Source organism: Loxodonta africana, chromosome 3 (assembly GCF_030014295.1).
Source record: "Loxodonta africana isolate mLoxAfr1 chromosome 3, mLoxAfr1.hap2, whole genome shotgun sequence".
NCBI classification, from domain to species: Eukaryota; Metazoa; Chordata; class Mammalia; order Proboscidea; family Elephantidae; genus Loxodonta; species Loxodonta africana.
The window spans coordinates 84,080,005-84,140,231 of record NC_087344.1 but is presented as its reverse complement, the minus strand read 5'-3'; the positions used below and the strand labels follow the sequence as shown (position 1 = coordinate 84,140,231).

Genomic DNA, 60,227 nt, shown 5'->3' with positions numbered 1-60,227 from the left:
GTGCTCCACTTCTAGCTCTTCTTCTTGGTGGAGCTCTTCTTCCCTTTGCTCTGGGATTGGCTCTCTCTGACACATAGCAGGATGGCAAACCTGACCAATCCCCTCAACAGAGTTCCATACAACTTATTTGCATAGTCCAACCCCGGCACGGGTTCCATGCACCTTATCTGCATTATTAGAAAACCGTCCAATCCCCTTAGTGGATCACAAGCACGTTATTTGCATAGTCCCACCCAATGATTTTGTAGAAGTCACAAGACCATGGTAAAAAAAGCTGTATAAAGGTGACTCATCCCATCTTTTCTAGCCATGGTTCTTTCATATTTGAAGGATAACTTCCCCCTCTCAATCATTTTACCAGTCTAAAACAATCATTAACAATTAGTCCTTCCATTGGACAAGGAGTCCTCAGGGTGAGGTTACTCAGGTACCAGCCATTCAGGTTTGCTACAGGTGTCAATCTGATCTGATCAGTTTTCTCTAAAAGTTTGTCTCCTCTTCACCCTTTCTGGCCTCTGATAAAATTTAACTGAGAGATTATTCACTTGCTCTGAGCCTCTCTCAAGGTATCAGCATAGCAAGACCTTTAAGAGATTTTGGTTCAACCACTCTATTCCAGTCCAACAGTGCCTCACCTTTAGTCCAGTCTTTCATAGTTACAGCTTCTACAATTACAGATTTTACAATCACAATTAAACCTGTTAACAATTAACAGCTGACTCATATAATCCTATCGGCATCTTTCCCCATCCTGCCTTTCCAGAAAGATAAGAGAGGAATCTCTTCAGCGAAGATGGTTTTCAAAAATGGTTGCAGCAGTACATTGAGAGGGATCTGCCAGAAACTCAAGCCAGATTCAGAAGAGGATGTAGAATGAGAGATATCATTGTTGGTGTCCAGTGATTCTTGGCTGAAAGCAGAGAACTCCAGAAAGATGTTTACCTGTGTTTTATTGATTATGCAAAGGCATTTGTGTGGATCATAACAAATTATGGATAACATTGCAAAGAATGGGAACTCCAGTACACTTAATTGTGCTCATATGGAACGTGTTCATAGACCAAGAGGCAGTCATTCAAACAGAACAAGTGGATACTGTTGATGTTGTTAGGTGCTGTTGAGTCAGTTCCGACTCACTGTCTGGTTTTGTGGCATCCTCACAATTATTGCTATGTTTGAGTCCGTTGTTGCATCCACTGTGTCAGTCCATCTCTTTGAGAGTCTTCCTTTTTTCTGCTGACCCTCTACTTTACCAAGCATGATGTCCTTCTCCAGGGACTGGTCCTTCCTGATAACATGTCCAAAGTACGTGAGATAAAGTCTCGCCATTTTTGGTTGTAAGGAGAATTCTGGCTATACTTCTTCCAAGACAGACTTGTTCTTTCTTCTGGCAGTCCATGGTATATTCAATGTTCTTCACCGCTGCCATAATTCACAGGCATCAATTCTTCTTTGATCTTCCTCATTCATTGTCCAGCTTTTGCATGCATATGAGGCAATTGAAAATACCGTGGCTTGGGTGAGGCACACCTTAGTCCTCAAAGTGACATCTTTGTTGTTTAACACTTTAAAGAGGTCTTTTGTGGCAGATTTGCCTGATGCAATGCATAGTTTGATTTCTTGACTGCTGCTTCCGTGGGCATTGATTGTGCATCCAAATAAAATGAAATCCTTGACTTCAAACTTTTCTCTGTTTATCATATTGTTTATTGGTCCAGTTGTGAGGATTTTTGTTTTCTTTACATTAAGGTGCAATCCATACTGAAGGCTGTAGTCTTTGATCTTCATCAGTAAATGCTTCAAGTCCTCTTCACTTTCAGCAGGCTAGGTTGTGTCACCTTCATATTGCAGGTTATTAATGAGTTTTCCTCCAATCTTGATGCCTTGTTTCTCTTCATATAGTCCAGCTTCTCAGATTATTTGCTCAGCATACAGATTGAATAGGTATGGTGAAAGGATACAATCCTGATGCACACCTTTCCTAATTTTAAACCACACCGTATCCTCTTGTTCTATTCAAATGACTGCCTGTTGGTCTAAACCCTAGGTTTATGGCCTGAGAATTGGATTACTCTGCATACAAAAACAATAAGAATTACTGTAACTAAAGAGAGAGAAGAGAGTAGAAAGTAGGGGGAGAAAGAGAGGCCCAAGAAGATGTCAGAAAGCTGCAGCCCCACTGTGGAGAGGAGTGCAAGAAATTCCCGGTGTTGCGGGGTACCTGTGGATTTTCACTAAAGCGTGTCTAATACTCAAATTTACGTTCTCATTTGTTCTGGTCTGTGCTGCAATCCCCCTTTGTGGCCTGAACCTTCAATACCACCTGCCACATACAAAAGCCTTGTGTTAATGATGTTTTGCAAGAATAAAGGAGGAGAGGAAATGGTGTATGTGGAAAGAAGCAGCAAAGAAAGATGGTGGCACTCCTAGACATACAGTGTCTAGTGGAGAAGAATAATTCAGTTGAAGGAAGAAATCAGACTATTACAGCTATCTACAGCTGCTTTACAAACTACTCTAAACTTAGTGACATAAAACAATAAAATTTATTCTCATCGTCATCATCATTATCTCTCTCAGTTCAGGAGACTGAGTGGAGTAAGTAAGGCTGTTCTGACTCAGGATCTGTCACGTGATTGCAGTCAGATGGTGGCTGGGCCAGAATATTCTCAAAGGTTTCCTTTGAGCTCACATGTAGACTCACATGTCCACTCGCACGTCGTCTGGGACTTCATTTGAAGCAGTTAGCAGGGACACCTACGTAGAGGCTCTCCACGTACCTGGGCTTCCTCACAACACAGCAGCCAGGTTCCAAAAGCAAGCATCCAAAGAGAGAGTGGGCCTGGCAGAAGCTAGCCTCAGATATCATGCAACATCACTTCTGCCTCATTCTGTTTATTAGAAGCAAGTCGCTAAAGCCAGCCCATATTTCAGGGAGAGGAATTAGACTCCACCTCTTGATAAGAATAGCAGCAAAGAATTTGTGGGTATGTTTAAAACCACCACAAAGATCAAGACAGCACCAGGGGAACCTCTGAAAATATGAATGTGAGGGTGGCGCTAATTTTCCCATCACGTGGAATTTCCTACCCAGGTGATTCTTAGAGCCACCCCAGAGGCTGGAGGACTCTGGGGACTCAAGACAGCCACCCCAGTTTGCATGTCTGACACCCCCAATTAGAACTCATTACCTTCTGCTCCACATAGTTGACTGCATTGGCGAATGCATAACCCAGGCTAACTGAAACTGTTCAGGGTTTCAATTTCTACATGGTACACACACTTTGGTTAAAATCTAATATATGTATTAAGATACAAAACACAAGAAAGCATAACCGTAAGAGAGGGTACTGTAACTGGCAGGTGTAGGAGTGAGCGCCTGGAATTGACCTTGAAACTGAACCAGAATTCTGCTTGGACACACCGAGGTGGGTGATGATTCCTTCAAGGGATCAAAACTCCAGAGCTAAAGACAATTAAAATCAGCATAAGAATATTGATAAGTGAATCTCCCCACAACATGGATAGTGACTAATAATAAAATGATGAGACTATACATATTGCAAACATGTCTGTGAGTGAGAGAGGACAAGGCAAGGGCAGAAAATGTGAATCAGTTCTGCCAAAAGATGAGATGAAATTAAAAAGCCTCTTCAGGAGAAGGTGCCCTGCCTCTTATGACATGCCTGGGGCTGGCAGGCTCCAGGTGCCTCTGAGGACCCTCGCAGGGGTGATGCTGAGGTTCCTGGCAGTAAATCATTGGTCCCCTTCCCTGCAGCAAGCACTAAAGAGGAAGAATTACTTCTGCTTAATCAGTGCTTGCCACTTTGCTGAGAAGGTGGAAGCCCTAGAACACAAAGGCATTATTTACCCTCACAACCTTCACTCTGTCCTGTCTCCAACCTCACCTTTTCCCGCTCCATCTCTCCTGATAAATGACAGCCACGGGGATGAGTAATGCAGGAAGCCAGGATCTGCCCAGAGATTTTCTAAAGACTTACAGGTGGACTTTTGAAGAGGGAAGTGGTTGAAGGAGAAAAGTGGGGGAGCGTGCCTCAAAGCGTGTGTCGAGGCAGAACTCAAATCCAGGATCTTCCTCTGGCCATGGTGGGGAATGTGGGAGGATGTGTGGAGGAAGGAGGAGCCTGACCATCAGGGACACTGAGGCCAGATCTTTCTCCAGGACTCTATGCAGTTTTTCCCATTACCTAGGAGAAGACTGAAGCAGCCGGACACTGAAGCCACAAACCTGAGGGGTGAAACCATCTGAGGTCAAGTTCATACATTCAACAGGCATCCACTAAGCTGCTACTGGGTGCTGGACCCAGTGCTGAGGTCTGGGAACACGGAGGTATTTCATACATTGTCCCTGCCTTCAAGGAGCTCAGATAAGGAGGAGAGAAAGACATACAACAAATCAGGGCTGTCGAGTGTTTCAAGTGCTGGAACCATGGGGTGGGGTGGGGGTGGGGGAGCAGATAGGGGAAGAATAGAGGAGGAGTTTGTTCCAGGTAGATACAAAGTATAGAGGCTACTGGAGCTGAGTCTGGAAAGCTAAAGGAGTATTCACAAAGTATTGTGAGTGGGCAAGGCCCCAGAGACTGGAGAAAGCTTGCCAGCTGTTAGATAAAGCTGGGGCAAAGTGAAAGACGAGGCTGCAGAGGTGGACCAGGCCCAGATTGTGCCCAGCCTTGCAGTCCAGGCTGAGCAGTTGGAGTTTACCCTAGAGGCCATGGGGAGCACTGGGAGATTTTAAGGGAATTGCAGCATTGTAAGCAAGGCTCACTCTATTATGTGGGATTAATGTAGTGTGGTGGAAAGGACAGAGGAGAGGGTGAGAGGTCAGTGAGGAGGGCTGGCAAGAAATGATGGAGCCCTGTATTAAGCCAGCGGCCATAGAGGAGCATCAGGCTGCAGAGCTAGCAGCAGCAGGACCAGGACAACCAGCAAGGGCTGAGGCCAGACGTCAGGACTCAGACCAGTCCAGGGTCCCAGATTTTAGCTCCAAACACCCGGCTCCTGTCTCAGCTTTGGGTGGAAAAGAAGGGTTGGAGACAACACTGGGGAAAAAAAGGAGGAAGGCATCATGGGAGATGAGGAACAGGGACAGAATCTGGAGGTAGGAGGCAGGCAGAGCATGATTTCCTCCTCAGGCTCCCACACTCAGCCCTGTGGTGCTGGCTTGGAGAAGTAGGAAGGCTGAAAGCGAGGAGAACCTTCTCCCGCCTTCAGTCCACAAGTTTATTTAACAAACACTTGTCCTGGGCCTGCTAAGTGAGACACACCTATCCTTTAGAACCGTAAGACCTGGTTCAAATTCCAGGCATGCCATTTACCAACTCCAAGACCTCAGGCAAGTGACTTAATCTCTGAGTCAGTTTCCCCGCCTGGAAAATGGAGACATTTCTCCCATGCAGAGTCGTTCTAACGATTATAAATAATACATATAACAATGATTTAATAATGACTCTGGCACATAGTAGGTGTTCAGTAAATTATTGTCGTTATTATTTTTTGCCTAGAAGTGTGTGAGGCTCTAATCACATAAAATGACAACTAGCCCACACCAAACCTGGGCTTTAGAAGGTTCACCCTGGTGGCGCAGTGGTTAAGTGCTACGGCTGCTAACCAAAGGGTCAGCAGTTTGAATCCACCAGGCGCTTCTTGGAAACTCTATGGGGCAGTTCTACTCTGTCCTATAGGGTGGCTATGAGTCGGAATCCACTCGAGGGCACTGGGTTTAGTTTGCTTTTGTTTTGGTGTTTCAGTGCTTCCCTCTGCTGGCCAAAGGGTACATAGGCCACTGGAGAGAGAATCACAGGATGCTGAGACCACAGACAGCTCCTCGTCTCCCTACCGGGGCTAGGAATCCCCCCACATCGAGCCTTCTCTGGTGAGGGGCACCATCCTCAGCCTAGATGCCTCTAGAGGCAGCAGACATGGTATAGCACACAAACTGCCAGACACTTACTAGCAATGCAAAGTTGGATACATCACTTTACCTATGTGAACTGAGGAGCTTCAGTCTGGTGGGATAGACAGTCATGCTTTAGGGCAGGTGGTGATAGGGGTTGGATGGAGACCAAGTACACTCAGAGGAGTCAAAGGCCTGATCTCCTATCAGCCTGTTCCAAGGCCCCCAGTTTTCCAGCCCTGAAAGGAAAGAGGCTGAAGCCAAGTCCACAACAACCACAGGTCTCCAAACATCACATAACTTGGCATAATGCTTCTTTCTGCTCCTCAAGTCCATTTGCCTTGAAGCAGTGAGCAGGGAAATGTGGAAGGGGGTCACCAGGGTCAACTGGCTAAAATCAGAGCTGTTTCCAAGTATAAGCCCACCTCATATTCAAATAAGGCTCTCATGACCCATTACACTTTAGTAATACCCTCTCACTGGAATTTCTGAGCCAACTCCTGAAGGGCTTCACAACTATCCTCACCTCCCAAGGTCTGTTTTAACTTCATCTGGCTAAACTTGTTAGATCACTGAATTCCAACCAGGGGAATTTATCCTGGTCCCAAAAACCTATAAAAATTTCTGAGGAAAATTTCTGGCAAAGAATCACAGAGAGAGCAGCCGAGGCAGATAGGGACAAAAGTGGCAAGGAAACAGATATATTTGACTCTTTAGAATATAGCATTGGGACAAAACCTTTTTTGTCTGAGGAAGAAAACTATATAAACAAGCATTTTCCAACTTGAAATTCTCAAAATCCTGGTATCCTGCAGGATACTAATAAATTTTTCATGAAATAAAGGGTTCCATGAACAATTAAATTTGGGAATCTCTGGGAAAAAGAGTTAAACTTTGCTGCAAGATGCCTCAGAGCCTCCAATATTTAATGCCATTAGGAATCTTTAAGCATGATGTGGGGCGTACAACGCAGTGTTTCTCAGGCTTCTGACTAAAAAACATCTCATTCAAGGCACACTTACTAACCTCTTGTGGGACACGGTGGGTTTCATGAAATGAAATGCTGATATCTGTTATGATTCTCTTTGTGCCTTGGCTTCCAGGAAGCTTGGTACTAACGGAATTTGTAATTGTAGAGGGCATGGGGCTTAGATCTGAGACATACCTATCTCCCCCAGTCATGTTTCAGAACTTCTGGACAAGACATAGCTGTTTTTCCATAGTAATATAGGACAGATGTTGCCAGAGATAGGGGAACATTTCCTCCCACCTAAACCACTCCTAGGCTCTAGACTTGGCCCATTAATGTGAGCCCCCGAATCTTATGTCTGGCTACTCCCAGCCCTGCAAACTGCACAGCCTGAGGCTGGGAGGCAGCTTCAACTGAATTTCCGAAGCCCAATGCTAGAAGCCAAGGACTGGTCTTTGAGGGGTTGCCCACTGGCAGTTGCCAGTCTGAGGGCTCACAGGTCATCCGCTACCAAATATGTGGAGGATAGATGGTGACCTCATAATCCCTGAGGAGCCATATGCTTTTTCCCTTTAATGACATTGACTAGGGTCTCCGTACAATGTTGAACAGGAATGGTGAGAGCAGACTTCTTCGCCTTGTTCCTGATGTTAAGCCAAACCAAAGCCATTGATGTCAAGTCGATTATGACTCACAGAGCTGCCCTCTAGTGTTTCCGAGGCTGTAATCTTTATGGAAGCCGACTGCCACACCTTTCTGTGGTGGATTAGAACTGCCAACCTTTTGTTTGGCTGCCATGTGTTCAAGCACTGTGCCTACAGGGCTACTTACCAACCTGAAACTGTAAACTTTTGTATAGATCCAGATTTCCATTTTATTTCAGTCTGAAGAATTTCCTTCAGCATTTCTTATAGTACAGGACTGTTGGCATCAAATTCTTTCAGCTTTCGTTTGTCTGAATATGTCTATTTTTGCCTTCATTTTGGAAGGCTATTTCACTAAACGTAGAATTCGAGTTTGGATTTTTTTTTTTTTTTCCTTTCAGCTCTTTAAAGATGTTATTTCATTGTTTTTTGGCTTGCATTGTTTGTGATGAAAGATCAATGATCATTCTTATCAATATTCCCCTGTGTAAGTGTATGTCTCCTTTTCCGGCTAATTTTAATATTTTCTCTTTATCACTAGTTTTTTTAGTAAATTGATTATTATGTGCCTTGGTATGGTTTTCTTTGCGTTTATCCTCCCTAAGGTTTATGGAGCTTCTTGAGTCATTGTTTGTAGTCTTCAACAAATTTGAAAAATCTTCAGCTATTATTTTATCAAATATTTTTCTGCCCCTTCCTCTTTTCTTGCTTTCTGAAGCTGAAGAGGACTTGAAGCACTTACTGATGAAGATCAAAGACCACAGCCTTCAGTATGGATTGCAACTCAACATAAAGAAAACAAAATTTCTCACAACTGGACCAATAAGCAACATCATGCTAAATGGAGAAAAGATTGAGGTTGTCAAGTATTTCATTTTACTTGGATCCACAATCAACACCCACGGCAGCAGCAGTCAAGAAATCAAAAAAATGGATTGCATTGGGCAAATCGGCTGCAAGAGATCTCTTTAAAGTGTAAAAAGCAAAGGTGTCACCTTGAAGACTAAGGTGTGTCTGACCCAAGCCATAGTGTTTTCAATCACCTCACATGCATGTGAAAACCAAACAATGAATAAGGAAGACTGAAGAATAATTGACAACTTTGAATTGTGGTGGTGGCGAAGAATATTGAATATACCATGGACTGCCAAAGGAACGAACAAATCTGTCTTGGAAGTACAACCAGAATGCTCCTTGGAAGCAATGATGACGAAACTTTGTCTCACGTACTTTGGGCATGTTGTCAGGAGGGATCGATCCCTGGAGAAGGACATCATGCTTGGCAAAGTAGAGGGTCAGCAAAAAAGAGGAAGACCACGAACGAAACGGATTGACACAGTGGCTGCAACAATGGGCTCGAGCATAGCAACAATTGTGAGGATGGCGCAGAACTGGGCAGTGTTTCATTCTGTTCTGCATAGGATTGCTATGAGTTGGAACTGACTCAACAGCACCTAACAACAGCAACAACTCCTCTTCCTGGGACTCTGGTTACACATATATTAGACCACTTGATAGTATCCCACAGATACTGAGACACTATTCTTTTTTTTTTTTTAAGTCTTTTTTCTCTCTGCGCTACAGTTTAAGTGTTTTCTATTGCTTTGTATTAAAGTTCACTGATTTTTTTTCTTTTTTAGTATCTAATCAGCTAGTAATCTATACAGTGCTTTTTTTGTTGTTGTTCGGATATTACATGTTTCAACTTTAGAAGTTCCATTTGGTAGTTCCCATTTCTTTCCTCATTATGTCCATCCTTTCCTTTAAGTCTTTTAACGTATATTCAGAATATCTGCTTCAAAGTCTATGTCTGCTAATTCCATCATACTGTTGTTTCTGGGTCTGTTTCTATAGAGTGATTTTTCTCCCAGTTACAGGTCATATTTTCCTAGTGCTTTCAATGTCTAAGCATTTTTATTGGATTCAGGACATTATAAAAGTTCCATTGTGGAGGAAATGAATTTTGTTTCCTTTCTTCAAAGAATGTGAAGTTTCTTTTGTTTTGGCAGGCAGTTAGGTTACTTGTAAATCAATTTTATCCCTTTGAGGGTTGTTTCTGAGCTTTATTAGGGTGACTCTAGAGTTGTCCTTGGCACAGCGGTTAAGAGCTCAGCTGCTAACCGAAAGGTCAGCAGTTCAAATCTATCAGCCACGCCTTGGAAACCCTATGGGACAGTTCTAATCTGCCCTACAGGGTCACTATGAATTGAAATTGACTCAATGGCAATGAGTTTGTTTTTGTTTGGTTTGGTTTGGTTTGGTTTGGTTTGGTTTGGTTTGGTTTGGTTTGGTTTGGTTTGGTTTGGTTTGGTTTGGTTTGGCTTGGTTTGGTTTGGTTTGGTTTGGTTAGAGTAATCTTTAAGGCTAGTTTAGTCCTACTACTATAGTACGTTTTCTTTTTGGTACAATGATTGTGTATTCCTTCCATCTTCTTTTGATGCATCCTGCATCATTCAGTTTTTTGCTTACCCATTGCCCATTGCCGTCAAGGTGGTTCTGACTCATAGAGACCATATAGGACAGAGTAGAACTACCCCATAGAGTTTCCAAGGAGCACCTGGTGTATTCGAACTGCCAACCTTTTGGTTAGCAGCCATAGCACTTAACCACTACCCGACCAGGGTTTCCTAAACCAAACCCATTGACGATTAGTCATTTATAACTCATAGCAACCCTACAGGACAGAGTAGAACTGCCCCATAGGGTTTCCTAGGAGCACCTGGTAAATTCAAACTGCTGACCTTTTGGTTAGCAGCCATAGTTCTTAACCACTACGCCACCAGGGCTTCTGCTATAGCATTTTTCTCTTTGCTACAATGTCTCTGTATTCCTTCCATCTTCTTTCCATGCATCCTGCATCATTCAATTTTTTGCTTAGAGTCCTTCAATATTGGAATTTGAGGCTTGAATTTTCTTTTCAATTCTTTCAGCTTGAGAAATGCCTAGCGTGTTCTTCCCTTTGGTTTTCTAGCTCCAGGTCTTTCCATATTTCATTATTATACTTTACCTTGTCTTCTAAAGCCACCCTCTGAAATCTTCTATTCAGATCTTATATTTCATCATTTCTTCTGTTTGTTTTAGCTACTCTGCACTTAAGACAAGCTTCGAAGTCTCTTCTGAATTCATTTTGTCTTTTCCTTATTTTTTTTAATTATTGACTTCTTCCAAAAGCCCATTGCTGCCGAGTCAATTCAGACTCATAGCAACCCCATTGGAAGGGATAGAACTGATCCATAGGGTTTCCAAGGCTGTCATCTTTATGGAAGCAGACTGCTACGTTTGCCCCCTCTGAGTGGCTGGTGTTCGAACCACTGACCTTTCAGTTAGCAGCCAGGTGCTTAACCACTGAGTCACAAAGGCTCCCTGCTAAGAGGACAGTGGGCTGCATGGGCCAGGAATTGAGCCCGGGCCTCCCACGTGGCAGGAAAGAATTCTACCACTGATCCACTATGTGCTGCTGATCTCTTACTGTACCAAAAAGAATTGGTCAATGTTCAATCACTTCAGGATGTAGTACGTGATCAAGAACCACTGGTACTAAAGGAAGACATTCCAGCTGCACTGAAGGTAATGGCAAAAACAAGGCTCCAGAATTGGTGGAATAACAACTGAGATGCTTCAACAAGCAGATGCAATGCTAGAAGTGCTTACTTGTCTATGTCAAGAAATTTGGAAGGCAGCTTCCAGGGCAACTGACTGGGAGAGATCCATATTCATGCCTGTTCCAAAAAAGGTGATCAAATGGAATGTGGAAATTATCAAACAATATCATTAATATTGCATGCTAATTCAAAAAGGCTGCAGCCATACATCCACAAGGAACTGCCAGAAGTTCAAGCTGGATTCAGAAGAGGGCACGGAACGAGGGACATCATTGCTGATGTCAGATGGATCTTGGAGAAAAGCAGAGAGTACTAGAAAGATGTTTTCCTGTGTTTTATCAACTACACAAAAGAATTTGACTGTTTGAATCATAACAAATTATGGAAAACGTTACGAAGAATGGGAATTCCACAACACTTAAATGCGCTAATGCAAAACCTGTACATGGATCAAGAGGCAGTCGTTTGAATGGAACAAGGGGAGACTGAGTGGTTTAAAATTGGAAAAGATGTGTGCCAGGGTTGTATCCTTTCACCTTATGTATTCTATCTGCTGAACAAATAATCCAAGAAGCTGGACTATATGAAGAAGAATGTGGCATCAGTATTAGAGGAAGGCTCAGTAACAACCTGTGATATGCAGATGATGCCACCTTGCTTGCCAAAAGTGAAGATGACTTAAAGCACTTACTGATGAAAGTCAAAGACTACAGCCTCCAGTATGGATTACAGAAGAATATAAAGAAAACACAAATCCTCATAACTGGACCAACAAACAACATCATGATAGATGGCGAAGAAAATGAAGACTTTCATTCTACTTGGATCAACAATTAATGTACATGGAAGCAGCAGTCAAGAAATCAGACATATTGCATTCAAGAAATCTGTTGCAAGAGACCCAGTTAAAGTGTTAAAAAGCAAAGATGTCACTTTGAGGCCTAAGGTGCACCTGACTCACACCATTGTTTTTTTCAATTGTTTCATATGCATGTGAAAACTGAACAATGAAAACGGAAGACGGAAGGAGAATAGACATGTTTGAATTGTGGTGCTAGCAAAAAATATTGACTATCAGAGGAATGAACAAATCTGTCTTGATGGAAGTACAGCTAGAATGTTCCTTGGATGCAAGGATGGTGAGATTTCTTCTTGCTTGCTTTGGACATATCGTCATGAAAGACCAATCACTAGAAAATGACATCATGTTTGGTAGAGGGTCAGTGAAAATGAGGGAAACCCTTCACGAGATGGATTGACACGATGGCTGCAACGATGGGCTCAAATATACCAAAGACTGTGAAGACACTTTGAATACTTAATGTATTCTAAGCCCTAATCTTTGTGCTGAATCTACAACAAGGTACAAAATAGACAAAATCCATCCCTGCTAATGGAGGGAAATAATTTGTAAATGAGATAAGCAAATATATATAGTGTTGGAAGATGAATGCTAAGGAGAAAAATGAAGCAGGAAAGCAGGACATGAAATATTATTGGGAAGATTGCAACTTTTGAAAAGGTGACATTTAAATAAAGTCCCAAGGGAGAATTTAAGTTTCTAGACACGATTGAGTAACTGGTACTGGACTTGCTCTCTTGCATGAATAACTAGGAAACAACTGTCAGATACTGGACAACAGTTAACACAGGACTACGATCCTTGAGAGAAGAAAAGCAAACATGGTAAGTCTGATGATCACCCAGGCAATGTTTCATTCTGTTACATGTAACGTCACCAGGAGTCAGAGACAACCGGGATAGCAACTAAGAGCAACACTATGTTGTTGTCAGGTACCATCAAGTAGGTTCTGACTCATAGCGACCCTATGTACAGATGTACACAAACGGAATTTCTAGAGTTGAAACACTATAGCATTATCCTTTTGAGGTCTCTACTAAATGCTCCAAGGGTTCAACGAGTTCTCTCCATTCTGGCTATCTAGAACTTGAATATTTCCCAGCCTCAAGTGAAACTCTGAGGATTTTTCAGCTTATAGTTCCTCAGTACTTATTATTTTCCCAGGCTAATGGAGTTTCACCCTATGCGTGCACAATTTAGTATTTAGGCAAGACTGAAGGGGACCCCTATACAGATTTCTGGAGCTTTTCTTCTGAGTAGCTCCTTTCTCTGGTACCCATCCCTGAAAATGTTAGTGCCTCGGCCTCCCTGAACTCCAATATTTTGCTCTTCAGCACAGAAAAGACCTTTGTGCTCTGCTTGGGTTTCTCCTCTCTGCTGTGCCAGAAAATGCTCTCCGGCAGAAAGGTAGGGTGATCATCGAGCTTACTATGTTTGCTTTTCTTCTTTCAAGGATCGTAGTTCTGTGTTAACTGTTGTCCAGTATCTGACAGTTGTTTCCCAGTTAGTCATGCAGGAGAGCAAGTCCAGTACCAGTTACTCAGTCATGTCTAGAAACTTAAATTCTCCCTTGGGTCTTTATTTAAATGTCACCTTCTCAAAAGTTGTAATCTCCCCAATAATATTCCATGTCCTCCATTCCTGCTTCCTTTTTCTCCTTAGCACTCATCTTCCAACACTATATATATTTGCTTATCTCATTTACAAATTATTTCCCTCCATTAGCAGGGATGGATTTTGTCTATTTTGTACCTTGTTGTAGATTCGGCACAAAGATTAGGACTTAGAATACCTTAAGTGCTCAATAAATACACAATGAATGGCTAGATGAATGAATGAATGATCACCTTCTTTCAAATACCTTCCCCGAAGCCATCCCAGCTCCTTCTATACCTTTTATCTTGGTACTAACTAATCTTGCTTTATTCTCATTCTCTCTGTCTCTCTCCCTCTCCTTCTCTAGCTCTTTATCTCTCTATCTCTATCTTTCTCACACACACACACACACACACACACATATCATAAGCCCAAAAACCCGCTGCCGTCAAGTCGATTTCGACTCATAGCTACCCTGTAGGACAGAGTAGAACTGCCCCATAGGGTTTCCAAGGAACGTCTGGTGGATTTGAGCTGCTGACCTTTTGGTTGGCAGCCGTAGCACTTAACCACTATGCCACCAGGGTTTCCACACATATCATAGGAGCTCTTAAATAGCAGGAATATAATCTGGTCCATCTGTGTATTTTCACCTTCCAACACAGGGCTGGATAGGGGAGTGTCATTGTGTATGAATGGATACTGTTCTTATCTAAGAAGTGCAGTTGTCCAGGAAACCAGCAGAGGGCAGCACAAGGCCATGCATGACTTTATGTCTCCCTAGTTCAGTCTTCCCAGTTTAAGAGAGGTTGGCTGGTATTGTACAGCGTTGGAGCTGCAGCCTTAGGCTAACTTAGACACACAGAGCCAGTGCTGTCCCCTCAGAAAAAGACTCAGGCGGGGCCAGGCAGCCTCTCCTAGGGACACACACACGCGCGCGCGCGCGCGCGCGCGCACACACACACACACACACACACACACACACACCCCAGAGTTGCTGACTAAGCATCTCCCACCATTTGCACCTTCATTCACAAACACCCAGCATTGATGATGGGAGCAGAGAGAACCTCCCCCCCCCCCGCCCCGCCAAAACACACATACATGCCAGGCCTTTAGGCAGCCCTTCCTCAGTTAGAAGAGCCCTTCACCATCCCATCACCTTCTCTCCAAGGCCTGTGCTTCTTAAGGTCCTTGGTTCTAATGGGATTTCTTGGAGGTCCATTTCCAGGCCTCTCTGTCCACTCGTGTGATTAGCAACTCCCTTGAAGCCCTTTAATGCTCACCATTTTAACTTAGTCCTTACCACTGGCAGATCAGGAAGTGACAATTTTTACTTTCAATTTACAGATACGGAAACAGGCTCAAAGAGGAAAAGAAACTTCCCTAATATCACACAGCTAGTGAGTGAGTGAGGAGGCTGAGATTCAATCCCAGATGTGCTAGTCTAGGGCTCCTTTCACGGCCAGTTGCAGCCTCCTTCCCAGCTCAAGCCCCAGAAGAAGATAGGAGAGGGGGTGTCTCAGTCATCTAGTGCTGCCATAACAGAAATACCACAAGTGGATGGCTTTAACAAAGAGAAATGTATTCTCTCACAGTCTAGCAGGTTACAAGTCCAAATTCAGGGTGTTGGCTCCAGCGGAAGGCTTTCTCTCTGTGTCAGCTCTGGAGGAAGATTCCTGTCCTCAAACTTCCCCTGGTAGAGGAGTTTCTCAGGCGCAGGGACCCTGGGTCCAAAGGACACGCTCGGCTCCTGGTGTTGCTCTCTTAGTGGTATGAGGTCCCCAACTCTCTGCTCTATTCTCTTTCCTTTTACCTCTTGACAGATAAAAGGTGCTGCAGGCCACACCCCAGGAAAACTCCCTTTACCTTGGATAAGGGAGGTGACCTGAGTAAGGGTAGTGTTATAATCCCACCCTAATCCTCTCAACATAAATTACAATCACAAAATGGAGCACAACCACAGAATACTGGGAATCATGGTCTAACCAAGTTGATACACACATTTTTGGGGGGACATAATTCAATCTATGACAGGGGGCAAGGGCAGGTAGGCTGGAGGTCACAGCTCAAGATCTTTCCTCCCAGGATTATTACTTTCATCCTAAACTAAACCTAGTCACTCCAGGCTTGCTTTTTTCCAGGATAAACATCTTCTGTGGTATTTACCCGGGGGAACAATTGCTTGCTCCCCAGGAGCTCTTGCAGGGCAGAGCCAGTGTGTTATTGGTGCACCAGGGCATTTTACAGGAACTTGCACACAGTAGGGACTCACCCAGAGCTGGTTTATTGGATGGATGGGTGGGTGAATGGATGGGTGGATGGATGAATGGAGTGAGTCACCAAAAGGAAGGGCAAGGCCTGGAAACTCTTCAGGGTCTCATCTACTCCAATAATTTAATTCAGCAAACAGCCCCTGTGGTCCTGTCAGCACTGGGCCCTGCCTGTTCTGGGTACTGGAGACACAGTTTACAGATGGGGAAACTGAGGCTACTACACAAAACTACACAGCAGAGGCATAAAAGCTTTCAGCAACTCAGAGGAGGCTGTGCCTGGAATAGAAGGAGAACCCCAGCAGGGGCAGCCCCCACCCCTACCCACAATAACACTGGGAACAAGTTGCTGTTTCTGGCTACTTGGGATCCACTGGGAGAGAGACCATTGTTCAGCTTGGTGCCTGGCCCCTTTCCTACCATGGATCTTTCCCCTTCCCATTGTCCGTAGGCCCATGGTCAGCGTACAGGATGCAGCTGCCGGCTGCTGAAAGAATGGGGAAGGAGCAGGGGGAAGCAGATGAGGGCATCTCAGGGGAGGTGAGATGCTTCAGCTGGTGGTCCCTTCCCAGATGGGTGGCAGACAAAGGCCTGGGCACAGGCTCCAGCAGCATGACACCGGCCACTAGGTGCAGAGCTCAGGCTTAAAGCCACACAGACCCATATGCCAGTCCCAGCATCTGCCACTCATTCGCTGTGTGTCTCTAGGCAAGCCTTTTTCACTCTGAACGTCAACTTCCTTTGCAGTTAGAAGAGGGATAAGATGCTTGCCTAGAAGATTGCAGTGAGGATTAACACAAAAATGTCTGATGCCTAGGTGTCTAAAACTGTTAATTTCCATTCCCCCATCCCCCATTTAACCATAGCTAAGCACCAAGAAAGGAGCCCTGGTGGTTCCGTGGTTAAACACTTGGCTGTTAACCAAAAGGTCAGCAGTTTAAGCCTACCAGCTGCTCCACAGGAGAAAAAGATGGCAGTCTGTTCCACAAAGATTACAGCCTTGGAAACCCTATGAGGCAGTTCTCTTCTATCCTATAGGGTCACTATGAGTCAGATTTGACTCGACAGCAATGGGTTTAGCTTGGGTTTGGTTATGATGCTGAACAGGATTCAGCAGAACTTCCAGACAAAGAGAGACTAGGCTGTCTGGAGGGGGGATGGGAGGATAGAGGGAGTTGGAAGCTGGCAAAATTGTCATGAGAGACTGGAAGGGCTGACTCAGTAGGGGGAGAGCAAGTGGGAGTATGGAGTAAGGTGTATATAAACTTATATGTGACAGTTTGACCTGATTTGTAAACGTTCACTTGAAGCTCAATAAAAGTTAATTAAAAAAAAAAAAAAATACAGTCCTAGCAGGAGAACAGTGGGATGCAGACCCCAAATTCTCATAAAAAGACCAGACTTAATGGTCAGAGATGCTGATGAGGAGTGAGCTACTTGCATCAGGTGTACACTTGAGACTATGTTGGCATCTCCTGTCTGGAAGGGAGATGGGAGGGTAGAGGGTGTTAGAAACTGGCAAAATGGTCACAAAAGGAGACACTGGAAGGAGGGAGCGGGCTGACTCATTAGGGGGAGAGCAAATGGGAGTATGTAGTAAGGCGTATATAAGTTTACGTGTGAGACTGACTTGATTTGTAAACTTTCACTTAAAGCACAATAAAAATTATTTTAAAAAAAGAGACTAGGAAGAAAGGCCTGGTGATCTGCTTCCTAAAATCAGCCAATGAAAATCCTATGGATCACAATGGTTTGATCTGCAACGCATCATGGAGATAGAACAGGACTGGGCAGGGTTTGGCTACCTTGCGCATGAGGTCACCTGAGTCAGGCCCAACTCAAAGGCGGCTAACAACAACAAGCACCAAGAAGTTGATGCAAAGAAGTTTCCTGTGGCAAATGGAAGCGAGATTTTCTATTAGGTAAATGAGGATATATTCCCACGAGTATTGGGTCATCATCAAAGTCACATTTAATAAATCGGTAATAAGTCATACTGAATCCTTAACAAGCACATTTGATGGAATACCTGATATTTATTAAGTACTTATTACGGAACAGCTGACAGTTATTGAGTACTTACTATGTGTCAGGTACATTATTTCTTCAGCTACTCTGTGAGGCAGGTATTACTGTGGCCAGCTCATGGGCATGCAACCAGTATAGTCACACAGCACTCCCAATTCAGAAGGGGACCCCCATACTTGGGGTTTAATGCTCTATATTCACCATTTCAAATTCTTGATAATTTTGTACTTGAATTCGTGTTTCGTAAGTGAAGTTCGGTGGAACAATGGAGAATGAACCACGGACTTGGCCTCATGCATGGTCCTGCCTCTTGTCACCTCCCCCCCATCCCTGGGATGGGTCCTTGGCTGCCTTTCCCAGGCCCTGCCCAAGGACTGCTGCCACCCTCTGTCCCAAGGGAGGACCTGGGGTCACAGGGAGGGTTGGAGTCAGGTGTGCATGCCAAGTCACATTGAGAAGTTGTCTTCTACTCTTAATAATTTGCTTAGAGTCTTTATTATGAATGGATGGTGATGTTGTCAAATATTGTGATGATCCTATTGTTTTTCTTTTTATTCCATAATATGATGAGTTACATGGATTTCAAATGTTAAATCAATTTTGCATTTCTAAAGTGACTCCCACTCTAGGCGTCTATAAGGATCAGCACTCACCCACGAGCATCACCAGGCCCAAAGGAGTACATCATTAAATGGTAAATAAAAAATATCATGACATGTTGAGAAATTATGAAAGAAAAAAGCTTTATTCTTGTTTTTTGAACAAGGGGCCCTGCATTTTCATTTGTACTGGGCCCCACAAATTATGTAGCTGACCCTAGATACTATCATTACAACCATTTCACAAAAGTGGAAACAGAAGTTCAGAGAGGTTTAGTAATTCGCCCAAGATCACACAGCTGCCAAGTGTCAGAGTTCAGACATGAACTTGGATCTCAGATGAGACAGGATCCCATGATCTCAAAAAAAGAGCTTCAGCCCAGGAATTAGAAGACCTGGATCAAATTTCTGACTATAGCCCTGGGCAAGTTTGCTCCCACTCTGTGCCTCGGTTTCCTGAACAAAAGTACTCTGTGATATCTTCCAAGGTAGCACACGGTCTCAAGATGTGGCTTTGCCACTTAGACAGGCTATGACTTTGAGCACAGGGAAATCACCTTTGCCCACCTTCCGCACAGAGCTGATTTGGCAGATAATAGCACCCACTCTGCAAGACACTCTACAACATACAAAGCACTTGCATGCCCCTCCTAAGCAACAGTGAGCAGAAGGCTAGGCAAGAATGTCATTATCCCCATTTTACCTACAGGAAAGTTGGAGCACCAGAACTGGGAAGTGACTTGCTCAAGCTCACATAGGCCCCTTCTCTCTCCTTGATATATTCCACTGCATTTCAGGCAAGTTTGGAAAGATTAAGAGGACTCCACTGGCATAAGGTCATAATAAGAACACCCCCATATGAACATATGAGAAGATGGGTCACACCCTTGGAGAGTCCTGGGGCAGGGGGAGGGAGGGCTGGGCAACATGGGCCTCTCAGTGCAGGACCCCCAGCTCTGAGGGGCTTGGCTCAATCCCTGACCTTGAGGGTTCCAGGTCTGAGGGAGGAGGCCAGAGAGGTAACCAAGATCTCCTAAAAAAAGAGGAGGAACACCTGCCTAGCAACTTTCAAAGGGTGACTCAGTATCCTGTGAGATGTTTACCCAAGACAGGGTGGGATGGTATCTACACACCGATAGACAAACAGGCAGGCTGAGGAACTGAGGGACAGAACCAGCAGAAGCATCCCCTTAACTCTCGACTCTAGTCCTCAGCCTCCCCACCCACCAATAGTCCACTGGCCAGTCCTGGGAGAGGTCTCTAGCTGTGGAGAGGGCAGAGTCTGGCTAACCAGAAGCCATTGCAGCTGGGTGATGCATCCTTGGCCCTGCCTGGCTGCCCCGGGTTCCTCAGCCCCTGGTTCCTTCGGGGAAGATGTGGCATCTACACACAAGAGAGCCACAAGCCCAACCCAAACCTGGGGTTTCTCTACCAGTGGGACTGGATGCCCTGGGCAGCCACCTCTTTTGCCTGGGGCTTCTGGTGACCACAAGATGTGTTTATATAGTGGTTCCTGAAGTCAGGGAACCGGGCAGAACAATCTGACCCAAAGGTTCTAGGTCCTCAGTCTCATGGGTCTTTGCACAGTTCACTTCCTCAATTCCTTCAGGCCTCTGATCAAATATAACCTTAACACAGAGACCCCACCCCCTTTTCTTTAGCCATCTCCTATCTCTCACCTGACACCATCCTCTCTCCTGTCTGTGCCCCGTCCTTACCAGAAGCTCTAGTACAGAGCTACCCAATAACACTTTCTGTGATGATAGAAATGTTCTTTTCTGTGCTGCCAATACGGTAGCCACTGACCACATATGGCTCTAGAGCATTTGAAATATGGCCACTGAGGAACTAAATTTAAATTTCTATTTAATTTTAATTAAGTGTAAATGTAAATTACCATGTGTGGCCAGTGGCTACTGTATAGACAGTGCAGCTGTAGAGACAAAAGAAGACAACAAAAACAGGACTGCACCATAATTTGGGGCTTCGAAAGCACTTACACAAGCATCTTCTTATTTGTCTGTCTGTAGAAATAGGTGTGTTTACTCCACTTTACAGAGAAAAAATACTGAGGCTCAGGGCAGTGAAATGGCTTCCAAGTTGACAGAGGTAGTAGGTAGTAGAGGCATAATCTAACCCCAGACCTCTTGATTCCAAAATGCCACTCATACCTCCATAGCACTCTGCCCACTTCCGTGTTGTTGTGTGCTATCGAGTGGATTCTGACTCATAACGACCCCACAGGACAGAGTAGAACTGCCCTATAGGGTTTCCTAGGCTGTAATCTTTACAGGAGCAGATCGCCAGGTCTTTCGTCCTGCAGAGCCACTGAGTAGGTTTGAACCACCCACCTTTCCATGAGCAACTAAGCACTTAACCACTATGCCACCAAAGCTCCTTCCCACTTAAGTAGTCATCACATATTTATTGGGTCATTGACACTAAGTACCTGCTCTGGGCTAGACAAGGTGAATTGACAAAAAGACATCTTGTCTGGTTAACTACAAGTCATTGTATCCTTGGCTCTGCCCCACTGCCCTGGGTTCCTGGTTATACATGTAAATATTATTGAATTGGCAGATGTTTTGTTATATATATTTTTACTACAATAAAAAAAATGTTTTAAGACAAATAAGATACAGGCCCAGGCTTTGAGTGGGAATTCCTAGGACAAAGTATAATTGCCCCCGTAAGAATATGGTATAAAAATTGCTTTGATTTTTTTCCAAGTAGCTGAAAGCACTTTGCTTTAAATACCATCTACATTTGATGGTTCCCATATTTACATTTGAGGTTCCAACTTCTGCCCAGAACCCCCAGCGTACATACCCAACAGCCTACTCCACATCACCCCTTGATTATCAAATTGGCTTCTCAAGCTTAACTGTTCACGACGAACTTTTAATTTCTCCCCATCCATACCAAACCAAAAACCCATTGCCATCAAGTGGATTCCGACTCAAAATAACCCTATGGGACAGAGTAGAACTGCCCCATAGGGTTTCCAAGACTGTAATTTTTTACAGAAGCAGACAGCCACATCTTTCTCCGGAGGAGTGGCTGGTGGATTCAAATTGCCAACTTTTCTGTTAGCAGCACAGCGCTTAACCTCTGTACTTAACTTTAAACCTGCTCATCTCCATCTCAGCAAGTGGCAATGCCATTCTTCTAGTTGCTCCTCCCCAAAACTTAGGTGTCATCTGTGACTCCTCTGTTTTTCATGCCTTTCATCTGATTTATCAGCAAATATTGTTAGCTCTACCTTCGAAAAGCATCCAGATCACTCACTACTGCCACTCTAGACTGTCATCGTGTCTAAACGGACTGTTGCAATAGCCTCCAGACTAATCTCCTTTGCCAGCCTCTCCACATTCAGTTTTTCATACAATAGTGAGAATGATCTTTTTAAAAACTAAACCAGAGCATGTTCCCCCTCAGTTTAAGCCCCACAATGGGCTCTCAAAGTCCTAACAGTAGTTCATAAGGCCCTACAAGAGCTGGCCCCTGATACTTCTCTGACCTCCTTTCCTAACACTCGGCTCTTTCAGGTCCAGCCACACCAGGTCTTCCTGGTCACCCCTTCCTCAGGGTCATTGCACAGTTCACTCCCTCACTTCCTTTGGATTTCTGATCAAATGTCGCCTTATTACAGGGCAGTCCCCATCCCCTTATCATGTTTTGATTTTCCCCATAATTAATTTTTTTTGTTTGTTTTTAACGTTTAATAGAGGCCCTGGTGGTGCAGTGGCTAACAGATGGGCTGCTAACCAAGAGTTCAAATCCACCAGCTGCTCCTTGGAAACCCTATGGGGCAGTTCTACTCTGTCCTATGTAGGGTTGCTCTGAGTAGGAATCCACCCCACCGCAACGTTTGGTTTTTTTGACATTTATTATGTTTGCTTGTAGTTGCTCTCCTCCCTCCAGAGTTTAAACTGCAGGGATAGGGTTGGTGGAGAAAATACAGGGCGCCCACTTAATTTAAATTTCAGATAAACAATAAATAACTTTTTAGTGTATGTCCCAAACGTTGCATGAGCCAAAAAAAAAAAAAAAACCCACTGCTGTCGAGTAGATTCCGACTCATAGCGACCCTACAGGACAGAGTAGAACTGCCCCATAGTTTCCAAGGAGCGCCTGGCGGATTCGAACTGCAGACCTCTTGGTTAGCAGCTGTAGCACTTAACCACTACGCCACCAGGGTTTCCATGATCCATATTTATGCTTAAAAAAAAAATTGTTCGTTGTTTACCTGAAATTCAAACTTTACTGGGTGTCCTGTATTTTTATTTGCTTAATCCGGTAACCCTATGCAGAAAGACAGGGACAATGGTTGTTTCGTTCATTGCTGTATCCCCAGCGCTAAAATAGCTCCTGGCACCCAGTAAGCTCTCAATAAACATTTACGGAATGAAATGAATGTGTACAGTGTTTCGTTAATCTGAAACACGTCTAAACTTTCGGTAATAGCGAATCAGAAGGGTGGAGCCTCTAGCCTGGGTTAGCCCAGTTCACTAGTGAAGCAGTTGAGGAACTTTCGAAGCCTGCCAAGCAGCTGGATGTTTTCTTTACCCCGCCGCAGCTCTCCAGCGAACAAAACTCCGCCTAAGCTCTGGGGAGCCAAAGGTCCCAGGTGGCCCTCCCGGGGGCGGGGCCTCCTCTAACCGGCGAGCGGGGCCCAGACCTCGGCAGAGCCAGGGCCCCTTTAACGCCCCGCCTCCCCGCCACCACTCGGGCCCCCACGGGTGACGTCACCCGGAGGGAGACCAATGGGAGCGTGGCTTATTGGCAGGCGGCCCCAGAGGCTGCTGCCAAGGGGGAAGTAAGCCGGGGCTGGAGCGATGGCCCGGGTCTGGAGCCCGCGGCCGCTGCTGCCGCCACCAGCGCGTCGGGAGCAGCCGCGGCCCGAGTCGGGGCGGGGGTATGAGTCGCGGCTGCAGTGGGAGCGGTGCGTGTGAGTTGCCGAGAGTTGCCTGAGCCAGAACATCTCAAACTCTGGGCAGGAGCGCTTCAGGTGGGCTGAGCTGGGGTCACCCCTCAGCGCTGCGCCCCCCGGGCCCAGGCAGCAGGACTGGGTCTTCTCAGGCGCGGGACTGGCCCTTCTCAGGCCGAATCCCGGAGCCGGGCTCTGGGTCTTCCTCTCGTGGGCTCCCTTCAAACTCGGGACGGGGGCCGGGGAACAGTGAACACCCTAGACCAGGGCTTCCTGGCCCAGGCATTTTTCCGGCGCTTTCCAGGGCTGTGTCGGGGTGGCAGCCTCTAGAAGCCCCCTCCTGCCAGTTGTCCAGCCAGAGAGGGGTTACGCGCTCCTACTGTCTTCCTCTGCACTCCCCTCTGTCCTCATCAAAAACAAGCTTCTTTTTTCTCTCTATTGGAAATCCTACACTGTAGCTCCAAAACACTACCGGTGTGCCCTTCCCCAGCTCCTAGAGCACCCTTAGAAATACTACGGGCTTATCAGGGCTGAGAATCAGTCTTGATTTAGCTTTTCCTCTCTTTGGGAGATAAAAAGTTACTCTCTTTCCAGCCTTTTAACTAATTGATCTAGGGCCTTAACCATTTGGATCACCAGCTTCCTGGCTACCCCTATGTGACTTACCCCACCTATCTGAGTTCCAGTTTTCTCTGGGCTCCAACTTCCAGTCCCTAGCGGATCTAGTCAGTCCCACCCCTGGGTGGGAGTGACTAGGGGGCTCCAGCCCAGAGTTCCCCACCCTGGAAGGCAGCTCCAAGGCACCCAGAGAATTGGGCGTAGGGTACGAACCTGGCAGCTCAGGAGTGGGTGCTCCACTCACCCCCCACAAGAAGATGAAAAAGCGCAAAGAACTCAATGCATTGATCGGCCTAGCTGGGGACAGCCGAAGAAAGAAGCCCAAGAAAGGCTCGGGCCACCGCCTGCTTCGCACTGAGCCACCTGACTCAGACTCTGAGTCCAGTTCTGAGGAAGAAGAGGAATTCGGTGTAGTTGGAAATCGCTCTCGCTTTGTCAAGTGAGTGAGGGGTGGGATGGGAAGAAGACATCTTTGCACTACCAAGGGGCAAATTTAAGAGAAGAAAAAAGGATATAAACCTTAGAAGGCAAAGAGGGAGAAAAGGTGTTAGGTAGAAGACAAGTACAGATCCTGAATGAGGGATAGATTAGGGATCTGTCTGTAAGTGTGAAAAGCTCAGAATCTAGGGTGAATGTGTGGACTTGGGGGATATGCCAAGAGCACAGGAAGTGCACGGTGGGAGAAGACATGCTAAGAACAGAGACATAGGGACAGAGGAGCTTTGGGGATAGGGTCTCTAAAAAAGAATGCAGGAGAGACGGGGACATTCAGACTGCGTATTACTTATTTTTTGCACTCCTAATGAACCTGAATCTTGGTAATGGGGAAGTAGGATGCAGGACATAGTGTAAGAAGTATGAGCCCTGAGAGTAGATGAAGCGTGGGGACAAAAAGAAGAGGCAGCTTTTTCCTAAAACACTTTTAGATGGAGTGGCCACTGGACAAATCAAGTAGTAGTGAGCTTTAAGGACATTGGGAATGGGGCTTAGGGTATGAAAGAGCTGAAGGGGAGCTTTGAAAGTACCCTTGGACCCTTTCAGGGAGCAAGCAAGGACTAGGCAGAAGCTTGAGGTGCTAAAATCTTTTGTTTGAGGTATTTTTTTGTTTAGAATGTCTGTTCTTTTATTTTGTTAAACAAAGAATTTGCTTTCTAAAGAGTTCTGTCAAGTTAGGTAGTTAAGGACCATCCTGGGTTTGGAGTGTGAAAGGCTGAGGAAGCATTAATCCTGAAAGTCACCCTACTGGATTAGTTCAGACCCTGAGTGCGGGTTGAAGTTTGGTGTGAAATCCAGCCCCTTTCTATGTTTCCTCTTTCTGAGCCAATAAGCTAGAGTGTATCAGATGTCCACTTAAACCAATAGATCGTATTTCTTTCATTCCATTTGCAGTAAAACTTGCTCAAAAGTTTGTGTAGTTTCAGTAAACTGAAACAGGGTCCCCTGGAATAAAGGCATGTGTGTCTGAGAAAGTGAAACAAATGGATGTAGGTAAATTACAGTACAGAGAAGCAATAGTCTTTACACTTTTCTGACCTGAGCGTCTCTCCAAAGACCCCCCTCCTGAATTTATGATGATGGCCATGAGCTGCAGTGCCCACAGGTGCTTCCTGTGGCCCACAGGAACTCCTGTTCCATGTGCAGTTTGAAACCTTTGTACTCGATAGATGAACTCTTCGTAGGTCGTATTATTTAGTCACGTTCAACCTGCAGTTCAGACTTAAGTGCATTACCCTATGCCCCACAGTAAGATTTAAAAAAAAAAAAAGATTAGGGAAGATAATTGCACGGCAACACATGCATACTATTTCTGATAAAGCTGCACTCGGAATCACTTCTGTACTCATAGTTGTATTTGTTCTTACAATCAGGGGAGACTATTTACGATGCTGCAAGATCTGTTATCCCCTCTGTGCTTTTGTCATCCTCGCGGCCTGTGTCGTGGCCTGCGTTGGCTTGGTGTGGATGCAAGTTGCTCTCAAGGAGGATCTGGATGCCCTCAAGGAAAAATTTAGAACAAGTAAGTGGTTACTCTTGCAGAGTGTAATCTTGGAATCTTTTCCAGGTCCTAGGATAAAGTGGACCAAATTGAATTAAATAAGCATTTCACCTAGTCTGATGAAGCAATTATATGTTGCTTCCATGTTTTTATACACTTTCTTAGCTGCCAGTTTGAATGCTTAACAGTTATTTGTTTTTAAACCCTCTAACAAAAAACAGTGCTTACGCACCATCAGGACAAATCACATCTGAAATCATGGCATTGCAGGCAGTGCTTAGAGTGCAGGAAGGGAGAGCTACGGTCCTGGAGTCCAGAGCCTCGGTTAACCTCCACCTGTGGCCTGAACTTTCCCAAGTATGAAGTGGTAATGGCAACACTGGGCTGTTTACTTCCACCACCCAGGGCCACTTGAGAAAGAATGTGGGCATGTCTGGGACATAGGAATGATTAATGATAATAAATAGCCAACATTTGTGGAGTGCTTACTGTGTGCCAAATCACAAATAAATTATTTTATCCCCAAAACAATCCTGTGAGACAGGTATTACTTTTATTATTATTGTGCTCTTAAGAAAACAGGCTTAGAATGATTGACTTATTTAGTGATTAAGTATGACAGAGCTGAGACTTGTACCTGGTCCTCTAATCCCTCCCCCACCAAATTCATGTTTATAGTCACTACTACAACTGTATCACTATTTTCAGTGGCTTTGTGAGCTTGCAGACATTTCCCCTAGTACCCACAGACCTCTTTGATATCCACTTGGGTTAGTAATGTAAAGTTGAGTAGTACTGGAGGGTAGGTTTTCTGAGTATTTATCAGTTTTTTAAGTTTAGGGCAAGAACTGATAGATTTCTCTCATATCGTTAGCTGTGCTTGTATTTGTGACAGTATCTGTTTTCAAGGAAAAAAACCTTTAAATACCATTAATGAGCACTTCATTTTAAAGTTTTAGGAAATCTTTGTGATTCTTTGTACTAAATTACATATTCATGACTGGCTTACAGTAGCCCTAATAGTGTTTACCTAATAGTGCACAGCTAGTAGAAATATTTGTTTCATGGAGTTTTAAAGTTTAAGGGGCTTTTTTTAAAGTTAAAGAGTTTTATATATTCTAAATTGTAAAGTTGTATTTTACCATCCAATCTACTTTTTTCTGAAAGGTCTATTTGCTTAGTAGCTTCAGCCACGTTTAATGTAAATAATCTTCCTTCAGCAATACTGTCATCTTTGATTCCATGTTTCAGGGGTTAATTTTTTAAGCTAAGGAACCATTTTCAACTTAATCACGAGTACCCTAACCTTAATAGCGTGAGCACACCAAGAAACCGACAGAAAGGCTCTCAAGGTTGTGAAGAAATCCGGCCCCAGAGTTCAAGTTAGAGTTGTTTCCTTCCTTCTCTTTTTAAGCTTGGGAAATCGCAGCATCCTAGCTTCCCTTCACCCCAGCTGCTTTTTGCTGCCCATAGTTATTCAAGTTCTGAACCTGACCTGGGGACAGCTAATCCTTAGTTAATGTGATAATGACATTCTCAGTGGTGTTGCTTGAAAAAAAATGTTGAAATACTAACTTTAGTTTTCTTTTCTGAGCTTCTGATTCAGGGGATGGGACTGGATGAGTCACAATTCTCTGCCAAAATCATCCTGACCTATATGTTCTGTCAACTGGTTAAATCAGAGCACAGAATAAGAAAGAATGATACTTGTACTCTAGTTATTTTTCCTCCTTGATGGTTGTCCTTAGCAGTATTGCAAGGTGTGTTTAAGGCTGGTGTTTTCTTTGTAACGTAAGTAGTGATCATAAGTTGGGAATGAGATTCTCAGAAACAATGTTTAACATATAAATAACCACTGAAGACCCCTGACCATGCCATCATCTCTCTGTAATTAGTTGGGCCTCCTGAGCTTGTGCTATTGCTTGTTTTGATCGCATATAGCAATTATTTATAAATTTCAAAACAATGCTCAATTCTACCCTCCAGGGATTCCTTTTTCTAACTGCTCTGTGCTTGTGTTTACAGGACACTGATGTAATTTATACCTTTGCTGAGCTTTACAGAGAATTTTTGTTTAGAAATGTGTATTTAAAATGTGGTACATGGAAAAGACCTGGCAATCAATCAGTCAACGCATGTTCATTGAGCACCTGTTAATACCAGTCCCTGGAAGCACTATATTTAAAAGATGCCAGGCATTGCACCCTGGCCCATGAGACCTGCTCTCTACCACTAAGCAACATTCCCCTGGGAGTCTGAGTGCATCAGTCAGCCAGCTGCATGAAGCTGATTTGGAAGTATCAGTCCAGCTGCTTTGTTGGCTTTGGTTTGCTACAATAGAAATGCCAGCACCTGTAATGTCTATAAGTGGGACTTCGTGACGGAGGGAAGGGGATGTGCCTGGAGCATAGCCAGCCCATAGCCTGAACCATTGTGGGCCAGTTTCCCAAGAGTGTTTTGTACTAAATGGGGTCAATCTTATTAAGCTTAAATGATCTTTCTTTGAATTTTGCTTCTACTTTAAAGATATTTCTATAAGTTGATTTTCATTTCTTGATTTTCAAGAGGACGGTAGAAGTCACTGACTCAAATAAGACGACCTGCTTGTCCGACTTTAATACCTTTTTGAGAGATTCAGAACCCATTGTTCTTCATTTCGGTAAATTTTCAAGACACTTTTGAGGAAAGGAAGGGAAATTGCTTAAATATCTGACACAGAAAGAGAAGTGGATAAAAAATGGTATTTTTCCTTGCAGTGAAGGAGTAACTTGATCCTTACACTAAAGGTAGTGACTGGTCTTGAGACTCTTAGCTCAGTATTCTTTTTCCAGAACCAGCTGTGTTAAAAGAACTCAAACACTATTCTTTTCCCAGCCATGCCTCTCTGTCACTCAACTATGAAATGCTAGTGTGAAGGAAAAGAATTTGGAAAAAAACAATAAATCAGGCATCTCCTTTTCTGGTCATCCAGACAGTGACTTAGTGAAAAACAATAGTTTAAAGAAAAAATAAAAGTAGCAGTTTCGTCACTTTGTACAAAACTTAAAAATGGTCTTGTGCTAATGAGGGCGTTAGGATGTAAGTATCTGTGACAGCTGGAGTGTACTAGAAAGAGTACAGGTCCTACAAGCAGAAGGCTTGAATCTGGGGTTGCTCATTACTAGCTGTAAAATTTAGAACAAGTGACTTACTCTTTCCAAGTATCTGTTTCCCATCCAAAAAATGTGAAGATGTATTTGTGCTACCAGAGCATTTTGCGCATTCCTCATCGTACCATCTGTCACACTGTATAGTAATTCTGTGACCATACTTCACCCCTCGTTTGACCTAGAACTACAGGGTCTTTTCTGTATACTAGTGCCTAAAAGAGCAGGGCTGGGTACAGGGTAACCCGTTGCCATAGAGTCAATTCTGATTCATAGCAACCCTATAAGACAGAGTAGAACTGCCCCATAGAGTTTCCAAGGAGCGCCTGGTGGATTTGAACTGCCGACCTTTTGGTTAGCAGCCATAACACTTAACCATTACACCATCAGGGTTTCCGGGCACAGGGTAGGGGCTCAATAACAAGTTGGTGAATGATAATTACATAAAAATGTATTGCAAACTGTGAAATCACTGCGTAAATATAAAATATTGCTATCAGCACTTTGGCATACACCATTTTTTCTGTCAAAAATGGTGTATGCCAAAATCTCCATTTCCTGATCTTAAAGATCAGGAAAAGAGCTAAGTAAGTTGTTCTGAGTATTAACATACTAAATTTTAAATGAGTTGCTTTCCATGTGAAAGAGCATGAATTAGTAATCATAAGTCGTTTGCTCCACTTCCTCCCATTTATGTAATAAAAATGCCTCTACTTGGCTTGTCTCTTAAAAAGCCCAAAATCAGATAATAATTCAGATCTTCTCTCAGCTCACACAATCCTTAGAATCCAGAGTGCCTTCAGGGCTTGTCAGCTTTATACATCTATTAGTTAATAACTGTACCTAGGTTATTTATGTGTTTGTCTTATTTCAAGGAGCCCTGGTGGCACCGTGGTTAAAGCGATTGACTGCTAACTGAAAGGTCACCAGTTTGAAACCATCGGCTGCTCCACGGGAGAAAGATATGGCAGTCTGCTTTCGTAGAGATTTACAACCTTGGAAACCCTGCAGGGTCACTATGAGTAGGAATCAACTTGATGACAGTAGTTTTGGGTGTTGAGTATCTTATTTCCTCTTCCACTTCTCCGTTCTACTTAATTGGTGTAGACTGCAGGAAGGAAAGAGATCCTTTCTCCCCATAAGATGTTTGACCACCTGAAAACCGCAGGTGTGGGATGAGTTTCTCTTTATAACACAGCTGAAAAGAAATGCAGGAAGTGCTGAGTGCTGCGTTAATTTAGACTGATGAATAAACATTCTCGCTGTATGATATGTGTGTTCCTGCATGTGTGTATCAAATGTCACATTAAAAGCACTCACAGAAATCTATTATTTACAAAGAAGTTCTTTGGCAGATATTTTTGAAAAATGAATAAAAAATTTCACTTTTGGTAATTCTGAATTTTCATATAGCAGACTTGATTGAGGTAAAGATATTTTTATGTTTATTAACACCACCACCTCCAACTTTACGGGATTTTTTTGTTTTTTGTGTTGCTTTGTTTGTTTAGCTTAATAAGGCAACATTAATTCCATTTCATACCCTGTCATTATTTCACTGGACACGTATTTGAGTGCTTCTGTGTACCTGGCCCTGGCTGGACACTGGGAATATCTAATCAAATAAAGACCTGGTCCCTGTCCTCAAGCAGTTTACTGTCAGACTGGTGGAAGAGACAGACAAGTCAAGAGTTGCAGGACAGTGCATTAAGTGCTTGCTAGAATTTGGAGCCCTGGTGGCGCAGTGGTTAAGTGCTTGGCTGCTAACCAGAGGGTCAGTGGTTCACACCACCAGCCACTCGGCTGAAGAAAGATGTGGCAGCCTGCTTCCATAAAGATTACAGCCTTGGAAACCTCATGGGGCAGTTCTGTTCTGTCCTGTAGGGTTGCTATGAATCAGAATCAACTCAGTGGCAACGGGTTTAGAGTTTGGAGTAGTGAGGCGGTAGTGGCCCAAGGTAGAGGCGCAGCTGTTTGAGCTGAATCTCGAAGGAAATTAACTAGGCTAAGGTGGTAGAAATGAAGAAAAGGTAGGCCACAGAAATCCAGGCAGAAAGAATAGCCTGTGCCGGGTCACTGTGGCTTAAAGAGCTTGATATGTTCAGGAGATCAGCTTGGCACAAAAGGAGATTGAAGAAGTAGGTGGAGTGGTGAGAAATGTGGTTGAGAGGTAAGCAAAGGTCAGATTTATTTAGTCAATAAATATTTATTCAGTACCTAAAGGCGTATTCTAAGTGCTGAGTATACAGAAGTGGACAAAACAAAGTTTTGCAGGTTGTATTTTAATAAATCATTTTATACTGGTCCTTTCTGCCAGTTTTTGTTTCTAAGAAAGTTGATTTAATAACTAATCAGGCAGTCTTTTTTTGCTTTTAGTGGAATCTAATCAGAAAAGTTCATTCCAAGAAATTCCCAAACTTAATGAAGAGCTACTCGGCAAACAAAAACAAATTGAGAAGATTGAATCTGGAGAGCTGGGCTTGAAGAAAGTCTGGATAAACATCACAGAAATGAATAAGCAGGTAGCAAAAGTGTGATATTTCTATGTAAACCATGAGTATTTACTTTTGTTTCCATTTTTTGTTTGTTTTTGGTATGATTTTGTGGGTATAGGGAAGTTGCTTCAGTTTTTTTTTTTTTAAATTGTGTCTTACACACTATGATCCCAACACATTCAAGTGAGGTAAAATAGGTAATAGTGTGTATTTACCAAATATTTAAAATGTTAATCCTTTTTACAAAGAAACAGAGTTTTACCAAGCAGAGGGAGTTGGAAATTTTTAAGTCAGCTTCTCCTAAGGAGCAGTTGAGGAATCAAATTTAAAAAGGAGCATCATCTAACCCTCAGGAAAAATGGGCACCAACAACCAAACCCACTGCCATCGAGTGGGTTCCAACTCAGCAATCCTATAGGACAGAGGAGAACTGCCCCATAGGCTTTTCAAGGCTGCAAATCCCTACGGAAGCAGACTGCCACATCTTTCTCCCATCGAGCAGTTGGTGGGTTTAAACTGCTGGCCTTTTGGTTAGCAGCCAGACGCTTAGCCACTGTACCACCAAAGCTCCTTAGAAAAATGGACAGCCTGTTTTTAGTAGCTAATAAGAGCTTTTTTTGTTTAACGGAGTTAACAAACTTACCGAAGCGGCCTTGGAGTATAGTGCTATACAGTATCATTATCAGTTAATACTAGTTGTTCTAGACTACAATAGGAACAGGTGGCAGAGCTGGTTAAATACCTTGGCCAGACAAACAAGTCTACAGCAGAAACTTCTTCAATCCCTAAATTGGCTAGAGCTCAGCAGGCATAGATTCTAAAAGAGGAACTGTGCCACAGGAAAGAAGTTGTTCAAAGGATATTGATTGAGCATCTCCTATGTATACGGTGCTGTAGTTGCCACTGAGTAACTTAACCCCTGTCTTCAGTTTTTATAGTTACTTAGGACATACGCATTGGGAAAAAAAAAATTGGGATAAAGAGACAACCAAGTACCAAATGAATGATGCATTTGCAGAGTACTTAAAAATAGGTATGTCATCCTTCTTGGGGCTAAGAGAGTATTATAGAGTTTACAATCAGTCAGTGGCAGAGAGCACTGCGCTGCTCGAAAGTGCTTGCAAATATTTCTGAAGCCAACTCCACCTTTTGATGGTGGTATGGGAGTGGGAGGCAGTTCAGCCCTGCAGACCAAAATTCGGGGAATGGTCTGGGGCAGTGGCTTTCAAACTTTTGCCTAGAACCCACAGTAAGCAGTGTTTTACATCTTTACCTGCTAAATACATACACATAGATAACTGAAACAAAAGTTTCTATGAACTGAAACAAAAGTTTCTATGAACTATAGCTTATCCTTAATATGTAATGATGCCTTATAATATTTTCTATTCAGTTCTATGTAGTTTTTTTTTAATTATTCATGAAATAATTGATGGGTTGCAGCACATAGTATTTACTAGTTGTCATATATCCTTGGACTCTGAGTAATTAGAGGAAAACAGGCATTCACCCTTGTTTTCAAAAATAATACAGCCTTGCTTACATTCACAGAGAATATGAGCAGTTTGGCCATAGATTACATCCAGGTGAAAGTAGACCACATTGAAGCACTGAGAAATAATTAGCATCTTTCACTGGGGCAAAACATGGATTCCATATGGACTGCCAGTCATGGAGTTTACCATTCTGAGAAGAGCATGAAATCATTCAGGGTGAGGAGGCAAAGTCAGTTGTCTGTTTCCCATCTCCTTGTAAATGAACATATAGGAAGAGTCAGAGGGGAAATTGGTACCTAGGGTCAGAGGACACACAGATTTTCACATCTTTAGTACATATTTTGGATTCTGGGTTCTTTTTAACCAGAAATCTGGAAACAAATGAATCATTTTCTTCTTGACCTATTGTCTTGAATGCAAGAAGTGCCTGGGAAGGCAGGCATACATGAAAGTTTACTTCAGTGCTAGGACTGCATATTTGAAACTGGGAGAGAAAGAACTGGAAATGTTCTCCATTAACTTTAATAGATGTTCAAAGATGATGGAACGGACTGTTGAAACCAACCTGATGCAGAGAAACTCTCTGCAGCCGCCCAGGATGACGAGTGGTGATAAAGCAGAGCTTTAATATTGTTTCCAAAGAAAACTCATCAGTCTTTCAGTGATTTTCTAAAATTAATGTTACGTATCTCTGATGGTCTTTTCAAGTAAGCAGCATTGGCCCTAAACCAAAATAGGTATGAAAATAAAATTAATATTTAACCATGTTTGTATATCTAAGGGCAACTGTGTCAATTAAGATGCTTTTAGTGGCAAAAAAAAAGAAAAACCTCAACATAGCTTAAACAAGAAAGTACATCACTTAATGAGAACCGTCCTTATCACAGTGTGAGTTTAAATTAATGTGGCCTGGCAGGGGAGGAAAGCCATCAGTTTAAAGAGTCAAAATCAAATTTTGCTTTGAAAATCTTTAAATTACTATATTTTTACACAAATAATCGACACCTACATTTGTTTGCCAAGTGTACCCAACTGCACAGCTGTGCAATTTTTTTTTACATGTTGCTGTTAAAAAAAATTAGCATAACACTTGTGAACAGGCAGGGGTACTGGGTTGGCAAACAAATGTAGAAGGCACACATTATTTGCAGAAAAATGCAGTAGTCATTAAAATCTCACTTTTCCATTTTATTCATGAAACCTCTCACTTTGTACCCATTCCCTTTCAATCACTATAGTGAGTCTCCTCATCTCTCTTTGGAGACCATTAATTCAACAAATGTTTACTGACCTGCTTTTATGTAGCTAGGCCTTGAATTTAAAACCAAAAAAATTATGATCCCTGCCCTCAAGGATCCTACAGTCAATTTGAGGAGACAGAAAAGTAAACAATTATACAACAGGCTGACAGACAATAAAAGCAGGTCCAAACATGTGTGTGGTGACTTTTAGAAGTATGTATCTAACCCAGACTGGTTATAGCTGAGTCCTGAAAGGCAAACAGGAATTAGCCAGGTGAATTCTGCAGACAGAGAGAAAGGTGTTCTAGACAAAATATTAATATGTACAAAAGCATAGAGGGATGAAAACAGTGTATTCAGGGAATTTTAGTAGTTCGTGTATAGCTACAATGTGGTGGAAAGGGGCTAGAGATGACGATAAATCAGCAAGAGCCGTATCAAGAAGGAGCTTGAGTACACTTCTGCAGCACTCTCTGTATCTCTTTTCTGGCGCTCGTGCAAATGCCTTATGTGATAGTTATTTGTGTGTGCATCTAATTATAGTAGAAGATTGAACATTGTACCCTGAGCCTTAAGCATGATGATGAAGATGATAATGATGGCAATGATGATGATGGTCGTGGCTTTGAAGATGTTAACTACTATTCATTAAATGACTTCTTTTGTGCAAGGCACTATTAGGTGCTCTATATATGTGATCTCCTTTCTTTTTTATAGCCCTATCAAGTAAGAGGCGGTATCCCCATTTTAGAAATAAGAAAACGTAGGCTCAAAGAAGTTAGGTGATGTATTAGTTATCTAGTGCAGCTATAACAGAAATGGTATAAGTGGATGGCTTTAACAAACTGAAATTTATTCTTTCACAGTATAGGAGGCTACAAGTCTGAACTGAGGGCGCCAGCTCTAGGGGGAGGTTTTCTTTCTGTGATTGTTCTAGGGGGAGGTCCTTGTCGCCTTTCAACATCTGTGGGCCCAGTGTTCCATGGAGATCTCCATGTGTCATGGCTAGGAGGTTCTGAGCGTAGGGACCACATGTCCAAAGGACTCACTCAGCTTCCAGCTCTTTTTTCTTTGTGGCAGTGAGGTCCCATCCCTCTCTACTCAACTTCTCTCTCCTTTTATCTCTTGTAAGATAAAAGGTGTGACTCAAGCAAAGGTGTGACTTTGAATAAGGGTATGACTTAAGTAAAGGTGTGACATGAGTCATACCCTCTTGTAAGAGGGTAGCTCAAGATACACCCACCCTAATCCTGCCTCATTAACATATAAAAACCTGTTGCCTTAGATTCTGACTCATAGGGACCCTATAGGACAGAGTAGAACTGACCCATAGGGTTTACAAGGAGCACTTGGTGGATTCGAACTGCCAACCTTTTGGTTAGCAGCCGTAGCTCTTAACCACTACGCCACCAGGGCTTCCCATTAACTATAGAGGTTAAAATTTATAACACATCACAAAATGGAGGGTAATTACATCAGATCACAAAAATGGAAGACAGCCACACAATACTGGATGGAAACCATGGCCTAGCCAAGTTGACATATATTTTGGGGGGACCCAATTCAATCTATAACAGGTAGTATGCCCAGAGTCACTATTAACATTGTAGTAGTGCTAACATTAACATACTCAAGTGGTAGGAGCCTGGTTTCTTTCCGGTTTTCCATTCTGCTTCTCATCTGTATATCCCCTGTAGGATTTCGTAGGTGCTCAATAGATACATGTTGAAAGAATGTGATGCCAGGTTCCTACTAGGACCCAAATCGTTTATCATTGGTGATTATCTGTTTCAGTTACCTTTTCCTGACTGTTTAAAGAGTGCTTAATTTCAATCCCAAAGCAGAAAGCGGCATTTCAGACTTTATAGTATAAAATGATCTAGTAAGCAAATGGCCTACAGTAGCTATTTTTAATTTTGCTAATGAGAAGTCATATAATATGCATAAAAGTTATGACTCATCTTTTGGCTGGAATGTGGATTTTTTTTCTTAATGGCTTCTGTTTAATTCAACTTTTTAGACTCTTTGAATTGCAAAATGACTCAGAGATAAGTTCTGTAATGTTTTAATTCTATCTGACATTCTAGAATTTGCCAGTCAGAGGCCAGAGCAGTAGCCAGTAATGGGAGGATACCCCTTATCTCTCCATTGCAGTTATGCTTGTAGCTTTGCTGTAGTTTTCCATAGATTTTGGCATTATTCCACTGAAGAGAGGAGTGCTGGAAGGTGAAATTCAGCTTTGCAGTCTGTGACAATATAGCTGAGTCCTAGTGACCAGTATGTGATCCAAATCTTATAAGTGAACAAGAAGTCTTAAGTGATGTTTGGTAACTGGAGAGTTAATGGTCAGCTCTCCAGAGCGTACTGTTTTCAGTGAGGCAGCTGAGGGCTTAGGCTTAGAGTAGGGCAAGGGCGGAGGGAGTGGGGAACAGTACCTCACTCACCTAGTCCTGCTTGCATTGGCTTTCAGCTGCTTCTCTGGTTTGTGTGAAATGGGAACTGCTAGCTAGCCACACTGGGCTCTTAGTGACACAATTAGCCATTTTGAGATACTTCTGATTAGCAATGAGTTCTATCATAGCCCCAGGACATTGCAATACCTAGGAGAATAATTTCCACCCAGAGCACAGCTTTTTAAGATCTGGGCAGTTGTCAATGGAAGGAGTTTGTTGTTTCCTCAGGTAGCCAAAACCACATAATTAATAGAACATTTGGAATAACTGTACTCTTGCCCAGGAAACTGGTCTTGAGTCAACTGTGTACATACTTTTGGGCACTAAGTAAAACTTTATTCCTGGGGAAGGGACCTCTTCCTAGCACTTTATAATTGGGCATGTTAAGGTGGTCTTGGAAGGCCCGGTAGAGGGTATGGAGGAAAGGGCCACCCAAGGAAACCCATCAAACCCGTTCCAGAGTTACATGATGTCTTTTTCCTAGGTGTATATTTCTTTCCCAACTTTTGTCTTTTTAAAAATACCACAAATAATACTTGAATGTATTCTCATTGTGTAAGATTTAAATAATAAAATACTTATAAAGCTACTATGAAAATTCCCTTTCAACCCCTTCTTTCTGTGTGCCCCCCATCTCTCTCACACACAGACACACACACACACACACGCGCACTCATTCTCCCTGTCCCCATAGGTGTTCACTGTCAATAGTCAGGACTGTATCCTTCCTGTCCCCTTTCTATTTACAAAATCATAATAACTTTTAATATGAATTAACTTACAGGTATGTGTGTGTGTAAATAAATGGGGTCATTCGATACATGTTCTACAGCTTGCTTTATTCATTGGCTATATCTACACCTTTGATGATGGACATTTAGATTTTTTCTAGCATTTTTCTATTACAAATAAGGAAATGAATATCCTTGTGTATACATCTTTGTGCACATGAGCGGGTGATTTTAGAATAGATTTCTAGAAGTGAAATTGCTGCATTAAAGGATATAAACATTTCAAATTTTGACAGATACTGCTAGGTAGCCTTCTAACAAGGCTTCTCCAGTTTACACTCCTATGAGCAATGCATGAGAATGCTTGTTTCCTTATGTACTTTCCCAACCTTGGTATTATTCATGATATCTTTTTTACAGGCCTGGATGAAAGCCTCCTTAATATTATTGCTACTCTTAAGAGGTTGATAGTTTGCTGAGAGTATACCTGTGGGTTGATGTTTCTCACCCATTTTTTTTTTTTAATTGATAGAATTGGAATGTTAGTGATTATTAATCTGAATATGTTGGAACACTTACAGCGAATTGCACATTTAGGTCTTATTAAATTTCACTGTTAAAGCACTACTGCTTATTATTTCATTTGTGCCAGGTACTATGGTAAGAGCTTTAGTTTCATATCTCATTTAATCCTCAAAGCCTGTATTAGTCATCTGATGTGGTAGTACATGTTATCCTAAAACTTAGTGGCTTAAAACAACAAACATAGCTCACAGTTTCTGTGGGTCAGGAATTCAAAAGCAACTTAGCTTGGTGGGTCTGGCTTAGAATCTCTAAAGTTGCAGTCAGGATGTTCACCAGGGCTGCATCATCTGACGCTTGATTGGGGCTTGGAGGACCTTTACTCACATGACTGTTGGCAGGAGGCCTCAGTTCCTCCCAACGTGGGCTTCTGCATGGGACTTTCTTGAGTGTCCTTAGAGCATGAGAGTTATCTTCTCCAGAGTGAGTGATCCAAAAGAGCAAAGAGGAAGCTATGGTGCTGTTTATGACCAAGTCTCCAAAGTTGCATGTTGTCACTCCTACTTTATTCGATTTACTAGAATTTACTACAACCAGCCCCTACTCCAGGAGAAGAGAATTAGGCTCCACCTTTTGAAGGGAGGAGTATCAAAGAACCTGTGGATATATTTCAAAGCCATCACACATCCCTATAAAGTGGTAGTGGTTGTTCTTGTTGTTATACCCATTTTATTGCTAAGAAAAATGAAATTACTAATTACCTAGCCTTATCTTTTACGTCCTGGCCTCTACGCTCTACACGGACTAGCCTTCTCAGCACTCATCCCAGATACAGCCATTCATTCAGTAAATACTTAATGTGACTCTTGTCTTTGTACTGGCATATTGTCGAAAGTAAAACAGACATGGCCCTTGATCACATGGAGCTCATAGTCTTGTAGAGGAAACAAACCTTAATCAAATAATCACACAAATCTCACTTTGAGAAATGCTACTTATGTTCTTGATCTTCCTTATTCCCCAGTGCTACTCTCACCCTTCTAACCTAGAAAGACCACCTGCTTTATATTTATATATAAACTTCTACTTTTCCATCATAGTCTATTTTGAGTCCTACTTAAGTGAAGTCTGCTGTTTTCAGCCTGTACTAGTATCTTTTTTTCTCAACTTTGTTCAGTATCCCACTTAATGCTCATTTTTTTCCATGTTCTCTCAGCTTGATTGAAAACTTGAAGTCAGAGATGTAGGAGTTTTCTTTACTTCCCGCCCCACCGCCCCCCGTCTTGTCTACCGCAATGCTAGGCGTGTAGCACGTGCCCAGAAACTTTGGTGGTTAATCTGTGAGGGCACTCTAAATACAAATGGTATTGGTAGATCCTGTGTTCTCAACCTAGAATTTGGAATAGAAAAGCCGTTTAGAACTAAGAATTTTCAAGAGTGTTTTTAGCCATACTGCAAGCCTTGCTAGAATATGATCTCTACAGCTTAGTATTAGGTATTATATAGATTTCCCGTAGTCTTCCTTCAAGGGAGATTAGAAATTAAAAGAACCAAGAAGAGTTCATGATTTCTGCCCAGCCACACAGTTATATTGCATTACTGTGAGATTTCCATATATTTGAATTAGGGAAGTTTTTTAGGATTTTTTTGTTTTGTTTTGTTTTCCAGATACATCACAACCTCCATTTCCCCATCCACATACCAAACATACAGTCTACACATTCTAACATTTTTCATTGCCGTAAGTCCAGCTATTTAGAATTCTACCCCTAAATAGCAGAAGAGAAGCCACATTTTATTTTGATTCAGTTCCTATTTTAATACATTTATTGCATCAGTCAGTGAGTCAATGGTATTTATTGAGCCCCTTCAGGGTACAAAGTAGTGCTTTGGTTGAGCTATTGAGTTTGAAATATTAATCACATTGTTAAACCGAAACTAAATCCCCAAGTAGTTGAAAGTGCTGTTCAGGTTGTCAGGATACAGTTCTTTTAGACTGTATTTTGTGATGATGGGCTTTTACTTTAGAACATATGTTCCCACTTGGGCAGGAACAGAAGTTCAGTAAATAACTGAGATGTTATTTGTTACCAAAATGAAATCTTTGAGAGGTACCTCGATCATTAGTTTCCTTCCTGTCCATTTGTTGAAGGATTGTATTGTAATCACTGCATCTTTTGGGTAATTTTAAATTTTTGGATCTTGTAGCTGCCAGGGCTAGGGAGAGGAAAAGTACTTACCTTTCGCTCTCTGGCACTAGTGTTTAAATTGAGCAGGGAAAGAAGGGATATTGTCGTTACCTCCCAAATCTCAAGCCTGTCCAAGGTACTATAGTTCCTCTCCTCTGAGCTGACAGGGCATAACGTCTGGTTCACAAAAAGACGTAAAAGCCAAGGTTCCTTGACATCATCTTCAGCTGTGGAGTTTAAAAGGAAGCATGCCCTCTACAAATTCTATTTCCATTGTTTGTTACTCTTTTCCTTTCAGATTGCTCTGTTGACTTCTGCAGTAAACCACCTCAAAGCCAATGTTAAGTCAGCTTCCAACTTAATTAGCCTGCCTGCCACTGTAGAGGGACTTCAGAAGGTAAGCACTGTGTGTGGGCACTGAGATTAACCTACTGCTATAATTCTAGCTTCTTAAAAATTTTCTTGCAAAGCTTGGCATTTGAAGTCAGCTGTTCCAAGAGAGTAGTAATAGATGGAACGTATCACTGTGTTCCAGAAATTTTAGGACAGCTTTGTTTTGGTCTGGTTAGTTGGGGCTTCAATTTGCAACTTCCACCATGGTTTATATGGATTCACACCTTTTTATTTGGTTCTGTGAGTCCCAGGGAAACTCTGGTGGCATAGTGATTAAGTGCTATGGCTGCTGACCACAGGGTTGGCAGTTCGAATCCACCAGGTACTCCTTGGAAACCATATGGGGCAGTTCTGCTGTGTCCTATAGGGTTGCTATGAGTCCCAGAATTACTCTGCTCAGTAAGTATTTGTTAGCATATGATGGGTTTATTTTTCATCATATGCCTTTTCAATTCATCATTCATAATGTCTTCAGGAAAGCAGACCAGTTGTACCTGAGAGATGCTCTAAAACTCTTATTTTCCATGATTGGGAGAGTTTTCTTTAAAAAATGATCTGGGGAAATGCAAAAAATTATAAAAATTCAGTAAGTGATAAGGATGTGGAACAAATGAAACTTTCAGACCTTCCTGGCAGGAGTGTAAATTGATAAAAATCACTTTGGAAAATAATTTGATATTATTTTGTAAAGTTAAACATGCACATCCTCTAAGAAACTCACTCCTACTTATATACCCTAGACTCTAGGATCTAGTCAGGCCATAGTTCAGAGTTTCTGTATATTTAACCTCTAGGATTCAGACTTAGAACAAGAGGCAGGGACCAACCAGAAGACTATTACTCAGGGATTCTAGGAACTAGATGCGGAGAGTGGATGGGACTAGAAAGGGAGAAGGAGGTGCCTAATTGAAACATAAGAAACATTAGCCCCCGCAGCAGGAAATGGAAGAAGGGACTCAGGAACAAAGGAATCCCAAGCACAGGAGTATCAAATCTGGGCTCTTTTGATTTTTAGAAGTCAGTGTCTGATATGTTTGATTTGATTATATTCCAGGCACTTTAAAACATGTAAGTTGTTTCTACAAAGGAGTAAGAAATTGAGTGAAAGCAAAAACAAAACTTGCTCTTTTATAGCCACACCACCTGTGTGTGCTCAGTCTCCATAGTTTGTCACTTGTCCAATATGGTCATTTGCTTTCACCTTTAAAAAAAAAAACAGAGACAACTTTCATAAGGCAAAGTTCTTCTTGCCATTGTTCCGAAGGGCCAAGTGGGGAAAAGGTAGCTTGTAATGCAGACTGGCTGTCTTTCGTTAGAAAAGAAAATTTGTTTATTCTTACACTCATTAATTCCGTAAACATTTGTGAAGCTTTCTCCAGTATGTGCCAGGCACTTTGCAGTTGATGGAAATACTAGATTCAGAGTTCTGTCAGCTGCTTCTTAAAAAAAATCCTTAAACAACAGCTCACTATCTTCTTGCACCCTGCTGGGCTCATACACCCAGCCCATGAGGATTCTCTAACAGTAGGTGTCTTTGAGTGCCTGTGGCTTTTGTAACAACAGCACTTACATAGATAGCATCCCAGCTTAGAGATTTTTACCCAGGGTGTTGTCTCTTTGCAAATCTATGTGTTTATAATGCCAGACACTGCTTTTATTACAAGTGGCTGAGTTTCAAAGTGGTAGGCCATGCCAAATACTTGGTTTCAGTGTATCTCATGCAATTTCTTTTTTTTTTAATTTTGAAAAATGTCATCTCTTGTTCTCTTAGATTCTTAGATACCAGTATAATAAAAATGACCTTGTTTAAAAATACTAATATGGCACCATAAAATTGTCAACATATCTTAATGAAAGGCTAAAACCCACCAAATAGTACCATTCTTTTGGATGTTCCCTTAGGACAAGACTTTTTTTTAAAAAAGATTCTGAATCATATCTCCAACTCACCAACCCACTTGGCCTTCTTAAGCCTGATGTAAACAAAGTAAGCTACTGGCCATTTCTAATTCTAGTCTGTAGTTGCTGACAGGTTCCCCAGTAGGGGAACAACAAATGCTGTCAAATGGAACTTTTTCTTAATCTTTGCAATTCTGGGTTTCCCAGAGCCAAAAATGACTCCCACCCATTTTTGCCTAAAAGTTATCATTGGCTCCTGACACAAGTAGCAATCTACAGCGTTAATTCTGGCCATCTGCCTGTCTACAACAGGGCTTGACAAAGGTAATTTATGGGATAACCTTACCTGTGGGTCCCAGATATATAAGCTCATATCTTTTTCTTTAGGAAAGGAGAGTTTGTTTTCCACTAGGAAAAGCCCTTTAAATTGAAAAAATTGCTTGTTGTTTAGGTAGATCGATTGATTGATTGATTCCTATTAATCATGTCAGTATAAGCTACATGGAATTCATAGTTTGAAGATATTTAAAATAATTTAAAACCCTGACCTAAGGAAGTTTAATGCAAATTAAAACCACGACAGTATACCACTACCCTCCCACTAGAATGACTAAAATTAAAAAGACTGGCATACCAGCGTCGTTGAGGATATGGAACAACTGGGACTCTGCCTCATACACTGCTGGTGGGAACATAAAATGGTAACCATTTTGGAACACAGTTTGACAGTTTTTTAAAAAAAGCTAAGCGTTATCACAATGATGAGAAAGCATACAGTGAAGAGAAATGAAAGCATGTGTCCACATAAATATTTGTACATGAGTACATGAATGTTTATAGCACCTTTGTTTATAATACGCACTGAAAACAACCCGAATGCCCATCAGCCCTAATATGGCTATACAATGGACTGCTATTCAGCAATGTGCTAAGTAGCTGCTACATGGATGAATTTCAGAGTAATTGTACTGAGTGAGAGAAGTCACACCAAAAAAATAGAGAGAGTACATACTGGTTCTATTTATATAAAATTCTAGATAATACACACTTTGGTGTTTAATGACAGAAAGCAGATCAATGGTTGCATGGGAATGGGGAGGGAGAAATTGCAAGGGGGCATGAGGAAACTTTTAGGGGTGATAGATGTTTATTATCTTGATTGTGTAATGGTTTCACAGGTGTATACGTATGTCAAACTTAGCAAGTTACATATTTTAAATATGTGCAGTTTATCAGATATCCATTATGTCTCAATGAAGCTGTTAAAAATTTTAAAAGGAAAAAAACACCAAACTTACTCCATGTTTGTGTTCAGAGTGTAGCTTCGATTGGCAACACTTTAAACAGTGTCCATCTTGCTGTGGAGGCAATACAGAAAACTGTGGATGAACACAAGAAAACCATAGAAATACTGCAGAGTGATATGGTAAGCAAATCTACAAATGCTACAGAAAGTCTTAGCATACTCCTATGTACCCTTTGCTGTATAACAGTGGTGATACCAATTTTCCACTTATCTCAACAGACCCCACTATGAACCTTTCAAAAGATATAATTTATTGATTTTTCTACAATCTGCAAATTTAGCAATTAAGGTAGATTGAATTAAAAGCTGAGTTTCTCTGCTAATGTGACACTGGAGGAGATATAGGGTTGAGACACAGTTCCTGAGAATGGAGTGGTAGGAAGGAAAATGGAAAGGGAGAGGGAAGCAGGAAATTACGTGTTGCTGTATTACAAACCTCCACATAAAGAAAACAAAAATCCTTACAACTGGAGCAATAAGCAGCATGATAAATGGAGAAAAGATAGACGTTGTCAAGGATTTCATTTTACTTGGATCTACAATTAACGCCCATGGAAGCAGCAGTCAAGAAATCAAATGACGCATTGCATTGGGCAAATCTGCTGCAAAAGATCTCTTTAAAGAGTTAAAAAAGATGTCACTTTAAGGACTAAGGTGTGCCTGACCCAAGCCATGATGTTTTCAGTTGCCTTATATGCATGTGAAAGCTGGACAATGAACAAGGAAGACTGAAGAAGAACTGATGTCTTTGAATTATGGTGTTGGCAAAGAGTATTAAATATACCATGGACTGCCAGAAGAATGAACAAATCTGTCTTGGAAGAAGTACAGCCAGAATGCTTGTTAGAAACAAGGATGGCAAGACTTTGTCTCACATATTTTGGACATGTTATCAGGAGGAATCAATCCCTGGAGAAGGACATCATGCTTGGTAGAGTAGTGTCATTGAAAAAGAGGAAGACCCTCAAGAAGATACACTGACACAGTGGCTGCAACAGTGGGCTCAAACATAATAACGATTGTGAGGATGGCCCAGGACCAGACAGTGTTTTGTTCCGTTGTTCATAGGGTCGCTATGAGTCAGAATCGACTCAACGGCACCTAACAACATAACAAACCACCCCAAAATTCAGTGGCTTAAAACAACAAGTTATTATTTCTCACTATTCTGTAGGCCAGGAACTTGGGCAAGGCTCGTGGACTACCAAATGATGACAGGCCATGTGGAGAAGAGTCCTAGAGGATGATAGGCCATTTCGAATGCTCCAGGCTCAGCCAGCTGTGTACAGCCATATATGTGACCTCAGCCTACATCAGGTAGAGCAAAAGAACCACCCATATGAGCCCAGTCAACCCACAGAGTCATGAGAAATACATTGTTATTTTAAGCTACAAAGTTTTGGGATGATTTCTTATGCAACAACAGATGATTGAGACAGGAAGCTGATCTCTGCAGCGCCCAGCATTTGTTGTCAGATGTCTCTGGGTCTCTAGATGCTGCTGCAAACGTAAGCCTCTACAGTCGTTCAGAAGCCTTAATAAATCACTTAATGGGTACTCAGCTCCATGAAGGGTTTATGGAGGGGAAAAAGGATGGTACTGCTCTCAACTGTCTTGCTAGAGAGATGAGTTAATATGTACGTGAAATAGGACCATTTAAGGCACACAAAAGTTCCCTGGCCTCTCCACTAATTTCTAGATCTGCCCCACATGTTCCTTTCAAGCTTTGGAGTTCCAAGTTTGAGTTGGACAATTTGTACATAGGAGACCTGGGCTATATTAGAGAGCTCTAGCAGAGAGAGGTTTTCCTTTTCTTCAGAACCCATCCTCCTCACTATTATTTAATGAAGCTGATACAGAAAAAAAACAGGATTGCTATAGGTGTCCAGACACCAGTATTCTAGTTCCAACTCTGCCACTGAGTAAGTGTATCACCCTGGGCAAAGCTGAACTTAGATAGTAATAAAGACCTCAGCATTTCTTTTATTATTATTATTTTAGTAACTTGAGCATTTTCTCAAGTAATTAAGTATTTACTATTTTTTCCTTACCTAAAAATTTCTGCTCTTTCTAGAACCATGATTTTTTTTCTCTTACCCACCTTTTCTCTTTATTGTCAACTTTCATTTCTTATAAAAGCAAAGTTTCGTATTTCAAGAAAACAATTTCTTTCTACCTATTACATTGTGTTATAATTAAATCTGCCTCTTTTTCACTCCCATGGCTGCCAGTAATAATACCCCTACTGGCCCACTTTATACTGAATAAGTCCTAGTAACAGTCGCTAAAGGATTACTATAAGCCTTGCAAAGTTTTTCCCACCAAAGGGAAAAAGTGTATATAAGCATGTTATACTTTAGTCTCTGCAGAGAGAGACTTGAGCAATGGAGGGGGAATGGAAAAGAATGGTAACCCTCAAACATACATCTCAACAAGTACGTTGGGGAAGAAGTAATAGTGTGCATGATTGATTGTTGTTCTCAATGCCCAAAGCCAGTGGTTACATAGCTGGCTATGCTGTGAACGTCCAGACCTCTTTAGTCCTGGGAAAATGTTGACAATAACCCAGGTTCAGACTCAGTGGTGCCTGAAAAGCTATAGTGATTCTATAGTTTTTCTTGACTTGTAGGTGATGAGAAAAAGGAAGATTGTTATCTAGGAATTCCTTCCAGTAAGAGCCTAAGAAACAGACTAAGAGGGCCTCAGTTCCCTGAGGCAGTCTGCCAGCTGCTGGTCCAGCCCATGCTTTAGGAAGCTGATGATCCAACCCATGCTTCAGGCAGGGCATCCCCAAAGGTGCATGTCTCCTCGGGGCCTAGCGCAGGACTGGTCACACTATAGATTACTGGGAAATACTTGTTGCTTAATCTGTGGATGCTCCTGGAGGTGACCAGTATGTTCCGGGACGGTTCCAGATGGTTAAGTATATCTGATAATTGTAGCCTATGCTAACCTCCATTCCTGTTTCAGAATCAACACCTCTTGGAGGATACAAGTGGAAGCAACCAGATCACTCCATCACCTTCAATTACATCAGAACTTGACAATAAAACCCACAGTGAGAATTTGAAACAGGTGCTTTTTGTCTCTGGCTTAAATCTCTATGGGCTATGGAGGCAGCCTAAATAGTTCCGGCCCAGTGTTTGGTGGGTCAGCAGGCACCGGATGCATTTATTTGCCTGAGATCTGAACAGAGAGGGATGTGTGTTGGTATCCCAGGGATCCAAAATGCTGTCCTGTCTCCTTGGCACTTTTTTTTTTCTTTTCTTGCATGTCAATAAGTGGAGTAAATTCCTTTTCACATCTTGAAAGACAAAGAATAACCAGATTATCCTGAAGCTATGGAAAATAGCAATCTGGACAAGTTAAAGATCAATGGATAGCAGATTAACTCAGAGTGATGGCTATTTCGAGCCATAGTAAATTCTGAGAATGTTAGAAAGCATATCCTTGAAAATCAGGAAAACTGCAGGCAAGAGGTGGGAAAAAAGGACATCAGGTTCAGAATCACATTAACTAAAGAGAATAAAGGAAATCTTCACTGAGAAGAATTCCTGCCCTGAGTTTAACACCCTTTAAAACCTATAGTCATAATTCCTTTTTAAGTAGCAATCAGTACTAGTGCATGTCGATAAAAATAATTGAATCTTGCACTAAATAATGCACTACTTGTTATGGTTTTGTTATATGAGCCAATTCAGTAATTGGTATTGTTCCTAAGGTAGTTTTGTTCTGACAAATTAGGTTAATGGCCTTTTCAGTTAATAACCCAGCAAGCATTCCCGCCAGCAGGTGAGGTAAACATTGGCAAATCAATTTGCAAGCTCTCAGCTTCCTGGGACCAGAGAGTCAATCATGTAGGTAGAACTCTTCCCTCTCTCCCCCTCATGTCTGGCTGAGGTCAAACAGTTCCAAAGGGAGTAAACTGAAAACAATTCAGAATAGGAGGGACAAAGCAGAGACAGAGCAATTGATGGTCAACCAGGAAAAGGAGTTTACTTCAATAACTTGACATATTAATGGTGGTTAGGTGCTGCTGGCCAGCTTGCCTGGTATAACATCTTTAGCTGGATTCCACAACTTGATTTATTTCCACTCCAGGATGTCCTGTACCTTCACAACTCTTTAGAGGAGGTAAACAGTGCCCTAGTGGGGTACCAGAAACAGAATGACCTTAAACTCGAGGGGATGAATGAGACAGTCATTAGCCTTACCCAGAGAGTCAACCTGATAGAAAGCAATCTGGTTGCTCTGAGCAAGGTAGAAAAGAGAGCGAACCTGTCCTTCAGCATGGTAAGCCTTTTCAGATCTTTTCTGACGTGTTCTGTGTTGCAGTGTGTTTTGTCTGTACGTGGGTGACATTCCACAACTTTTTGAAAAGGAGTTTTCTTCTGGCATAATTGAGAGGCTATACATTTGTGTTGTGCTTAATCCTTGTCTCCTTTAATCCTTACACTAGCTCTTTGATGTGAATGGCATAGGCAGTGCTAGTCCTAATTTGGAAAGAGAGATGTGGAGAGGTTAAGTCGCCTACCAAGTCCTCACCACAAGTTGTTGGCAGAGATGACAAGCCTCCTATTGTGTTACCAATGGCCCATCTGGTAGGAAAGCTGTAGCACATATTTCCAAGTGTAGTCTTCTTGATCTTTTTGTTTTCAAGTTATGTGGGGCAGGAGCAATGACAATTGACAATAACTGAAGAGTCTTTTGCCATTCCTCTAAGCCGGAACTTGGCTTTCAGATTTATCCTGCTTCTGTCTACAAATTAGGGGAACTGTTTTGTATATAATGTCAGAAAAGCTATTTAAAAAGCATCAGGTAATACCAGCTCCTTCCTGCCAGTGAGGGTTGGCAGGAACTTAAGAGGTCATTGAATCCAACCCCTCACTATACAGATGAGGAAATTGAATGGCCTACTAAGTCACTGATGCTGGTAGGCTGTGTGGTTTACTGGTTTCCATGTTACCATGAATGAAATGTGAGTTTGTTTGTTTTTCACTTGTATATTGTGCTGAGATCCAGGTGGATTAGTTTTTAATAGCTGCAGGCTCCACCCTTCAACATATGTATATAAAGAAATGGAAACCAAATACAGGAAATTGTACTATAAACTCAAGTAACCACCAAACCTGGAAGCAAGCCCACAAATAAAGTTGAATTCTGGCACACAGAAAGCAGCGTTTGAACACAGTGGAGCTTTGGCAATTTGCCTCGACTTCCTTGGCTTTGAAGGATGGATAGGAAGACCTCTTCCCCCTCTTGATTTACAGGGGTGTGTAATTTACTACAAAGCTGTGAAGATTAAAGGAGCTTGATTTTAAAAAGACCTTTTGAACTCCGAGAAGCTAAGTAGGAGCTAGGAATTTTGGATGAGTTGATGAATATTATGCCTTGAAGGTTTTCAAGGCCTTATTGTGAAAACTTACCACCTCAAAACTCCCCTAGCTGCCCTGCCTCCTTTATTTTTCTCCAGCAAAGAAAACTGGTAATAGTATCCATCTGTCCTATTTCTTCCAACAGCATACCCAGCATGATTCTGGGTAAAAGCTCTCTCGCCTTTTATACTTCTCCCACTCCTCTGGTATTTCTGTTGAAAGTGTTTTGAGACCCTTTAATTAAGTTTGATCAATTTGTTTAAAAAGTGCTGGATGTTAAAGTTTTAGTATTTGCCTTTTATCTTCTCTTCTTGTTCTCTTCACTTTACCTTTAAGATGAGTGATAGAGCTGCCACTCTAAAAAGAGAATCTTTGGATCAAGTGACCAACAGAACAGATTCACTAAAGACCCAAAACATAAAGGTAAATAACAGGAGGCTTAACCCCAGACACCAAACCTGTTGCCATTGAGTTGATTGCAACTCAAAGCAACCATATAGGATAGAGTAGACCTGCCACATAGGATCTCCTAGGCTGTAATCTTTACAGAAGCAGGCTACTACATCTTTCTCCCACAGAGCAAAGGTCGGTGGAGTCTAACCACTGACCTTTCGGTTAGCAACTGAGTGCTTAACCACTGTACCACCAGGACTTCTTACAGGAAGCTTATCCTGAAGCAAAAATAAATACATCAGTATCTCAGTACTCTACTACTTTTTTCTCAAAAGAAGCACATTGGTCTCATTTACTGAAACTTCAAGACAAAGAAATTAGAAAATTAGATTGTTGCTGTGTGCCGTGGAGTTGATTCCTACTCATAGTGACCCTAATATGACAGAGTAGAACTGCCCCATAGGGTTTCGCAGGCTGATATCTTTACAAGAACAGATCAACAGGTCTGTTACTACTCTGTGCCAAGCACTTTGCTAGGAGCTGGAGTGACCACAGTGAGCAGGACAGACATATGACCCTTAGTCTGATGGTGCTCAGAGTCCATCAGTCTGAAAAATCATTAACACATAATTGAATACATAATCTCAAATATGATAAGTGCTGCAAAGAAACAGTATAGGGTATGATGAGGACATTAACAGAGATAGGAAGGCTTTCCTAAGGAGATGACTTTTAAGCTAAGACAGTAAGTTATCTGTACTAATGATGGGGAACAGAGGCATAGATAATCTAAAAATGATGGCTAACCTAAAATTATTTCTTATTTTTAGATTGCAGTCTCAATGTATACCCTGTCCGTTAAAACCTCAGTCAGGTCCCTCCGCGTTGTACCTTCTCCTTTTTTATTCTTCTCCAGACTAGCCAAGCAGTCTGTAATATGCCTTGATAACCCGGGAAAGAAAGTTTAATTGCAACATTCTTTGTGATTAGAGTGTTGTTTAATGGTATAAGCCCTGGGCTAAAATAAAAAGCCAGAAAGATTGTGACTGAAAAATATCTTCTCAGGTACACACTGCATTTGAGAAGTTCAGAGGATATGAGATTCAGAGGAAATGAACTTGGACTGTAATCATAAGTATAGACCACTTTGGATGTAACATGTTCCATCTTTATTTTTTGTTCTTTACAGTTTTATGTTATCTAGATAAAAATCACACATACATTACACTTATAACTCTTCAAAAGCTAGGCTTTGTTTTTTGGTTGCTGCTGCATATATTTAAAAAAAAAAACCTCACCTAGAAAATAACAATAAAAATTTAAGAGCCATATATAAATGTTAAGCACAAGAAAGTAACAGGTGGTTACTGTTGGAAAGTAGTGATTTCAGCGACAGTTCAGATTTTAACAAAACAAAATACAGCCAGTACACACCTTTGCCTGAGTTTCTTGGCTTTACTTTCGGACCCTTTGTGTTTTTAACTGTCATCCTGATGTATTAGTCCCTTCGTCCTACCTACTACCAACGGCAGCGGGTTTGGTTTGGTTTTTGGTTAACCAGTTGCAGTTTCTCCTTACCATTATTTCTTCGAGCGTTTAATATCTGAGTCACCTACATGATGTTTGTCATACCATACGTCAGTTTAGTTACATGTATCCATATTTTGGCTCCCTAACTAAGAGCAATCTACTGGTGGTTTCAAACTGCCGACCTTTTGGTTAAGAGTCGAGCGCTTTAACCACTGTGCCACCAGGGCTCCTTACAGTAACTGTTAAGGTAGAAATAAAGATAGGAGATAGATAAATACATGTTGAATAAGAGAAATGTGTAATGAGTTGTCTTCTGATTAAAGATAGGATCAGGACCTTTCCTACTTGCCTAAGCAGTTATGGTGGCCTCATAGAAACCAGACTTCTCTCTTTATATAGTTAAATGTATTTTTGTATGTCACTCTAAATCCACCTGGGACTCAAGCAGAGTGTAAGGGGGAAACTAAAAAAAAAAAAGTATAAGCAAGTAAGACTTTGAATTAGAAATGTTGCAGCTTCTTTATATTCTTTACAGCTCCTTCCACCAGTTGAATCACTACCATGGTAGGGAGAGGGACGATTGGAATAATACTTGTAGTTTGGTTTATTTCAGTTGCTTTTTTTTTTTTTCCTTTAAGGTTTATCACCTTAAAGTGATCTAGTGGTCTCGCCATAAGGTGAAATAAGATATTGAGGAAAGTTATTAGTACGGAATAGCTGCTAGAAAATGATATCCGACTCATTTGGGAAATGGGTGTCACATAGACACCTGAGCAAGGGTACATTTCCTTTACTGCTGACACATGCATACCTTCCCCCATCAGCTGAACGTTCACAGTGAATCAGGTCATCTGTGGCATAATGTTCCTTTAATGGTCTAGCCTCAAATCCGGTGAGGCCCTCCCTCACCAACACTGAGTACCAAAGACATCTCTAGTGTTTGTCGATTCTTTCCGTCATTGCCTTTATAGAGAACTTACCTACTGGGGGTCAGGCACTACATACTAAATAGGCTCTGGGAAGATGGTGAAGAATCAGATGTGTTCTTACTTCTACCTTAAATCTCCTGTGATCTTTGTTTTGGGCAGAAAGAAGATACTTCAGCTTCTCAGGTATCCCAGGTAAAAGAAAAACTGCAGCTGATCAGTGCTCTCACAGACAAACCTGAGAGCGGTAGGCCTCCAGAGACTGCCGATACAGGTGAGAGCAGGGCTGGTTTCTGAGTATTTCACGCAGGCTTGGGCAGCTTGCCTCCCACACAGGGAGTGGGCAAAGGTGTTCCAGCAGTATTGATCGAGTCATATGAATGTTGCCTGAGCGCACCGAGATGAAGCTGATACACTTTGCTTTCATTTAGAAAAAGCCCATTTTGTACATGATTTGTACTCCGGTCTATTAAGGGAAAAATGGGTAATGTTTAGCTGGAAATAGACTTTTCCATGCTGTCTGCATCCAATTATAGGCAAAAATGTTACTGTCATGGCATATATCAAACCAGCCCTAAATGTTGTTTATGGGAGTCTTTTCATTTCTGTAAGTGCATAAGAATTACTTAAAAATGAAAATGTTGGTCCTTCTGAAAATCACTAACAAATAATGATGGGATCATTGAGTTGGAAGGGCCCTTGGCTTTAGGTAGGGACATACCTAATCAATACTAGCAGGTGCCTCAACCTCTGCTCATTTAGGCCCTGTGAGGATATAACCAAGATGCTGGACTATGTTGGCCTTGACACCCCACCCCCCACCACCACCAAGTATTACTCATTTTAGGAAAAACAATACAATGTCTCTTGAAATCTCTTTTGGGTGGGAGGTAGAACTGCAATGGGAGGCCTTGCCCTAACACTGTGCTATATAATCCAATGGAAGCATTCTTTCAGCACCAGCACATGACCATGACCTGGCTTATAACAAGGCTCCTAGGATGTTTAAAAGATCTTTCATATGCAACCACTATGTTGTTCTCACTTACAGCTTAAAACCCTTAAATATACTATAAGATCTTCCAGTGGGACAGCTGCTTCAAACCTAATATAATAGTAATTGATCTTCACTTGCCACAAAACATATCTCAATCCAACCCTTTAACTTTACATAGTCACTGTCCTATTTAATTCACAGCTCTTTCTCTTAAAGTAGTTAAGTGCCTATGCAATCGCCCTAAAAGGTGACCTTCAATATTAGCTTAATTTAGTATCAGATTCTGTAATATAAAACCATGTATTTTTGTTACAGAGCAAGTACAGAGTTTTACATCAGAGCCATCGGCATTGCCAAAATTTTCACAATCTCTTGGAGACCAAATTGAGAAAGCTGCGCAGCTAAGACCTGTCTCCCTACCAGGAATTTCAAACGTTAAAGGTAAATTTTTATCCTGCGGGGGTAGTAGGGGAAGTGTTCAAAGTAATAACTTTTTAATGTTTTTTAACTTATATAAACATAAATACCTAACATTTATAGAGTTCTTTATTTGCATTAAATCATATAATCCTTTTAACAATTCTATGAACATAAATATCCTTACCCATTTTACTGATTGGCAAACTGCCTAAGTTCACACAGCAAATAATTGGTCAAGGTAGAATTCAAACTAAGGCAGCCTGACACCAAAGCTTGTACTCTTAACCAGTACACTATATTGCCTCTCTGTTAATGTTTTCAGAATCCTTATTCATTCACTGTGTGTAATTAGACCCACTGCTAAGCAATAAAAATACAGTATAAGATATGGTCTCGCTTTCCACAAGGATATTACAGCCTAGTGGAGAAGGCATACAAGCAAACACAATACTGTGAGATTAGCAACATAAGCATTGACGCCGTTTGTCAGGGCTGTCCAAAAATGAGGGGTCCTTTTGCTGAAAAATCAGCAAGATGAACATTACTGGGAAGGATATGATTCACAGAAAATGGGTTTGCCTTGTTTCCAAGAGTGCATGTCCTTTCCCTCATTGTAATGTTTAGAGCCCCCTGATTTTGCATTTGCTAACTACCTGGAAAATCACCCCATTCCTGCCCACCCCCCTTTGCGGGCTCTTTACCTTACCACCTGGAAAATCACCCCATTCCTGCCCACCCCCCTTTGCGGGCTCTTCACCTTAGTTTAGATACCATTCCTCCAGGAAATAGATCGTTACTTCCCAGGCACTGGATTAGGTTCCTTCTGCATGCTCTTGTAATATTTTGTTTGCCCCTGCTTAGTATGTGTCTGTTCACAGTATCTGGGGAGATGTAAAATTTAACTTCTTGTGGGTAAGGACTATTTCTTGTTCATTCTGGTGCCCTCAATTAGCACACTGCCTGACACACCGGAGTATTTGTTAAATGAGTTATTTATAGGCTACAATTAATGCTTAAAGACTTAAATTTATATAGCCATTTAAATGTAGTTACTTTTTTTCCTCTATCCTGGTTTTTTTCTTGGGGAGAATGATGAATATTGAGTATTGCCTCCTCCCACTTTCCATTATTATGTCAAGAATTGAAATCTGAATGGGGAAAAGACTATTGGAGAAAATTAAGAAATAGCCATCTTAACATTTATACTTTATTCCCAATGTAGACCTTACACACTTTGGAATGACTATACTTTTAAAATGACCTGAAGCAGTCAGCATAGGAGCCGTGGTCACACAATGTCTAAACGCTCCACTGCTAACCCAAGGTCGGCAGTTCAAACTCACCAGTTACTCTGAAGGAAAAAGATGTGGCAGTCTGCTTCCGTAAAGATTTACAACGTTAGAAACCATATGGGGCAGCTCTACTCTGTCGTATAGGGTCTCTGTGACTTGGAGTTGACAACAGTAGGGTTTTTTTTTTTTGGGAAGCAGTAATCAGATTTTTATTTTAATATTGCTACCAAGTACATAGTGTATTGTATAAATTCATACTGCCAGCAAATAAATGAACAAAAACACACACAAATGAAGAAATAAATTTTAAGAAACCATTTTCCAGCTAGCCACTTGGTGGCAGGCATCAGGAACAAGCATCCCACCTGCTTTTCTGGCTTTCAGAGAGCTTTTGAGATTTTATTAGCTGTATTGCTGGGGCTAGCTTAGGAGTGAAACTAGTACCACGTTCAGAAGCTTGTCTATAAGAACCCCTTGATGGACTGGAACTTGTACTGCAACTGTTCCCTGAGCTTTGGGCCAGTTCCATTCTTCCTAAATAGCAAAACAGCAAGAGGCTGACTGAATCTAGGTGAGGAATTGAGTAAATGAAGAAAAGAAAGGAATTTGAGAGGATGTTTAAAGAAACATAAGCCACATTGACCTTCTGGTATTATAGACTACATCTTCTACTAAGATGTTCTGTGGAGACACAATCAAATCCTTTTAAAATGTTATGTAAATAATTGGCCCTCCTAAGTGTTTTATGGAGCCCTTGAGAAAATACCAGAAGAGACAATTGGTAGAAATTCTCCAATCCTCTTGGCTTAAGTAAGTGTCTTAGAAATAAAAAAAGATACAGATCAACTGATGATATTGCTATCTTTCTTATCCCCGAGGAAGAAAAAAAAAAAGTGCTTTGAAAAGAAAAATAGTGCTCTGGTTTTTTTTGTTGTTTTTTGATTGAGATATAATTCACATACAATAATATTCACCCTTTTAAAGTGTGTAATTCAGTGGTTTTAGTATGTTCACAGAATTATGCAACCATCACCACTATCTAATTCCAGAACATTTTTATTTCTCCCAAAAGAAGCCTATACCCATTAAGCAGTTTTCTCCCTCCCACCAGCCTCTGGCAACCAAGGCTGCTGTCTCTCTCGATGGCTTTGCCTATTCTCGGTGGAATCATGCAACATGTGGCCATCTCTGTCTGACATCTTTCACATAGCATAATGTTTTCAAGGTCCATGTTGTGACATGTATCAGTACTTCATTCCTTTTATGGCTGAATAATACTTCATTGTGTAGATATCCACAGTTCGTTTATCCGTTCATGTTGATGGACATTTGGATTGTTTCCACTGTTTAGTTATTAGGAATCATGCCGCTCTGAACTTTCATGTGCAAGTTTTTGTGTGGACGTATGTTTTCATTTCTCTTGGACGTGTACCTAGGAGTTGGATTGTTGGGTCTTACGGTAACTCTAAGTTTTTAAAGAACTGCCAAACTATTTACCAAAGTGGCTGCACCGTTTTACAGTCTCTCCAGCAATTTATGAGGGTTCCAATTTCTCCACATCCTCGCCAACACTTGTTATTTTCCATCTTTTTAATTATATTCATCCTAGTGGATATAAAGTGGTATCTCATTGTGGTCTTGAGTCCCTGGTTCCTAAGCTGCTTGATTTCTGGATCGAGGGAGACAATGTTGTGTAGTAAAACAAGCACCAAACTAGGTAATAAGAAAACCAGTATTCTGGTCCTTACTTATGCATTTACAAGCGTGTGACCTTGGGCAAGTTACTTTCCTGTTTGATTTTCACATCTAGATGGAGAAAGCGATATCATTGTTTGGGATTATTACTGCTTAAGGACTTCAAGACACTCCTCCAATCCTCACTGAGCCATCCAACAAGAAACCTGAGAAGATGCCACAGTCCATTGTACATGCTTAGCTCCTATCAAGTAGCTCTTTCAGTCAGTTCAGTTAGTTGCTGTTGAGTGAATTCCAACTCAGGGCGACCCCCTGTGTACAGAGTAGAACTGCATTTCATAGGGTTTTCGAGTCTGTGACCTTCCAGAAGCAGATCACCGGGCCAGACTTACAAGGAGCCTCTGGGTGGGTTTGATCCACCAGCCTTTTGGTTAGTAGAACAGCACTTAACCATTTGTACTACCCAGGAACTCCTAAGTAACTCTCTAGGCATCTGCAATTCTTTTCTCCCTCTTCAACATACGAAAAAATCTGGAAAATCTAAAGAGAAGTCCCTGGACAGAGAGAAAGCCAGTCCTTTCATGTCACCTGCAATTATCTGTCACTGCTTATATTTTCAGGAGGTAGTGCCATACAGTATTCCTCTCATTCTTAAAGGACCAAGAATTAATTAATCTTCCTGACTTGGTGAAATCCTAAACCTTACCTTTGGAAACAAAACCTGTGTAGTAGCTTTTTTTTTTTTTTTTAGTGCTTTAAATTCAGTTAAGGCTACTTTTTAACTGTTAACTAAATTTAGCCGTATGTATAGACAGACATTTTTTGTAATTCCTTTTGACAGATCTTCAGGGTTTATTCCAAAAGACGGGCCGGGACGTGGATGGGAAGCTGACCTACCAGGAAATTTGGAACTCCCTAGGTTCTGCTGTGCCAGAACCAAAGAGCTTGAGAGTGTTTGATTCCGATGGAGATGGAAGATATTCATTCCTGGAGCTAAGAGCAGCTTTAGGTATCTAGCCTCATCAGGCATGTTTTGGAAATGGATATGTACGCTGAACTACCTAATATTTACTCACCTAACAAAAACAACCCTTTTACTTACCCCATCAATTCTCCAGTCCTCCAAACTACTGTAGCAGACACATTGCCACCTTTTGACTTGTTTAAAAAAGCTATATAAAAGTTATTTTTTTAAAAAAACAAAGATCATTTTACTTATAATATGATGTTCAGAAACCTCTGATTTCCTGAAACCAGTAAGATCTTACCTTTTAAGGTTGAGGGGAGAAGACCTTATCTTTTAAAACTGGAAAAATGTATAGAGAGAATAAGCCACCTTTTATATTTCACATAAATTTGCCTTAAATTAGCTGCACTTTATAGACTCAGAAAATGTCTTTTCTCTAAAAGATAGACCGTTTCTGTTTGTAAATAGTCAAAATGAGAATAAGAATTGTGCATATTTTGTAAGAATGGTTTTAACAAAATCTGAACAAATGGCTTGTTATTAAAACTCACTAATCTGATCTGAGTAGCAGCTGAAACTGTCCACATCTCCTTAAGGCATCCCTTGAAGGCCCAGGTGCTGCCATGGGGTTTAGCCTGGTGAATGGGGGAATGGACACTGTGGGAACAGTGCCAACTACAGGCCCTAGAGGGTAAGATTCTGGTTCTTCGTTCCCATTCCCTCAGCTAATCTCAATCTCTGAATCAGAAACAGCTCATTGAGATTTTTTTTTTTTTTTTAAGTCCTCCTTCAGAGTTTATGAGCATAAAAAGTTATCCAGTGGGGAGCTACATTTCCCCCGAGTGATCTAGATTATCTGCCTCTACCCACCCACCCAAATCTGTCTTAAAGCTGTAGCTGGCTCCTACCTCTGCTGCTATCTCCATTTTGAATGGCAGGGCTGACATCCCTCATTCACTGTCTCAGCCCGGCCAGCCGGAGATTTAGAGGAGAACTATGCCTCTAATTTTGACCCAGGAAACTCCACTCCAATATATTTCTGTGTGGACTGAAACAAAAAAGGTTGTGAAATGAAACAAAGCTAACCACACATGAAATCACATTCCTTTTCCTTATCATTTTCAGCTCTTAATTAACTAAAGGTTTTCTGTCCAATTGATGCCACAGGCTTTCTGTCCCAAAGCAGGCAGCCTGGAGCAAGGGGCTTCATGTGATGGTAACAAGTTTCCTCAAATCTAATATAAGCAAATGCAATACTTTTCCTCCTTTTGAATACTTCTGTGGGCCTGACACTGAAGGTCCATGGACTGGAAGGAATAATGCTGTATATTGAGTCTGGATTTGTGTGTTATTCCTAGAAGCAGTCTTTGGGCAACACAAAAGGAGAGAAACTTTGCAAAACTTTACTTTGCTGTAGGCCAGGTCAGGGAGAATTTAGAGAAACTTTCATGACCCATGCTCCTTGAGTAGAGCTCATCTTCATCTTAACTTTGTCGAAAGTGCCCTGTCAGCCATGGATGCAATCCAGATCTAAACCTATTGCCATCGAGTCGATTCCTACTCATAACGACCCTATAGGACAGAATAGATCTGCCCCATAGGGTTTCCAAGGAGCAGCTGGTGGATTCAAACTGTCAACCGTTTGGTTAGCAGCTCTTAACCACGGCACCACCAGGGCAAGTCCCTTAAAAGTTTAAGAGCTGGTTTTTGTTTTTGTTTTTTCTGGAAGTACTAAAAGTTAGTTAAAGCAAGGTGAAATCTTTTCCCACAAGTGTGTCTGCTTGCTTCATTATGGCTTATGCGTCTCAGTTTTTTAAAAAAACATTTTTCTTGCCCATCTGAACTAGTTCACTTTCTTGGAAAGGTTAAAATATAGTATAAAATTAGCTTAACACTTTAAGTAACTTGAAGATAACTCTCTTTCTGGCTGCCTTCCATGCCTCCCCCCCCCCTTTTTTTTTAATATATGCACCCTTACAGATTTTGTTAACAACCAAATAAAATTCTAGCAATAAATTGAATTGCACTACTATATTTGTATATTAAAAAAAAAAAAATACCGTACCATAAATAGTATACCTGTATCTGGAAGGTATTTTTTTTGAGAACTGATTTATATGAAATATACTTGAGGGTAATGTAGCTTGTCCTTTTTAGTTTCAAATTCTTATTCATAGATACTTTGAGGACACCTTAACTCTTTGTTGTACGTACTTTTGCATCAGATAGCTGTTAAGTGGAGAAGTCTTATTTAAAGCAGTTTTTTTTTGTTGTTTTCGTTTATCTTATGTTCTTCCCACCTTGACCTTGTCTGGCCAGCAGCATCCCTGAGCCAGCTGTGTAGTACCGTTCTCTCTCCGACCACGTCTGGTAAGAAGTGTTCGTGCTGCACTCCCAGACCTGTGATGCCCTTGTCTTACTGCAAGTTGAGCAGGCTGACTGCCTTAAGAGCCCCATAAGCCTGTTACTTAGTGTTTAATTTGGGTTTTTTAGTTGTATGTCGTCTTAGCCTCACCTGCCACATGACTCAGCTCTCAGGGGAGAGTTGGGTAGTGGTGGTGAGTGTGGCTTGTGTTTATGTCTTTTTACCTTTTAACTCTAGCAGTTTGTACTGCTGCTTTTCTAAGTTACCCAAAGCCTGGCTTCTCAGTCCCTTTATTCTTTTGCCTTCTGCTATTTTGGTACAGGGCCAGTATGAGTCAGAATCAACTCGATGGCAGTGGGTTTGA

At 41.8% G+C, this 60,227-nt stretch overlaps 1 protein-coding gene across 5 annotated transcripts; it reads left to right on the top strand.

The window, feature by feature from the left end:
• Window positions 1-23,315: 23,315 nt before the first annotated feature.
• EFCAB14 (EF-hand calcium binding domain 14) lies at window positions 23,316-59,582 on the top strand. 5 transcript variants are annotated; one of them, XM_003411096.4, is made up of 11 exons: window positions 23,316-24,475; window positions 25,905-26,053; window positions 31,555-31,700; window positions 40,604-40,702; window positions 43,913-44,023; window positions 46,874-46,978; window positions 48,005-48,196; window positions 49,615-49,701; window positions 52,290-52,401; window positions 53,440-53,565; window positions 57,373-59,582. In XM_003411096.4, the coding sequence occupies exons 1-11, from the start codon at window positions 24,294-24,296 to the stop codon at window positions 57,546-57,548; spliced, it is 1,485 nt and encodes a 494-aa protein (XP_003411144.1). In that variant the 5' UTR covers window positions 23,316-24,293; the 3' UTR covers window positions 57,549-59,582. The 5 variants fall into 5 exon arrangements, with proteins under 5 accessions (XP_003411144.1, XP_064137987.1, XP_010589609.1 ...); XM_064281917.1 differs by lacking the exon at window positions 57,373-59,582 and adding an exon at window positions 56,647-57,248; XM_010591307.3 differs by lacking the exon at window positions 49,615-49,701 and having other exon boundaries at window positions 23,317-24,475.
• Window positions 59,583-60,227: the final 645 nt, after the last annotated feature.

Coding starts and splice junctions, on each gene's coding strand:
- EFCAB14 (XM_003411096.4), top strand. CDS start 24,294: ATGAAAAAGCGCAAAGAACTCAATGCATTGATCGGCCTAGCTGGGGAC. Junction 49,702..52,289: donor TAAAGACCCAAAACATAAAG/GTAAATAACAGG, acceptor TGTTTTGGGCAG/AAAGAAGATACTTCAGCTTC. Junction 52,402..53,439: donor TCCAGAGACTGCCGATACAG/GTGAGAGCAGGG, acceptor TTTTTGTTACAG/AGCAAGTACAGAGTTTTACA.